We start from the raw sequence: 70237 nt of genomic DNA, 5'->3' as shown, positions 1-70237 counted from the left end.
GTACCCAAACATTTTGGGAGACATCCGGAACCCCTTTCGGTGAATTCCGGAACCCTTCCGGAGACCAAACACTATTATCCCATATATCAAACTTTATCTCCGGACCATTCCGGAGTTCCTCGTCATGTCCGTGATCTTACCCGGAACTCCGAACAACATTCGGTTGCCAACATACATAACTCATAAATAATATATCGTCAACGAACGTTAAGCGTGTGGACCCTACGGGTTCGAGAACTATGTAGACATGGCCGAGACACTTCTCTGGTCAATAACCAATAGCGGAACCTGGATGCCCATATTGGCTCCTACATATTCTACGAAGATCTTTATCGGTCGAACCGCATAACAATATACGTTGTTCCCTTTGTCATCGGTATGTTACTTGCCCGAGATTCGATCATCGGTATCTCAATACCTAGTTTAATCTCATTACCAGCAAGTCTCTTTACTCATTCCGTAATGCATAATCCCGTAACTAACTCATTAGTCACATTGCTTGCAAGGCTTGTAGTGATGTGCATTACCGAGAGGGCCCAGAGATACCTCTCCGACATTCGGAGTGACAAATCCTATTCTCGATCTATGCCAACTCAACGAACACCATCGGAGACACCTGTAGAGCACCTTTATAATCACCCAGTTACGTTGTGACGTTTGGTAGCACACGAAGTGTTCCTCCGGTAATCGGGAGTTGCATAATCTCATAGTCATAGGAACATGTATAAGTCATGAAGAAAGCAATAGAAGTAAACTAAAACGATCAAGTGCTAAGCTAACGGAATGGGTCAAGTCAATCACATCATTCTCCTAATGATGTGATCCCGTTTATCAAATGACAACTCATGTCCATGGTTAGGAAACATAACCATCTTTGATCAATGAGCTAGTCAAGTAGAGGCATACTAGTGACGTTTGTTTATGTATTCACACATGTATTATGTTTCTGGTTAATACAATTCTAGCATGAATAATAAACATTTATCATGACATAAGGAAATATAAATAACAACTTTATTATTGCCTCTAGGGCATATTTCCTTCAATGACATGATCGAGGCTCACGAAAATACCATCTCTAAGATGGAGGGGCATAGTCATGACTATGCCGACGAGATCTCGGATCTCTCTAATGCGCTTGAGGAAGAGCATGGTCACCGTTTGGCTCTTGAGGAGTCACACAACGATGATCATGCTAGATTAAAGAAATATCTTGATCATGCACTTGTTATGTCTCGTGTGCTAAATTCCGAGAAGGCTAAAGTTGGGGTTGATCTTGCTAGACTCAAGGAAGAGTTTGATTTACTTGACAAGGCTCACAAGGCCTTGAAGGGTACTCATGCTAGCCTTAAGGAGTCTCATGATCAATTCCAAGTGAAGCTAACTAAGGAGAAAGCCACTTTTCCTCATATGGTTTTAATTGATAATGCAAATGCTACTAACCCATGTTGTGAGCATGTGCATCTTGTGGAGGAGAATGCTAAGTTGAAGAAGCAACTTGAGAAAGGCCTTGTGTCATGCATAAAAGGTGAGAAAAGCCTCAATGACCTTTTGAGCAATCAAAAGGAAGTTGTGGCTAAGGAGGGAATTGGGTTCGCACCGAAGTCCAAGAACAAGAAGAAGAATGACAAGGCCAAACGACCTCCTCCTCTCGAGTAAACTTTTGTAAAGGAGGGAGAAGGTGCTTTCAAGGAGAAGAAGAACAATGTGAAGGGTGGTAATGTCAAGAAGGGCAATGCCACTCCTTCCAACAAAGCCGGTGACTTTAACCCTTCTTATGTGTTGTGTCGTGCTAGTGATGGGCATGTCTATGCCAAATTTGTTGGTTCCCCTTATGAGTACATTGAATGGTCTATTTGGGTTCCTAAGACCCTTGTTACTAACATCAAAGGACCTATTACAAAATGGGTATCTAAAACCAAGCATTGATCTCTTGTAGGTGTTTGCTTCCGATGGGGGATCATGGTTGCTCGATATTGGAGCCACTAATCATATGACCGGAAGCAAGGATTTGGTGGTGGACGTGCACAAGATTCCATCTATGCCCACCAATGTCGAGTGGGGTGATGCATCATCTTCTAAGGATTGGGTCTTGGCAAGGTAGTCATTTCTCATGATCTCACGATCGAGAAAGTCATGCTTGTCGAGTCACTTGCATACAATTTACTTTTCGTTCGTCAACTTGCACTCATGGGCTTTGCTACCTTCTTTGATATTGATACCGTGGCCCTCTTGTGGAGCAAGACTCTTAAAGTAGCCTTTATTGGGCATGTCGAGAACGATCTCTATGTGATTAACTTTTCGGAGCGACCCACTAAGACCACGACATGCCTAATGGCTAAAGTTGACGTGGATGGCTTTGGGCTCGCCGTTTAGCCCATGTCAATATGAAATCTTTGCAAAGTCTTCTCAAGGGGGACCATGTACGTGGACTAACAAATGTTAGTTTTACCAAAGATCGTGCTTGCAGTGCTTGTATCGAAGGAAACCTTCATGAGAAGGCTCACCCTCCCACGACTATCATCTACTCGAAGAGGCCTTTGGAGCTCCTTCACTTGGATCTCTTTGGGCCTCCATCCTTTGATAGTCTTGGGGGTAGGAAGTATTGCTTGATGATTGTGGATGATTATTCAAGATACACTTGGGTATACTTCTTCAAGAGGAAGAGTGAGACCCAACAAACCGTCATTGATTTTGTAAATGAAGCTCAATGCCAACACAATGCAAAGATCTTGATGACAAGAAGTGACAATGGCACCGAGTTCAAGAACTACACCTTGGATGAGTTTCTTAGTGATGAGGGGGTCAAGCATCAATATTCTGCACCGTACACCCCTCAACAAAATGGTTTCTTGTGCGGAGAAGAGTCGCTGACACATGCAAATTTCTGGTGCAAAATGTATATATTGAAACTTTTGAGGAACATTTTTGCATTCTATCGCTTTAGTATTTTTCCATAAAAGGTCGAGTCGGGAGAGGCATCCGACGGGAGAGAACCGGGCAAGCGCAGGTTTGTTGACAACATTGCAAGCATGCGGATATGGTGCGGATTTCTTTTTTACCCGAGCGGAGAAAGTTCTGGAGGAGGGTGTACGGTGGTGGGAGGTGTGCGGGCGTGTGATTTTTGGATAATGTGTTTTTCAATTACGTGATATATGATGTGACGATTTATTTTCTAATAGAAGTGTATTAAGGTGCAATGATTCCTAATTAAGGTGTTCTAGAAATGATACATGCTATATGGTGTGACGATTTGTTTCCTAATAAAGATGTAATTAAGTTGCATTGGTTTCTAATTAAGGTGTTGTGGAGATGATTAACATTAATAATTGTTAAAAATGTGAATTTTGATGTGATACAAGATTGGGACAATCTGGTCCATCGATGAATGATGGATTTGTGGGTGAGGTATAATGTTTGTGCCTCAACTTGCTTGTTTAACAATAGTGCAGATAAGACACATTTTTATATTTTATATATTTGGATATTGTGGATATAGATAGTTTTTTTTCTGTAAGTTTGATCAAAGTTTACAAAGTTTGACTCATCAAAAAAAATTACAGGCAGTGATCTGCGCCGGCCCAACAGTTGGGCCGGTCGAGCCTAGGCCATCCGATGCATTGCCTCCCAACCGTCAGATCGAGCCCTTCTGTATCGTCGTCTACCTTCCGCATCGTCTTTTCCCTCGATAATAAGCGCGATTGAGACGAGCCACGACAAGCGCCATGGGCCATCCCACACCCAGCCGTGGGCATCTACCTCACCGTTCGTCGCTCGCCGTCGCCGCTCGCCAGTTGGAGCACAGGTGCTCCATGGCCTGCCCCCTCTTATGCAGCAAAAAAATGGACCCAACAAAGAAAATCAACCCTGCCAGTCCCTGGAGTTTGTCGCCATTGCAGCTCTGTCGGGAAGCCACCGCAGTAGTCAGTTGCATCAATGGTGAGGTGCCGACTCAAGCTTTTTGTCGCGGTCTCTGGTTGAAGCTTTTCAGAAATAGAGTTGAAGCTTTTATGTCAACAATTACAACTTTTTAGTTGTGTACTCGTAGGGGTGAAGCTTTCTATACAATTGATTGAAACTTTGTATAAAGCGGGTTGAAGCTTTTCAATTCACGGTTGAAGCTTTCCAGTTCGACGGTTTTAGCTTTTTTGTTTCTTCTGTAGTGGTCGCATGAAACTTATCTATTTCATCGGTTCAAGCTTTTTCAAATACAGTTTGAAGCTTTCCCATAAACGGTTGTAGCTTTTCCAGTTTGTATGGGTGGTCTGTTGAAACTTTTGCAAACTACGATTGAAGCTTTCATATGAATGATTGTAGCTTTTTCCAGTCATGGTGTCCAGTTGAAGCTTTATATACGAGTGATTGAAGCTTTTGAATCAATCGGTTGCAGTTTTCTGGGTCATCGGTTGCAACATTGGTGCAGGCGCCGCCGAGCTTGTAGCATCTCCGATGGATGGTTCCAGCACATGTGCAGCTGGTCGCAGATGGCATATCCATGGCGGCTTCCATCGGGGCGGGAGGAACTTGCGGTCGGGGGGCGGCGGAGAAGTGGGCAAGGACGCTGAGGTTGGAGATAGGGACCTGCATGGGATTGGTGCTAGCCGGCGGCGGGATCCAAAGGAGAAGACAAGGAGTGTGGCCACCAGCGCGCTAGGCTGAGAGAGGAGGGGATCGGGAGAAAGAAGAGGGATAAGGTGGGCCATGGTGATGCACAAGGCGTACAATCGGGGCTCATCGCGTGGCTGGCGAGCGACCGGCCGAATCATTCAACCGGCCTACCGCGCCCAAACGTTTACCTAGTCAAATCACCGTTTGATTGATTTAATTTAGTTCGTGCAGTCAGTCCCATCGTGCCCGTGCTCTACATATCCGCGGGACAACGACGGACCGCATCCAGGCCCTACCCGCCTCTCCGATTTCCCACATCGTACCCTCCCTCAGGCCCAGTCTCTCTCGCCACACAGTCAACCGCATCATGGCGGCGGCCGGGCTCGCGCTCTCGGTGCGCCCCGCGCAGCCGTCGACGCGCGTGCCGCGGAGGACTCTCGCGCCGTCGCTGCCGCACGGGCGCCTCGCCTTCGCCCGCCGCGCGAGCGCCCCTCCTCCGTTGCTGCCGCCTCGCGCGCGCCCCGGCGTCGCGTGCCGCGCCGCCACGGCCTTCCAGAAGCTCGACGCCGTCGGTGAGTCCCCCACTCCCGCCCGCCCCGTGCTACGCGCGGGCTGGACATTCTGCTCTGCAACCTCGCGGCGCTGATTCTCTGCGGCTTTGCGCGACTGACTGGCTGACTGAATGCGGATTGTCTGTCGCGCGCGCGTGCAGCGGTGCGTGAGGAGGAGGAGGCCTTCAGGGAGGCGGCGGCGGCGGGGCACACGCTGCTGCCCCTCCAGCGCTGCATCTTCTCCGACCACCTCACGCCGGTGCTCGCCTACCGCTGCCTCGTCCGGGAGGACGACCGCGAGGCGCCCAGCTTCCTCTTCGAGTCCGTCGAGCAGGCCTCCGAGGGCACCAACGTGGTTCGTCCCTGAACCGACGGCCTCACGATTGGCTGATGTTTATTATCCATTCGTATCCTCCCAAGAGAAAATCGGAATCATTTGAATCTGTCGCGTGCCGGGTTGTTGGTTGGCCTGCAATCTGCAATCTGCAGGGGAGGTACAGCGTGGTGGGGGCGCAGCCGGCCATGGAGATCGTGGCCAAGGCCAACCAGGTGACGGTCATGGACCACGAGATGAGGACCAAGGAGGAGCAGTACGCGGCTGACCCGATGACCGTCCCAAGGGACATCATGGAGCAGTGGAATCCGCAGATTACGCTTGATGGCCTGCCTGATGCCTTTTGTGGTAAGAGTTATATACGTGTGTCACTTTCACCTTATTGCTCTACAAATTCTGTGATGTAGTGGGGCATGCAGTTAGTGCTTGCTAATTAAGCATATTAACATGGTCCTTTTTGGCCATGCCACATTGGGTTGAACAGATCCATTGTGGATGCCTTTTTCATCTACAGAGTGTGATCTTCATCCTTTGTTGAGCGCTGGTTATGTTTTTCAGAAGAATCTTAATTGTGTTTGGAAAATATATAGGAGGATGGGTTGGATTCTTCTCATATGATACGGTGCGTTATGTTGAGACAAAGAAGCTTCCGTTTTCTAAGGCGCCAGAGGATGATAGGAACCTTCCTGACATTCATTTAGGCCTCTACAATGACGTAGTCGTTTTTGATCATGTTGAAAAGGTATGGGTAATTACGGAACACGTTTATGCATTTTCCTTAATTTCATATCATTTGATTTCTATATATATTTGTTGTATATCCAATTTTCCTTATTCTAAATATATTTGCGAGACTGAAGCAAATTCTTGATAAGAATGCATATCAGTTATGAGCTTATATAAAATACATCTCAAATAAGCTAATTTCTTCAGATATTTCAAGGCATTTGCCTCATATGATGTGTTTTGTTCGATGCAGAAAACACATGTTATTCATTGGGTGAGGTTGGACTGCTATCACTCAATTGATGAAGCATACGAAGATGGGAAAAACCGGTTGGAAGCTTTGTTATCAAGATTGCATAGCAGTAATGTGTGAGTTGTGAAATTTGGCCAGCTCCTTTTATATGTGTTAGTTCCTTTTCTTCTAATTTTCTATTTCCCACTGATCTAGTTCAATGAAATATTGATGTAGCCCAACCCTTTCTGCTGGATCTATTAAGCTTAACGTTGGGCAATTCGGCTCAGCGCTACAAAAATCAACAATGTCTAGCGAGGACTATAAGAAGTCTGTTGTGCAAGCAAAAGAGCACATTCTAGCAGGTGATATTTTTCAAGTAGTACTAAGCCAACGTTTTGAGAGACGTACATTCGCCGACCCTTTTGAGGTGTATCGCGCGTTGCGTATTGTCAACCCTAGTCCTTATATGGCCTATCTACAGGTAATGTGAATATTGGCAGTATTCTATGCGGGAAAAGTCATGATCGTGACACATAATAATCAGTAAGGTTAATCTCCTGTAACATTATTGCAGGCACGAGGTTGTATTCTTGTAGCATCAAGTCCTGAGATTCTTACTCGGGTCGCAAAGGTAAGCCAAAATAGGGAGTTTTATCTTTTGCATCTTTTGTTATGGGCTTGCTTCCAAACCTTGTTTGTAACTGCAATATGTAGTGGAAGTTAACCTTTCGTATCGAATGTGTTATCTATTTGCTTTACAAGATGGAGACAATTTTATAGTTATCATTCTGTTGTCGTGTGCTAATAATTCAAGAAAGATATTGCAGGAACTCTTTGATATTTGCATGACCACAATCTTCTAGAAAAGTTGTAGGTGCCAAATGAACAACATGACCTGTTATTTTTCCTTTTCTCAGAGGACAGTTGTCAATCGGCCTCTTGCTGGAACAATCCGTAGAGGAAAAACAAAAGCTGAAGACAAGGTTTTAGAACAGCTCCTGTTGAGTGACGAAAAACAGCGTGCCGAGCACATTATGTTAGTAGATCTAGGTCGGAATGATGTTGGAAAGGTTTGTCTTTCACCCATTTATTTTATAGTTTCCATTCAATTCAATCTCTAATACATTTCACAATTTGCCAAATAAAGATTGGTAAGGTACCCATGTGCCATCAAGTTCCGCCTGGCCACCATTTATTCCGGCTGGCAACTATTGACATCCATTTCCATTTTGTTAGTGGCGCATTAGTGATAATAAAATCTATACTTAGTTAGATCCAGTGGAATTTTATCCTAATTTCAAGCAAGCAATCTTGTTTGATCAAAACCTGTTGGCTGTTTTGGTACACTTTTGACTTCATCTAGTTTGAGTTGTGTTCAACTTCGCCATTTTTTCCAGGTGTCCAAACCAGGAACAGTAAAGGTGGAGAAATTGATGAATATTGAGCGATATTCTCATGTCATGCATATTAGCTCGACGGTAAGTCAGTCTAATTCTTCAGACAAACAACTTCAAAGTCATTTGATGCAGTATCATAATATACACAATCAACATTGTATATCTTCTCCATTTTCTTGAAGCAAATAGATCTAACGATATCCATTTGTTTTTGATGAAATTGTGTTATTCTCATAATGTGTGGGTCTACTTCTGTAGGTTACTGGGGAGCTGTGTGATGATCTTACATGTTGGGATGCCCTGCGAGCTGCATTGCCTGTTGGAACCGTCAGTGGTGCTCCCAAGGTAAGTGCATGCTTGCTGCTATCACATCATCATCTAGATGCATTGAAACTGAAAAACTGTTTTGGAAAAAACAACGGCGATGCAGTATAGATAAGTGTCAAATCAATCATATTTCTTCGAATTCTAGAAAGCTGTTGTTGAAATTCAATTCGTCCATGATTCAACCCTGAATTCACTGAGCAAGCCCCCACATGCTTCCTTCTGAAACTCACCAGGTGAGAGCGATGGAGCTGATCGACGAGATGGAAGTGACGATGCGCGGTCCATACAGCGGCGGCTTCGGTCAGATCTCCTTCCATGGCGACATGGACATCGCCCTCGCGCTGCGCACCATCGTCTTCCCGACGGCGTCCCGGTTCGACACCATGTACTCATATGCCGCCGACAGCAGCAACGCACGCCAGGAGTGGGTGGCACACCTTCAGACCGGCGCCGGGATCGTCGCCGACAGCAAGCCGGACGACGAGCAGCAGGAGTGCCAGAACAAGGCAGCCGGCCTCGCTCGTGCCATCGATCTTGCCGAGTCGACGTTCCTGGATTTCTCTGGCATGTAGGGCATGTTTGCTTTCATTTCTCCGCTTTTGAAGCCTGTGGCAGAGACCTTCAGAGCGTGCGTGTTTGCTATGGGTTCTTTGCTGCTCTGAATAAACAGTAGTAGCTAGTGTAATAAGTTCAGTCAATAAAATGTACAGCAGACTGGACACTTGCTTTTCTGCCATTCCATTATATTTATGTTTCGTGATATTTTGTTTAACAGAATTGTTCAAGCATGATATCTTTGCTCTGATGGTGTCAGTTTTCTGGTAATTTTACAGGTAAAATTTACCACAAGTGTTACAAAATTCGCCAGATAGTTGTTACTATGACAATATAAAGAACATTACTGTGTGAACCAATCATGGATTGAGTTAATATAGCCTGCAAAATCACCCATGGGTTAGTATGTTCAAAAACTTTGTAAGGAAAAGAACAAGCAGATGTCACCTGAATATCTAGCACCAAACATACAAAGGACTAACAAAATTGTTCACCTTGTACAAGTACAAACATCAACCCAGACTAGAACAGCAACGGCAGTGCATGCCCTGACAAAAAGTGAGTTTTATCTCCGTGATTTCCGGTACCGCTCTTCCTCTTCGTCACCCCTTCTTTCGTGACGGCCACCAGAGTCTCTGTCGTGCCTAGACCGTCTGCTCTCTGATCTATCTTCTCTTCCCCTGTCATCGCCTCTCTGCCTGTCGCCTCTTGATCTCTCAGGGGATTTCTCATGCCTGTTCCTGTCCCTATCTTTTGTGTCTGATCTATCTTCTCTTCCCCTGTCATCGCCTCTCTGCCTGTCACCTCTTGATCTCTCGGGGGATTTCTCGTGCCTGTTCCTGTCACTATCTTTTGTGTCTCTATCGCCGTGTCTCGACCTAGAATCTCGGTCCCTGTGCAACTCTGATCTTGAGGATTGACCATCCCTATCCCCTGATCTCGTCTCTTCTTTATTCCTGTCAGGGAAATTTTTGTGGCTCTTTGGTGGATCGTGGTCATGCTGCCGTCTTGCATTGCTGTCCTCCCAAGAACCTCGATCAGTGTTTGCATTCCTCTGAAAATAGAATTCATGAAATCAGAATTAGCTGCCAAGCAATGGCTTACTGGAACGACTGAACAACATTACTGATGAACCATACGACCAAGTATAAAGGACATATTTCCAGCCAGGCAACAATAAAAATGCGCACCCATAACCATAAATTGGTGAGTTATTATTACAGTACATTCAGTGAAGCATGTAGCATGCTGCAAAAATATCATAAGTCATGCCCAAAGCGACAATCTCTAGCATACAGCCATATCTAGCGCAATGCAATAAAAAAAAAATGGTGCTTGTGTTTCCAACAACAAATGTTAAAACCTCTGGCAATGTGGGAATGTTCTCCGAAACGACATATCTGCTACGGACTTCATGAAATATATTTTGCAGGTAATGGCTCATCCAACTGAAGTACAAACACTAAAGGCCTAACTGTTATAAGCACAAGTTTTCAGCATATTTCCTTGATAAAATATCAATATAAATACTCTAAACGGACGTCGTGGCGAAATGATAAGCAACTCATTTTCTATTAATAACTAAACTGGCAATATAACACGTTCATATTGCGAGAAAACTTATCGTGGAAATTAACACAAACTATGTAGTCTGTTGCCATGTGTGCTCTCCTATATAACTACTTGGTAGATGCACAAGCAGGACAGTTACCTTCTCATCATGTGAAAATCTGCAGGAAGCTCCGCGACTGCACTCGCCTTTCTGGAAAGCGTAGCAGACGCCACGGCCCTGGACAGCTACCTGCTCATCATGCGAAAATCTGCAGGAATCTCCCCGACTGCATTCGCCTTTCTGGAAAGCATAGCAGATGCCACGGGATTCCCCCTTATTTTGTGGACCACGGTGCCTGTCATGCTCCCATTTTGGGTCATCCTCCTTAGAACCCCAACCAGTGTTTGCATTTCTCTGAAATATAACCATGAACACCAGAATTAGTTGGCAATCATGACGGTTCAGTGGAAGTACTTAAGAAGGTTACCGATAAACTATAGGGCCTAGTACAAAGGGCAAATGTTTCCAGCCAAGTAACATTATAATAACACATTTGTAATCCAATATTAGTGATTGGTTTGTGCATTTGGAGAAGCAGATAACTATTGCGGAAATAACAATAAAATTGTCCGAAAGTAAATAATCTATAGCATGTAACCAAACCTAGAACAAGTCAACAATGGCATAAATGGAGCATGTACTTGCAACAACTACTGGTCGTTCACCCCATTCTTTCATTGAATTCTGCAACATATGCTTTGGAAGGTTATAAGGTTATTTGACTGAAGTAAAATGATGACCACAACAAATGTAAAGGCCTTACTGTACAAGTATAAGTTTCCAGCATATCTTTATCTTGAGAAATGCAGGTGTACATTATTACCACAGACTGTTATTTCACAGACGATTGGAATGAACTGTCAGGAACTAATTTTCTACTCCCTCCGTAACTTGATATAAGACGTTTTTGACACTATCGTGAAAGAACTTCTCTCGTGCAAATTACTACGAGGCAGGTTGTGAATCGCTTGTGTGCATTCCTAACGAATAAGCAGTAAAGCCCTTGCTTTTACACTGGACCAGTACCCTGCCATGAACCCTGGTTGTATTTATTTGTATATAGTCCTGCTGCAATTAGGCAACAGACTCTGTTGTCCTTGTAACTATTCTAGATAGCCTAGTTAGTCTAGTTAGTCTAGATAGTCTAGATAGTCTAGTTAGTGTTTTATTTCTGTAAGACCTTGGTGCTCTGTTTTTCTAATAAATGGCTGTGGGTCTTTTTGCCTCACAGTGTTCAGTCAAAAAAAAAAATCACTGCGAGCACGATGGTGAATAGGTTGTGTGTATTGCTAGCAAAAAAAATTGAATAACAATTTGAAAATTTGAGAAGCAGGATAGATACCTGTTCATCATGGGAATATTTGCAGGCATCTCCACGGTTGCACTCGCCTTTCTGGAAAGCATAGCACACGCCGCGCTCCTCCCTCTTCTTCTGCAGCTCCTCCTCGTCCTCCTCCTCCTTCTTCTTGTACTTCTCCACATGGTCAACCCTGATGATCCTCCCAAGAACCTTAGCCCCATTCAAATTATCTACGCAGCCGAGACGAAGCGAAACAAACATTAGCAGTTCAGCAAAGCACCATTCGGAATCACACACAGAAGCGGCCTGGTAGGAAAGGGGAAAGGGGCCTCACCGACGGCAAGAACCGTGCTCCTCTGATCCTCATACGCGACGAACGCGAAGCCCTTGGACTTGCCGGTGGCCTTGTCGCGCACGAGGTTCACGTCGACCACCTCGCCGTACCTGAGATAGGAGATCGGAAGCCGGTCAGAACCCTGCCAAATCCGTCGGGAGGGGGGAACGGGCGGAAAATCTAGGTCGGGGGGTGCGGTCTGATACTCACTGCGCGAAGACGGCGAGGAGGTCGCCCTCGGTGAGGTCGAAGGGGACGCCGCCGACGAAGACGTAGGCGGAGCCCCTGAACTTGGCGTGCCACGAGGCGTCCTCGCTGAGGCCCAGCGCCGCCTCCTTCTGGTTTATCACCTGCGTCCGCTTCACCTGCGTCAGGGGATTCATCTTCCCCGACTCGCCGCCGCCGCCGCCGCCGCCGAGATGGGTCGGACCCCTCCCCTCCCCTCGCTGGAGGGAACCGGCGGTACTCGTGCGGAATCTTGGGCAGAATTCCTCGAAGGGGCAGCGGATTGGGAGATTTGGAGGGGAAGAAGGTGGGGATTTTTTTGGTTAGGGTTCTTGGCTAGTCCAACCGCCTGGGGTTGGTCCTAGGGTGCAATCTCCACCGTAGATTTTATATCTAACGTCGGTGGTAATGTCACCCCTTTCCAGTCTACGCTAACCCAAAGGGGGAATGAGATTTTTGAACGTTCGATAACCCAAAGGGGGAATGAGATTTTTGAACTGCGGCCTAACCGGCGTCTTACACAGAGACTGCGGCCTAGCCAGAAAAATCACTATCGCCGCTGCAGATCCATGCCCTTTGCCTCAAGTCGCTATCCATAGACCTCACTCTGAAGCAACGCTAAACAAGCTGCTCTGGCTATGGTGATCGAGTTAGCTCCAAGACAATGTCTCCATGAAGGTCAACGACGAAGTAATCGCTGCCATTTTCTATCCCAGAAGGGGAGCACGGGTTTCCTCCAAAGCAAAGACCATGAGCGGAGGAGAGGAACAATGATGCAGCTCCCCCGACAAGGATTACAACGCCCAGAGGTGTCATTGCCGCTGCTCATGGCACGAAGCCGAGACAAGGTTTCCCCAACTCCCCTCACACCCTCCCCTACACATCAACCACCAGGTCCAAAGACGTCTTTCCCAGCAACCGCTGCCACCTCGAACTAGCTTTTCTTTGAGGTACCTATAGGGGTACGAAAAAATTGGAATTATATCGATCTCGATTTTTCTGGCAAATTGATGAAAACAAAACTAAGTATAGGTTGGCCAAATGGGACATGATTTGTAGACCGAAGGACCAAGGTGGCTTGGGTATCGAGAATCTGAAAGTGAAAACTAGGTGTTTACATAGCAAATGGCTCTACAGACTGGTGGTAGAGAGGGATGGGGTGTGGTCTAACGCACTCGATGCAGCTATATCTCCTACGTGTCGAAGCACGACTTAGAGGCATAACCGCATTGAAAGCAATATCGCAAGTAAGGTAATCTTCATAACAACCCATATAATAGATAATAGGGGGAAAAGGTACATAGTTGGCTTACACTCGCCACGTCACACAAAGTACATAAATAACATTACAATCATCCAATACACTCATGGTCCGATACGGTACCAAAATAAAAGATCAATCCCAACATGCGATACGGTCCCGATCACCCCAACTGGGCACCACTACTGATCATCAGGGAAAGACACATAGTAACGGCGTGAGTCTTCGTCGAACTCCCACTTGAGCTCAAGCGCATCATCTGGAACGGAGTCATCGGGCCCTGCATCTGGTTTGGTAGGAATCTGTGAGCCACGGGAACTCAGCAATCTCGCACCCTCGCGATCAAGACTATTTAAGCTTATAGGTAAGGCAAAGTAATATGTGGAGCTGCAGCAAGCGACTAGCATATATGGTGGCTAACCCATTCGCAAAAGAGAGCGAGAAGAGAAGGCAAAGCATGAACGAAGAACTAGAGAACAACCTACGGCAAACATTACTCCAACACCGTGTTCACTTCCCGGACTCCGCCGAGAAGAGACCATCACGGTAACACACGTGGTTGAATCATTTTAATTAAGTTAAGGTTCAAGTTATCTACAATCGGACATTAACAAATTCCCATCTGCCCATAACCGCGGGCACGACTTTCGAAAGTTCAAATCCCTGCAGGGGAGTCCCAACTTAGCCCATCACAAGCTCTCACGGTCAACGAAGGATAAACCTTCTCCCGAGACATTCCGATCAGACTCGCTATCCCGGTTCTACAAGACAACTTCGACAAAGATAAAACAAGTCCAACAACACCGCCCAAATGTGCCGACAAATCCCGATAGGAGCTGCACATATCTCGTTCTCAGGGCACACTCAGATGAGACATCCTACGAGTAAAACCAAACCTCAAGTTGCCCCGAGATGGCCCCGCAGTCTGCTCGGTCGGACCAACACTCAGAGGAGCACTGACCCAGGGGGGGGGGGGTTTAAATCAAGATGACCCTCGGGCTTCGGAAACCCAAGGGAAAAAGAGGCTAGGTGGCAAATGATAAAACCAAGGTTGGGCACTGCTGGAGGAGTTTTATTCAAGGCGAATTGTCAAGGGGTTCCCATTATCACCCAACCGCGTAAGGAACACAAAATCCGGGAACATAACACCGATATGACGGAAACTAGGGCGGCAAGAGTGGAGCAAAACACTAGGCAAAAGGCCGAGCCTTCCACCCTTTACCAAGTATATAGATGCATTTAAGATAACAAGATAATATAGTGATATCCCAACAAAAAAACAATGTTCCAACAAGGAACGGTCTCCAATCTTCACCTGCAACTAGCAACGCTATAAGAGGGGCTGAGCAAAGCGGTAACATAGCCAATCAACGGTTTGCTAGGACATGGTGGGTTAGAGGTTTGACATGGCAATTTGGGAGGCATGATAAACAAGTGGTAGGCATCGTAGCATAGGCATGGCAAAAGAGCGAGCATCTAGCAAGCAAAGATAGAAGTGATTTCGAGGGTATAATCATCTTGCCTGCAAAGTTGTTAGAGTTGACTAGATCCTCGAAAGCAAACTCAACGAGCTCCTCGTTAGCGAACTCGTCTCCCGGCTCTACCCAAACAAGACAAACAAGCAAAAGGAACACAATCAACCACTTGCAAAGCTCAAACAACATGATGCAAACATGGTATGCTATGCGGGATGCAACATGTGATGCATATGCAAGATTTGACAAGGAATGATTGAACCTGGCCTCAACTTGGAAATCCAAGAGTGCCACTGGAAAGGTGAGGTGATTTTGGTTGAAATCGATATAAAGATCACCGGAATCGGATGCACGGTTTGAAAATGGCAAGCAAAACAAATATGGCATCGGTCTGCGATAAACAGCAAGTAGCCATCTAAATGCATCAAGTTAATTATGCTACAGCACTCAAACATGGCAACAAAATACATGGCAGGGATCCACTCATAATGCTTGACAAAAGATGAACACTGAGCTATGGCCAATTCATCCATTAACAGGTTCAAACAAGCATGGCAAAAGTGCAAATGATAAACAGGTTTCAGACTTAGTGAAATTAACACAAGTATGGAATTTCAGATCAGGTAGCACACTTTGGAGCACGAAAACTATATGCTACAGAAACTTAACATGGCAAAGCAAGGCATGACATGAAGCTACTCAAAGCACTTAACAAAAGTCCCTTAGTGACCTTGAGCCAAAAGGGATCAGAAAATACAATTGCAAGCGTGTGAACATGGCAAAAACATAATCAGGTTACAGACTTAGTGAAAAACTGAAGCATGCAAATATGTTAACGAGTAGGCATGTTCACGAGCTCGATGCACTCACTACAGAGTATGGCATGACAATATAAGCATACACCCATCAAGAATACATATTATATAAGCTAGACATGGCAAGAACAACAACATAGCATGCACGGATCAACAACAACATCCTCGGCAAAATCGCTAACAAGTAAACAATCTGCCAGGATTCACGAAATAGCAAAAGTAGAGCTCGATTGACTCAAGCTAGGGTGCTCCATAATTGCAAACAAAGACATGGATGGATATAGCACCACAATATTAATAAATCATCCTTACTGATCATCCCCAAAAGAGGCACGGATCACTAGGAAACAACATGAACATATGGCATATTGATAAAAAACAGATCAAGGACTTAGTGAAATTCTAAGTCCCTGAAATCAGCATTAACGAATGCACTACTTTGCAAGCTTGTGCTAGTCATCACACATATCACAAAAATACATGGTAAGCACCTCTGTAAAGATGGCAAAGCATATAACAAAACTCATGTAGAGCTCAGGAGCATATCATGCACACATTAATCATGGCAAAAATGACAAATAGCTAATTGATGCAGCAGATCTGACAATTATCTCAAATAGCTCTCTTCCAACAGCATTTCGGGCATCAAGATGAGCTCAAATGAAAATGATGTGCTCTCTGAGGCGAACATTTTGATATGCTACACGCCCAAAACGGAGTTACGGATGCGGAGTTACGGCATGATGAAAAATGCACAATATCTAGGGTTTCGGGGATAAAAAGTCAACCGTCCGGATCTAGATCTGAGATCACTGTAGTAGCATGGGAAACGAGGTTCGCCGGGGTTGAGGAAGAACTCGCCGGACTTGGCGCTCGCCGGAGTTCGTCGGGAGACTTGGTGAGGAGGGCGTCGGCCGGAGCTCCTCAGGCGGCGAGGTGGCAGCGCCGGCGCGGCAAGGTGCGGCGGCGACCGGGCGGTGGAGGTGGCGCGACGTTGGGGCGGAGGCGGCGCCAGCGACCGGACGACGACTGCGGCGCGGCGAGGCTGCTTCGGGCGCGGGCGGCGCTCGGGAGGAAGAAGCGGGCGCGGGGCGGCGCGCTCCTTCGGGCCACGGGGGCTCGCAGCAGGCCGCGCGGGCCGGCGTGGCTGCGGGTGGCGGCGCGCCACGTGGTGGCCCCTGGTTGGCTGCGGGCGGCGGCGGAGATGTGTCTGATTAGGCGGCGGACATGTCCGGCGGCGGCGGGGCGATTTTTAGGGTTTGGAAAGGGGGGGATCCGGGAATTTCGGAGGGGGGTCTATATATAGGCATAGGAGGAGCTAGGAGAGTCCAAATGAGGTGCGGTTTGCGGCCACGCGATCGTGATCGAATGCTCTAGATGATGGAGAGGGTTTAGGTGGGTTTTGGGCCAAAATGGAAGGGTGTTGGGCTGCAACACACACGAGGCCTTCTCGGTCCCTCGGTTAACCGTTGGAGCATCAAACGAAGTCCAAATGGTACGAAACTTGATAGGCGGGCTACGGTAGTAAACCAAGGCCGCATGGCAAGTCTCGGTCCAATCCGGAAATGTTTAACCCCCACACACGAAAAGAAGGTAGAAAGGACCACTGGAGGAGATAAGAGCGCCGGAATGCAAAACGGACAACGGGGAAAATGCTTGGATACATGAGACGAACACGTATGCAAATGCAATGCACATGATGACATAAAATGAGATGCATGACAACGACAACAACACACGGAGACAAAAACCCGAACCCGAAGAAATAAAATAACTTAGCGCCTGAAACAGCAAGAGTTGGGATACATATAAGGTAAATTACAACCGGGGTGTTACAACACTCCACCACTACGAAAGGATCTCGTCCCGAGATCTAGGACTGGAAGAACGCCGGGTACTCAGAACGGAGGTGATCCTCGCGTTCCCAGGTGGCTTCACGGTCGGAATGGTGCGACCACTTGACTTTGAGGAATTTGATTGACTTATTGCGAGTCTTGCGTTCAGTCTCTTCAAGAATAGCAACGGGGTGCTCACGATAAGAGAGATCTTCTTGGAGATCAATGTCTTCAAAGTTGACGGTGCGGTCAGGAGTCTTGAAGCACTTGCGGAGCTGAGAGACATGGAACACGTCGTGCACATTTGCAAAGTTTGAAGGAAGCTCAAGTTGATAGGCGAGATCGCCTCTCTTGCTGACGATCTTGAAAGGACCCACGTATCTAGGGGCAAGCTTTCCTTTGATACCTAAGCGACGAGTACCTTTCATTGGAGAGACGCGGAGGTAAACATGATCTCCGATCTCGAAGGCCAAATCACGATGCTTACTATCGTAGTAGCTCTTCTGGCGCGATTGCGCTACTTTGAGGTTATCACGAATGACTTTGCACATCTCCTCTGCCTCTGTGATCAAGTCATTTTCCAGAAGTTGACGTTCACCGGTTTCTGACCAGTTAAGAGGAGTACGACACTTCCTGCCATACAAAATTTCGAATGGGGCCTTGCCCAAACTTGCTTGAAAACTGTTGTTGTAGGAGAATTCGGCATATGGAAGACAATCTTCCCACTTCATGCCGAAAGAGATAACGCAAGCACTGAGCATATCTTCAAGAATCTGATTGACACGCTCGACTTGACCGCTAGTTTGAGGATGGAAAGCTGTGCTGAAGCGGATATTGGTGCCCATGGCCTTCTGAAAAGAATCCCAAAACTTGGAGGTAAAGATGCTGCCACGGTCTGAAGAGATCACCTGTGGAATGCCGTGCAGCGAGACAATTCGAGAGGTATAAAACTCTGCCAATTGAGCTGCAGTGATAGACTCTTTGATAGGCAGAAAGTGAGCCACTTTAGTGAGTTTGTCGATGACAACGAATATAGCATCATTGCCACGTTTGGACTTTGGAAACCCAGTCACGAAGTCCATCTCAATGTGGCCAAACTTCCATTCTGGAATGGCAAGAGGTTGGAGGAGACCAGCTGGTCGTTGGTGTTCTGCCTTCACTCTTCTGCAGACATCACATTCATTCATGAACTGAGCAATCTCGCGCTTCATTCGAGTCCACCAATAAGCCTGTTTGAGGTCCTGGCACATCTTCGTACTCCTAGGGTGGATGAAGAGGAGTGAATTGTGAGCCTCATTCATGATAACTTTACGAAGGTCACCTTTGGGCACAACAATACGATCCTCGAAGAAGAGAGTATCCTTGTCATTAGGGCGGTAGCACTTGTACTTGGGTTGCTCTTGGCAATCCCAATCTTCACCTTCTTCACCATAGCATCAAGAAGTTGAGCCTCGCGAATCTGATCTTCCAAAGTAGGAGAGACTTGAAGGTTGGCAAGGAAACCTTGAGGAACAACTTGCAGATTGAGTTTGCGAAAAGCTTCACAAAGCTCGGGTTGGTAAGGCTTGATAATCAGACTGTTGCAATAAGCCTTCCTGCTCAAAGCGTCAGCAATCACATTGGCCTTGCCTGGAGTATACTCGATACTCGGATTATACTCTTGAATCATTTTGACCTAACGAGTCTTCCTGAGGTTGAGATTAGGCTGAGTGAAGATGTACTTGAGACTCTTGTGGTCAGTGAAGATGTCCACTTTTCTTCCTAATAAGAGATGTCTCCAAGTCAATAGAGCATGCACAACTGCCACCAACTCGAGGTCATGAGTGGGGTAGTTCTTCTCGCTGGGCTTCAACTGGCGAGAGGTATAAGCCACAACTTTCTTCTCTTGCATCAACACTGCACCAAGAACTTGAAGAGAGGCATCGCAGAAGACCTCGAACGGTTTGGATTCATCAGGAGGAGTAAGAACTGGAGCAGTGACCAATTTCTCTTTCAAAGTGTTGAAAGCGATGTCACATTCCGGAGACCAAACATACTTGACGTGCTTCTGGAGAAGGTTTGAAAGAGGCTTCACGATCTTTGAAAAGTTCTCAATGAACCTTCGGCAGTACTTGCGAGGCCAAGGAAGCTGCGGAGTTGCTTCATGTTCTGAGGTGGTTCCCAATTCACAATTGCAGACACCTTCTCGGGATTCACCACTATGCCCTTGGCAGAGATGATATGCCCAAGATAGAGAACCTCATCGAGCCAAAACTCGCACTTTGAGAACTTGGCGTAGAACTGATGTTCCAAGAGCTTATTGAGCACCAAACGCAAGTGCTTGGCATGATTTTCCTTGTTCTTCGAAAAGATCAGAATGTCATCGAGATAGACCAAGACAAAGTCATTTGTGTAGGCGTTGAAGATGAAGTTCATCATGCGAGAGAAAGTCGGAGGAGCGTTGACGAGGCCAAAAGACATGGCAATGTATTCATATGAACCATAGCTTGTTATGAAAGCCAGGGTTGGGTGGGTGGGAAGATCCACTGCCACCTTTTCTCTCTACTGATACGGCTGACGGAACGGAGGAGGAGGAAGCCAATACTTCTGCTGCTTAGCCACTTGAGTTGAGGAAGAAGGAGTAGCATCTCTGACTCGCTTCTTGGAAGCATCACACTTCAATTGAGCAGCCTCTTGCTTCTATGCCATGTTGTAAAACTCATCGTACCTCATGGGCTCAAAGAGAACAAGAGCTAGCTGGATTTCTTCTCTGAGACCACCCCTGAACTGGTATATCATGCTCTTCTCATCAGGGACGTCCTGCTTAGCAAAGCGGGCGAGCTTCTGAAACATCTTGTTGTACTCATAGACAGACATAGAGCCTTGCTTTAGGTTGCGGAATTCCTCACGCTTGCTTTCAACCACGCTCTGAGGAATATGATGAGCTTTGAAGTCTTGACGGAATTCATCCCAGGTAATCACACGGCCTCCTCTGGAATCTTTGTACTGCTGAAACCATTCTGCAGCTTGGTCTTTGAGTTGGAAGGAAGCGAACTTGACAAAGTTCTCAGGCCTGACGTTACTACACTCGAAATGCTTGCACAAGTCCACGAGCCAATCATCAGCGTCAGTTGCCTCAACACAATTGCTGAAAGTCTTTGGCTGGTTAGCAAGGAACTGGTTGAGTGTAGCAAAGTGATTCTGATTGTTGCCTTGGTTGCCTTGGTTCGCTTGGTTGCGCTCTTGAAGAATTTGCATGATCAGCTGTGTGTTTGCATTGGTAGCGGCCATCACAGCTTGCCATGCCTCCGGAGGTGGAGGTGGTGGTGGCGGATCAGAATTCGGAGTCGTGTGCGTTGGAGGAGCCATCCTGAAAAGGTTGACATCCATTAGCACACAGATAGACAAATATTAAAGCTGAACCAAATGGGTTGAAATTGCAACATATAGTCCAGGTGGCAAATGGTAAAACCAAGGTTGGGCATTGCTGGAGGAGTTTTATTCAAGGCGAGTTGTCAAGGGGTTCCCATTATCACCCAACCGCGTAAGGAACGCAAAATCCGGGAACATAACACCGATATGATGGAAATTAGGGCGGCAAGAGTGGAACAAAACACTAGGCAAAAGGCCGAGCCTTCCACCCTTTACCAAGTATATAGATGCATTTAAGATAACAAGATAATATAGTGATATCCCAACAAAAAAACAATGTTCCAACAAGGAATGGTCTCCAATCTTCACCTGCAACTAACAACGCTATAAGAGGGGCCGAGCAAAGCGGTAACATAGCCAATCAACGGTTTGCTAGGGCATGGTGGGTTAGAGGTTTGACATGGCAATTTGGGAGGCATGATAAACAAGTGGTAGGCATCGTAGCATAGGCATAGCAAAAGAGCGAGCATCTAGCAAGCAAAGATAGAAGTGATTTCGAGGGTATAATCATCTTGCCTGCAAAGTTGTTAGAGTTGACTAGATCCTCGAAAGCAAACTCAACGGGCTCCTCGTTAGAGAACTCGTCTCCCGGCTCTACCCAAACAAGACAAACAAGCAAAAGGAACACAATCAACCACGTGCAAAGCTCAAACAACATGATGCAAACATGGTATGCTATGCGGGATGCAATATGTGATGCATATGCAAGATTTGACAAGGAATGATTGAACCTGGCCTCAACTTGGAAATCTAAGAGTGCCACTGAAAAGGTGAGGTGATTTCGGTTGAAACCGATATAAAGATCATCGGAATCGGATGCACGGTTTGGAAATGGCAAGCAAAACAAATATGGCATCGGTCTGCGATAAACAGCAAGTAGCCATCTAAATGCATCAAGTTAATTATGCTACAACACTCAAACATGGCAAAAAAATACATGGAAGGGATCCACTCATAATTCTTGACAAAAGATGAACACTGAGCTACGGCCAATTCATCCATTAACAGGTTTAAACAAGCATGGCAAAAGTGCAAATGATAAACAGGTTTCAGACTTAGTGAAATTAACACAAGTCTGGAATTTCAGATCAGGTAGCACACTTTGGAGCACGAAAACTATATGCTACAGAAACTTAACATGGCAAAGCAAGGCATGAAACGAAGCTACTCAAAGCACTTAACAAAAGTTCCTTAGTGACCTTGAGCCAAAAGGGATTAGAAAATACAATTGCAAGCGTGTGAACATGGCAAAAACATAATCAGGTTACAGACTTAGTGAAAAACTGGAGCATGCAAATATGTTAACGAGTAGGCATGTTCACGAGCTCGATGCACTCACTACAGAGCATGGCATGACAATCTAAGCATACACCCATCAAGAATACATATTATATAAGCTATACATGGCAAGAACAACAACATAGCATGCACGGATCAACAACAACATCCTCGGCAAAATCGCTAACAAGTAAACAATCTGCCGGGATTCACGAAATAGCAAAAGTAGAGCTCGATTGACTCAAGCTAGGGTGCTCCATAATTGCAAACAAAGACATGGATGGATATAGCACCACAATATTAATAAATCATCCTTACTGATCATCCTCAAAAGAGGCACGGATCACTAGGAAACAACATGAACATATGGCATATTGATAAAAACAGATTAAGGACTTAGTGAAATTCTAAGTCCCTGAAATCAGCATTAACGAATGCACTACTTTGCAAGCTTGTGCTAGTCATCACACATATCAAAAAATACATGGTAAGCACCTTTGTAAAGATGGCAAAGCATATAACAAAACTCTTGTAGAGCTCAGGAGCATATCATGCACACATTAATCATGGCAAAAATGACAAATAGCTAATTGATGCAGCAGATCTGACAATTATCTCAAATAGCTCTCTTCCAACAGCATTTACGGCATCAAGATGAGCTCAAACAAAAATGATGCAATGAGATAAAATGATGTGCTCTTTGAGGCGAACATTTTGATATGCTACACGCCCAAAGCGGAGTTACAGATGCGGAGTTACGGCATGATGGAAAACGCAAAATATCTAGGGTTTCAGGGATAAAAAGTCAACCGTCCGGATCTAGATCTGAGATCACTGTAGCAGCACGGGAAACGAGGTTCGCCGGGGTTGAGGAAGAACTCGCCGGACTTGCCGGGGTCGTCGCCGGACTTGGCGCTCGCCGGAATTCGTCGGGGGACTTGGTGAGGAGGGCGCCGGCCGGAGCTCCTCAGGCGGCGAGGTGGCGGCGCTGGCACGGCAAGGTGCGGCGGCGACCGGGCGGTGGAGGTGGCGCGACGTCGGGGCGGAGGCGGCGCCGGCGACCGGACGACGACGGCGGCGCGGCGAGGCTGCTTCGGGCGCGGGCGGCGCTCGGGAGGAAGAAGCGGGCGCGGGGCGGCGCGCTCCTTTGGGCCACGGGGGCTCGCAGCGGGCCGCGCGGGCCGGCGTGGCTGCGGGTGGCGGCGCGCCACGTGGCGGCCCCCGGTTGGCTGCGGGCGGCGGCGGAGATGTGTCCGATTAGGCGGCGGACATGTCCGGCGGTGGCGGGGCGATTTTTAGGGTTTAGAAAGGAGGGGATCCGGGAATTTCGGAGGGGGGGGGTCTATATATAGGCATAGGAGAAGCTAGGAGAGTCCAAATGAGGTGCGGTTTGCGGCGACGCGATCGTGATCGAACGTTCTAGATGATGGAGAGGGTTTTGGTGGGATTTGGGCCAAAATGGAAGGATGTTGGGCTGCAACACACACGAGGCCTTGTCGGTCCCTCGGTTAACCGTTGGAGTATCAAACGAAGTCTAAATGGTACGAAACTTGACAGGCGGTCTACCGGTAGTAAACCAAGGACGCATGGCAAGTCTCAGTCCAATCCGGAAATGTTTAACCCCCACACACGAAAAGAAGGTAGAAAGGACCATCGGAGGAGATAGGAGCGCCGGAATGCAAAACGGACAACTGGGAAAATGCTTGGATGCATGAGACGAACACGTATGTAAATGCAATGCACATGCTGACATGATATGAGATGCATGACAACGACAACAACACACGGAGACAAAAACCCGAACCCGAGGAAATAAAATAACTTAGCGCCGGAAACGGCAAGAGTTGGGATACATATAAGGTAAATTACATCCGGGGTGTTACATGTGGATACAGCTGTTGCGAAATAAATACTTACATTCTAAAACATCGGCACAAGTCACGGCACATCCACCTAACTCTCCTTTTTAGAAGGGGCTTATGAGGACAAAGACCGCCTTCTTCAACAGGAGCAAATTTATTGTAGGGAATGGATAGGGCACTAGGTTGTGGGAAGACACTTGGTTGGGAGAGACCCCATTAGCCTTGCAGTATCCATCCTTATATCACATCGCACAATGGAAAGAGGTTCTCGTTAGTACAATATTGGGGTCTGTTCCACTTAATATTCAGTTCAGACAATCGCTAGTGGGTGAACGTTGGGATAGATGGTTGCTTCTTATGCGTAGGTTAATGGAGATTAACCTTTCCGATGCAACGGATTCTTTGCATTGGAAGATGTCTGTGTCGTCGGGAGTCTTCTCGGTTAAGTCTATGCATACAGACTTGATAAATACCGGGCCTATCCCGAGGTCGATTCATATTTGAAAAATTAAAGTGCCGTTGAAAATCAAGGTGTCTATGTGGTTTGTACATAAGGAAGTTATTTTGACAAAAGATAACTTGGCAAAGCGTAGCTGGGAAGGTAGTAAACGGTGTTGCTTTTGTAATCAGGACGAAACAATAAAACATCTTTTTCTTCATTGCCCACTTGCTAAGTTACTGTGGCGGACCATTCACGTGTCATTTAACATTGCACCGCCCGTCTCGACTTTGCACCTATTTGGGACTTGGTTAACAGGTACAGAGCCTAAAACTGCGGCACATATTCGAGTAGGAGTGTGTGCATTACTTTGGGCCATATGGAATTGTCAGAATGACGTTACCTTTAACAGACAAACCATCATGAATTTTTTACATGTTATTTTCAGGGCGTCAGCTTGGATCCATACGTGCAGTGGCGGAGACAGGCCCCAGGCCGGGGGGGCCTGGGCCCGGGGCGTGAATTCCTTTGTAGACTGTAGCATTTTTATACTGTTGATCACTGTTATTCACTGTAGCAATGAAGCAGGCCCGGGGCCTGATGCTAGCCTGGCTCCGCCCCTGCATACGTGGTCCTTATTCAGCCATGCGGACCACGGAGAGCTTATGGATATTGGATGCAACCGATGAGAGATAATTGCACGGGATACTTACAACCGGTTTGAATGGCGGTTCAACAATATGATAAGTGTTTAGTCATCTTCTATTTTCGCCGGTTGTGGCAGATTAATTATTTTTTATGAGTTTGGCACTACTGTTTGAGACTTTGTTCTGAACCTGGATTTTTAATAATATGGTTATGTGCATCAAAAGATGCAGAGACCGGGGATATCCTTCTTTTCGAAAAGAAAAATCACTGGCTATCTATAGGGTGCATCGATATTAATAGATTGTGGAATCTGCATACCTAAACTCACTCACTGGATTGCTAGTATATAAAGCAAGCTATTAGCGACTAAGGTGAGGCAGAGAGCTAGCTAGCAAAAGTAGGGCAAGCATACAATGGCGTTAGATCAACCCAAGCAGCTTGTCCCATGTCTTCTCCTCCTGTTGATCATGCTGTCCTTGTCCCAGGCGAAGGCACAGCAGTGCAAAACCCCTGATTCCGGCCAGGATCGGAGGACCGTAACCATAGAGGATGCCCCTTTCGAATTTTATCTGATCAACAAAGCATCCAGCCGGGCCTTCAGCTTCTTCCCTAACATCTCCGACTACACTGCGAACAACACGGCTGGCCTCAGGTTCCTCCGTAACCTGCCCAACTCGGATGTGAACAACACCGTGGTGTTGTCCACGTCCGGATTCTGGATTGGTTCGTCGGGAGTTCACCGGAGCCAGCTGGGATCGTACGGCCTCACCATCGTCTATCAGCCGCCGCCGGACCAGAACCGTAGTGGGCTCGCCTTCCTCATCCTCCCTTACTCCGCGCGTAATGGCCTCTTAGCGAAGCAACTCGTGGCCAGCGATGTCGGCTCGCTCGGCCTTTTCAATCCTACATCTAGAAGCGCTCCCGTCTCCGGCAGCTCGGTCTCCGCCACCGCCAGGATTGGTGCGCTGGATAAACTCATGGCCATAAGCTACTACAGTAGTAGCATCAAAAAGTGGATTTGATTTTCGGCCATTTCGGCCATCTCGGCCTGGGTCGAAAAGTATATTTAGACCGAAATTACTCAAATTTAGCAAAATTTGGTCAAATTTAAGTTCAAATTGTAGTCAAATTTTGATCAAATTTCAGCCAAAATGTTTGAAAATGGCCGAAATTCGGCCATCTCGGCCTGGAACGAAAAAAAAGCTCAAACCGAAAATCAAAACACAGGATGGTAGCGTCATGGTTGTCGATATCAATATCGATCATGTGTTAGCTGCCATCTCTAACTCTAACTATTCAGTGTGGATCGACTACGACCGTGTGGGGCGTAGCCTGTCGGTGTACGTGGACTTTGAAGGCAAGCCCAAGCCTGACAAAAGCATAGTTGAGTCGCAAAACATCAGCAGCCTTGGTTCCCCATTCTTCTATTTTGGCCTCCTCTCCACGACCGAGCAGCTGGTTCGCGCCGGGTACATCAAATGGAGCGCAACGGTCGAGGACTTCACTGTCTACCCCGACAAAGACAGCTTCCTCACAAGGAAGGTAACCATCATATCATCCGTCCTCGGGTCTGTAGCCGCCGCAGCGGCGATGGCGGCTGCCGTGGCGTGCTACTTGAACTCAAGGTACCAGCGGTGGCACAAGGATTTGGACCAGCTCGCTAAATCCATGGAACGCCTCCCCGGAGTCCCAATGAAGGTCGACTTCACCGACACCAACAAGGCCACCCGCAACTTCCACGAGGACATGAAGCTTGGTGGAGGCGGGTTTGGCATCGTCTATAGGTGCACGATCCCCACCACCGGTTCCAAGACGGAGCGACGGATGGACATGGCCATCAAGAGGTTCATGCGTGACGTGCAGAACCGCCGCTATGACGACTTTTTTGCCGAGGTTAGCATCATCAACCGGTTGCGGCACAAGAATATCATCCCCCTCATCGGTGAGCATCATCCAAATAATACATTTAATCTAAGTTGGCTGTGAATTTAGCTCACAGCTACTCTTGGTGTTGGATTGGCCTTTGTTTCGTTTATTATGCTCTGTTTTTATTCGGATTTAAAATATTCTGTTCGTGGATACATGTTGTATTTGTACATAACCTAAATATTTCAGATAATTCCCTGTAGGATACTATATTGAGTTATGTATTGCAATGGAGGTCATATATCTATATTGCGTGTAGGACCCTATATATATGGAGTTAGGATAATTAATTGTGGTTAGAGGTCAAATGCGACTGGCAATCCATTCTAAATTTCTAGCTATGCACTTGTAGAAATACATAAACACTAGTTTTCATAACTCCGCAAGTAAACAAATTTCAGGATGGTCATACAACAAAGGAGTGCCGCTGCTTGTGTTCGAGTTCATGACAAACGGTAGCCTAGACCAACATCTCTTCCACAGAGGCGGCAACGACACCAGACAACGAAACACCAATGGCGCCATCCGGCAATGGGCAACCCGCTACGAGATCATCAGGGGCATAGCCACCGGCCTGCACTATGTGTCTATGTCCACCACGAGTACGAGCCCATGGTGCTCCACCGTGACATCAAGGCGAGCAACATCATGCTGGACTCGAGTTTCCAGGCCCGTCTTGGTAACTTCGGCCTGGCCTGCACCGTCTCTGTCGACAGGAACTCCGTCACCGGTGTGGGTGGTGTTGGGTTTCGTAGTAATTTCAAAAAATTTCCTACGCACACGCAAGATCATGTGATGCATAGCAATGAGAGGGAAGAGTGTTGTCTACGTACCCAACGCAGACCGACTGCGGAAGCGCTGACACAACGTAGAGGAAGTAGTCGTACGTCTTCACGATCCAACCGATCAAGCACCGAAACTACGGCACCTCCAAGTTCGAGCACACGTTCAGCTCGATGACGATCCCCGGACTCCGATCCAGCAAAGTGTCGGGGAAGAGTTCCGTCAGCACGACGGCGTGGTGATGATCTTGATGCACTACAGCAGCAGGGCTTCGCCTAAACTCCGCTACAGTATTATCGAGGACTATGGTGGCAGGGGGCACCGCACACGGCTAAGGAATAGATCACGTGGATCAACTTGTGTGTTTCTGGGGTGCCTCTGCCTTAGTATATAAAGGACTAGAGGGGGGGGAGGCTGGCCGGCCATAGGAGGCGCGCCAGGAGAGTCCTACTCCCTCTGGGAGTAGGATTCCCCCCCCCCCCCCAATCCTAGTTGGAATAGGACTCCTTGAGGGGGGAAAGAGAGAGAGGGGGGCCGGCCACCTCTCCTAGTCCTAATAGGACTAGGGGAAGGGGGGAGGCGCGCGGCCACCTTGGGCTGCCCCTTTCTCCTTTCCACTAAGGCCCATCAAGGCCCATATGGTTCCTGGGGGGTTCCGGTAACCTCCCGGTACTCCGGTAAAATCCCGATTTCACCCGGAACACTTCTGATATCCAAACATAGGCTTCCAATATATCAATCTTTATGTCTCGACCATTTCGAGACTCCTCGTCATGTCCGTGATCACATCCGGGACTCCGAACAACCTTCGGTATATCAAAATGCATAAACTCATAATATAACTGTCATCGAAACCTTAAGCGTGCGGACCCTACGGGTTCGAGAACAATGTAGACATGACCGAGACACGTCTCCGGTCAATAACCAATAGCGGGACCTGGATGCTCATATTGGCTCCTACATATTCTACGAAGATCTTTATCGGTCAGACCGCATAACAACATACGTTGTTCCCTTTGTCATCGGTATGTTACTTGCCCGAGATTCGATCGTCGGTATTCCAATACCTAGTTCAATCTCGTTACCGGCAAGTCTCTTTACTCGTTCTGTAATATATCATCCCGCAACTAACTCATTTAGTTGTAATGCTTGCAAGGCTTAAGTGATGTGCATTACCGAGAGGGCCCAGAGATACCTCTCCGACAATCGGAGTGACAAAACCTAATCTCGAAATACGCCAACCCAACATCTACCTTTGGAGACACCTGTAATGCTCCTTTATAATCACCCAGTTACGTTGTGACGTTTGGTAGCACCCAAAGTGTTCCTCCGACAAACGGGAGTTGCATAATCTCATAGTTATAGGAACATGTATAAGTCATGAAGAAAGCAATAGCAACATACTAAACGATCGGGTGCTAAGCTAATGGAATGGGTCATGTCAATCAGATCATTCAACTAATGATGTGACCTCGTTAATCAAATAACAACTCATTGTTCATGGTTAGGAAACATAACCATCTTTGATTAACGAGCTAGTCAAGTAGAGGCATACTAGTGACACTTTGTTTGTCTATGTATTCACACATGTATTATGTTTCCGGTTAATACAATTCTAGCATGAATAATAAACATTTATCATGATTATAAGGAAATAAATAATAACTTCATTATTGCCTCTAGGGCATCCTTCAGTCTCCCACTTGCACTAGAGTCAATAATCTAGATTACACCGTAATGATTCTAACACCCATGGAGCCTTGGTGCTGATCATGTTTTGCTCGTGGAAGAGGCTTAGTCAATGGGTCTGCAACATTCAGATCCGTATGTATCTTGCAAATCTCTATGTCTCCCACCTGGACTAGATCCCGGATGGAATTGAAGCGTCTCTTGATGTGCTTGGTCCTCTTGTGAAATTTGGATTCCTTTGCCAAGGCAATTGCACCAGTATTGTCACAAAAGATTTTCGTTGGACCCGATGCACTAGGTATGACACCTAGATCGGATATGAACTCCTTCATCCAGACTCCTTCGTTCGCTGCTTCCGAAGCAGCTATGTACTCCGCTTCACATGTAGATCCCGCTACGACGCTTTATTTAGAACTGCACCAACTGACAGCTCCAGCGTTTAATGTAAACACGTATCCGGTTTGCGATTAAGAATCGTCCGGATCAGTGTCAAAGCTTGCATCAACGTAACCTTTTACGACGAGCTCTTTGTCACCTCCATATACGAGAAGCATATCCTTAGTCCTTTTCAGGTATTTCAGGATGTTCTTGACTGCTGTCCAGTGATCCACTCCTGGATTACTTTGGTACCTCCCTGCTAGACTTATAGCAAGGCACACATCAGGTCTGGTACACAGCATTGCATACATGATAGATCCTATTGCTGATGCATAGGGAACATCTTTCATATTCTCTCTATCTTCTGTAGTGGTCGGGCATTGAGTCTTACTCAATTTCACACCTTGTAACACAGGCAAGAATCCTTTCTTTGCTTGATCCATTTTGAACTTCTTCAAAATTTTGTCAAGGTATGTTGTTTGTGAAAGTCCAATTAAGCGTCTTGATCTATCTCTATAGATCTTAATGCCTAATATGTAAGCAGCTTCACCGAGGTCTTTCATTGAAAAACTCTTATTCAAGTTTCCCTTTATGCTATCCAGAAATTCTATATCATTTCCAATTAACAATATGTCATCCACATATAATATCAGAAATGCTACAGAGCTCCCACTCACTTTCTTGTAAATACAGGCTTCTCCAAAAGTCTGTATAAAACCAAATGCTTTGATCACTCTATCAAAACGTTTATTCCAACTCTGAGAGGCTTGCACCAGTCCATAAATGGATCGCTGGAGCTTGCACACTTTGTTAGCTCCCTTTGGATCGACAAAACCTTCTGGTTGCATCATATACAACTCTTCTTCCAGAAATCCATTCAGGAGTGCAGTTTTGACATCCATCTGCCAAATTTCATAATCATAAAATGCGGCAATTGCTAACATGATTCGGACAGACTTAAGCATCGCTACGGGTGAGAAGGTCTCATCGTAGTCAATCCCTTGAACTTGCCGAAAACCTTTTGCGACAAGTCGAGCTTTGTAGACAGTAATATTACCGTCAGCGTCAGTCTTCTTTTTGAAGATCCATTTATTCTCAATTGCTTGCCGATCATCGGGCAAGTCAACCAAAGTCCACACTTTGTTCTCATACATGGATCCCATCTCAGATTTCATGGCTTCAAGCCACTTTGCGGAATCTGGGCTCACCATCGCTTCTTCATAGTTCGTGGGTTCATCATGATCTAATAACATGACTTCCAGAACAGGATTACCGTACCACTCTGGTGCGGATCTTACTCTGGTTGATCTACGAGGTTCAGTAGTATATTGTTCTGAAGTTTCATGATCATCATCATTAGCTTCCTCACTGACTGGTGTAGGTGTCGCAGAAACATTTTTCTGTGATGTACTACTTTCCAATAAGGGAGCAGGTACAGTTACCTCGTCAAGTTCTACTTTCCTCCCACTCACTTCTTTCGAGAGAAACTCCTTCTCCAGAAAGTTTCCGAATTTAGCAACAAAAGTCTTGCCTTCGGATCTGTGATAGAAGGTGTATCCAATAGTTTCCTTTGGATATCCTATGAAGACACATTTCTCCGATTTGGGTTCGAGCTTATCAGGTTGAAGCTTTTTCACATAAGCATCGCAACCCCAAACTTTTAGAAACGACAACTTTGGTTTCTTGCCAAACCACAGTTCATAAGGCGTCGTCTCAACGGATTTTGATGGTGCCCTATTTAACGTGAATGCGGCCGCCTCTAGAGCGTATCCCCAAAACGATAGCGGTAAATCAGTAAGAGACATCATAGATCGCACCATATCCAGTAAAGTACGATTACGACGTTCGGACACACCATTACGCTGAGGTGTTCCGGGTGGCGTGAGTTGCGAAACTATTCCACAATTTTTCAAATGTACACCAAACTCGTAACTCAAATATTCTCCTCCACGATCAGATCGTAGAAACTTTATTTTCTTGTTACGGTGATTTTCAACTTCACTCTGAAATTCTTTGAACTTTTCAAATGTTTCAGACTTATGTTTCATTAAGTAGATATACCCATATCTGCTTAAATCATCTGTGAAGGTGAGAAAATAACGATATCCGCCACGAGCCTCAATATTCATTGGACCACATACATCTGTATGTATGATTTCCAACAAATCTGTTGCTCTCTCCATAGTACCGGAGAACGGTGTTTTGGTCATCTTGCCTATGAGGCACGGTTCGCAAGTACCAAGTGATTCATAATCAAGTGGTTCCAAAAGTCCATCAGAATGGAGTTTCTTCATGCGCTTTACACCGATATGACCTAAACGGCAGTGCCACAAATAAGTTGCACTATCATTATCAACTCTGCATCTTTTGGCTTCAACATTATGAATATGTGTGTTACTACTATCGAGATCCAACAAGAATAGACCACTCTTCAAGGGTGCATGACCATAAAAGATATTACTCATATAAATAGAACAACCATTATTCTCTGATTTAAATGAATAACCGTCTCGCATCAAACAAGATCCAGATATAATGTTCATGCTTAACACTGGCATCAAATAACAATTATTTAGGTCTAATACTAATCCCGAAGGTAGATGTAGAGGTAGCGTGCCGACTGCGATCACATCGACTTTGGAACCGTTTCCCACGCGCATCGTCACCTCGTCCTTAACCAATCTTCGCTTGATCCGTAGTCCCTGTTTCGAGTTGCAAATATTAGCAACAGAACCAGTATCAAATACCCAGGTGCTACTGCGAGCATTAGTAAGGTACACATCAATAACATGTATATCACATATACCTTTGTTCACCTTGCCATCCTTCTTATCCGCCAAATACTTGGGGCAGTTCCGCTTCCAGTGACCAGTCTGCTTGCAATAGAAGCACTCAGTTTCAGGCTTAGGTCCAGGTTTGGGTTTCTTCTCTTGAGTAGCAACTTGCTTGCCGCTCCTTTTGAAGTTCCCCTTCTTCTTCCCTTTGCCCTTTTTCTTGAAACTAGTGGTCTTGTTGACCATCAACACTTGATGCTCCTTCTTGATTTCTACCTCCGCAGCTTTCAGCATCGCGAAGAGCTCGGGAATAGTCTTGTTCATCCCTTGCATATTATAGTTCATCACGAAGCTCTTGTAGCTTGGTGGCAGTGATTGAAGAATTCTGTCAATGACGCTATCATCTGGAAGATTAACTCCCAATTGAATCAAGTGATTATTATACCCAGACATTTTGAGTATATGCTCACTGACAGAACTGTTCTCCTGCATCTTGCAGCTATAGAACTTATTGGAGACTTCATATCTCTCAATCCGGGCATTTGCTTGAAATATTAACTTCAACTCCTGAAACATCTCATATGCTCCATGACGTTCAAAACGTCGTTGAAGTCCCGATTCTAAGCCGTAAAGCATGGCACACTGAACTGTCGAGTAGTCATCAGCTTTGCTCTGCCAGACGTTCATAACATCTGGCGTTGCTCCTGCAGCAGGCCCGGCACCCAGCGGTGCTTCCAGGACGTAATTCTTCTGTGCAGCAATGAGGATAATCCTCAAGTTACGGACCCAGTCCGTGTAATTGCTACCATCATCTTTCAACTTTGCTTTCTCAAGGAACGCATTAAAATTCAACGGAACAACAGCACGAGCCATCTATCTACAATCAAACATAAACAAGCAAGATACTAATCAGGTACTAAGTTTCATGATAAATTTAAGTTCAGTTAATCAAGTTAATTAAAGAACTCCCACTTAGATAGACATCCCTCTAATCCTCTAAGTGATTACGTGATCCAAATCAACTAAACCATAACCGATCATCACGTGAGATGGAGTAGTTTTCAATGGTGAACATCGTTATGTTGATCATATCTACTATATGATTCACGCTCGACCTTTCGGTCTCCGCGTTCCGAGGCCATATCTGTATATGCTTGGCTCGTCAAGTATAACCTGAGTATTCTGCGTGTGCAACTGTTTTGCACCCGTTGTATTTGAACGTAGAACCTATCACACCCGATCATCACGTGGTGTCTCAGCACGAAGAACTTTCGCAACGGTGCATACTCAGGGAGAACACTTCTTGATAATTTAGTGAGAGATCATGTTATAATGCTACCGTCAATCAAAGCAAGATAAGATGCATAAAAGGATAAACATCACATGCAATCAATATAAGTGATATGATATGGCCATCATCATCTTGTGCTTGTGATCTCCATCTCCGAAGCACCGTTGTGACCACCATCGTCACCGGCGTGACACCTTGATCTCCATCGTAGCATCGTTGTCGTCTCGCCAAGCTTATGCTTCCACGACTATCACTACCGCTTAGTAATAAAGTAAAGCATTACATCGCGATTTCATTGCATACAATAAAGCGACAACCATAAGGCTCCTGCCAGTTGCCGATAACTCGGTTACAAAACATGATCATCTCATACAATAAAATTCAGCATCATGTCTTGACCATATCACATCACAACATGCCCTGCAAAAACAAGTTAGACGCCCTCTACTTTGTTGTTGCAAGTTTTACGTGGCTGCTACGGGCTTAAGCAAGAACCAATCTCACCTACGCATCAAAACCACAACGATAGTTTGTCAAATAGACTCCGTTTTAACCTTCGCAAGGACCGGGCGTAGCCATACTTGGTTCAACTAAAGTTGGAGAGACAGTCGCCCGCAAGCCACCTATGTGCAAAGCACGTCGGGGGAACCGGTCTCGCATAAGCGTACGCGTAATGTTGGTCCGGGTCGTCTCGTCCAACAATGCCGCCAGACCAAAGTATGACATGCTGGTAGGCAGTATGACTTATATCGCCCACAACTCACTTGTGTTCTACTCGTGCTTATAACATCAACATAAATAACCTAGGCTCTGATACAACTGTTGGGTTTCGTAGTAATTTAAAAAAAATTCCTACGCACACGCAAGATCATGTGATGCATAGCAATGAGAGGGGAGAGTGTTGTCTACGTACCCAACGCAGACCGACTGCGGAAGCGCTGACACAACGTAGAGGAAGTAGTCGTACGTCTTCACGATCCAACCGATCAAGCACCGAAACTACGGCACCTCCGAGTTCGAGCACACGTTCAGCTCGATGACGATCCCCGAACTCCGATCTAGCAAAGTGTCGGGGAAGAGTTCCGTCAGCACGACGGCGTGGTGACGATCTTGATGCACTACAGCAGCAGGGCTTCGCCTAAACTCCGCTACAGTATTATCGAGGACTATGGTGGCAGGGGGCACCGCACACGGCTAAGGAATAGATCACGTGGATCAACTTGTTGTGTTCTAGGGTGCCTCTGCCTCAGTATATAAAGTACTAGAGGGGGGAGGCTGGCCGGAAAAGGTGTGGCGCGCCAGGAGAGTCCTACTCCCTCTGGGAGTAGGATTCCCCCCCCCCCCAATCCTAGTTGGAATAGGATTCGCGGAGGGGGAAAAGAGAGAGAGGGGGCCGGCCACCTCTCCTAGTCCTAATAGGACTAGGGGAAGGGGGAGGCGCATAGCCCATGTAGGGCTGCCTCTTCTCTTTTCCACTAAGGCCCATCATGGCCCATTTAGCTCCCAGGGGGTTCCGGTAACCTTCCCGGTACTCCGGTAAAATCCCGATTTCACCCGGAACACTTCCGATATCCAAACATAGGCTTCCAATATATCAATCTTTATGTATCAACCATTTCGAGACTCCTCGTCATGTCCGTGATCACATCCGGGACTCCAAACAATCTTCAGTACATGAAAATGCATAAACTCATAATATAACTGTCATCATAACCTTAAGCGTGCGGACCCTACGGGTTCGAGAACAATGTAGACATGACCGAGACACGTCTTCGGTCAATAACCAATAGCGGGACCTGGATGCCCATATTGGCTCCTACATATTCTACGAAGATCTTTATCGGTCAGACCGCATAACAACATACGTTGTTCCCTTTGTCATCGGTATGTTACTTGCCCGAGATTCGATTGTCGGTATTCCAGTACCTAGTTCAATCTCGTTACCGGCAAGTCTCTTTACTTGTTCTGTAATACATCATCCCGCAACTAACTCATTTAGTTGCAATGCTTGCAAGGCTTAAGTGATGTGCATTACCGAGAGGGCCCAGAGATACCTCTCTGACAATCGGAGTGACAAAACCTAATCTCGAAATACGCCAACCCAACATCCACCTTTGGAGACACCTGTAATGCTCCTTTTGTAATCACCCAGTTACGTTGTGACGTTTGGTAGCACCCAAAGTGTTCCTCCGGCAAACGGGAGTTGCATAATCTCATAGTTATAGGAACATGTATAAGTCATGAAGAAAGCAATAGCAACATACTAAACGATCGGGTGCTAAGCTAATGGAATGGGTCATGTCAATCAGATCATTCAACTAATGATGTGACCTCGTTAATCAAATAACAACTCATTGTTCATGGTTAGGAAACATAACCATCTTTGATTAACGAGCTAGTCAAGTAGAGGCATACTAGTGACACTTTGTTTGTCTATGTATTCACACATGTATTATGTTTCCGGTTAATACAATTCTAGCATGAATAATAAACATTTATCATGATTATAAGGAAATAAATAATAACTTTATTATTGCCTCTAGGGCATATTTCCTTCAACAAGTACCTTCGGAGACACCTGTAGAGCACCTTTATAATCACCCAGTTACGTTGTGACGTTTGGTAGCACACAAAGTGTTCCTCCGGTAAACGGGAGTTGCATAATCTCATAGTCATAGGAACATGTATAACTCATGAAGAAAGCAATAGCAATAAACTAAACGATCAAGTGCTATGCTAACGGAATGGGTCAAGTCAATCACATCATTCTCCTAATGATGTGATCCCGTTAATCAAATGACAACTCATGTCTATGGTTAGGAAACATAACCATCTTTGATCAACGAGCTAGTCAAGTAGAGGCATACTAGTGACACTCTGTTTGTCTATGTATTCACATATGTATTATGTTTCCGGTTAATACAATTCTAGCATGAATAATAAACATTTATCATGATATAAGGAAATAAATAATAACTTTATAATTGCCTCTAGGGCATATTTCCTTCAGTCCCTAACACCCTGAGGCATTATATGGGGGCATGTGAAATTGGTTCAGCTCTGGGGCCAGTGGTTGAAGTAGATGTGGAACACATTTATTCTAAGGAAGAAATTAGAGTGAAAGTGGGAGTGAGGGACTTACACAAAATTCATGCTGGCACTGAGATAACTACTAAAGATTTGCTGCTTTATGATATTGGTTTTGAGTTTGATTCCATAGTAGAACAGGGGTGGTACAAGTTCGAAGAGGGAAATAAAAAGAAAATCTTTGACTACCTTGATTTGGAAAGCTCTGAAACACAGACGGAGAATGAGATGCAGAAAAAAAGTAAACAAGCTGAGTTTGGGAAGTCCTTGGTGAGCCTGGGGAGTTTGGGGTTGAAACAATATGAACAAGTGGTGCTTAAAGCAGGAGACACGGGTCAAAAAAATGAGATACCCAAGGAAAGGATAGGAACATGGTTTGCTGGAGAAGGCCAGGGTGAAGAAGAAAGTTTGAAGGCTAGGCTTCAAAAAGCAGAGAAACTTGTAGCAAGGCAGACTGCTCAACTTACGCTGGAGGAAAAAAAGGAAGGAAATGGAAATTATAAGAAAAACCTTAGAAAAAGAGGTCAAGAGACAACATGAACTGCTGCAAATCAATATGAAGGCAAGTGAAGAGGTGAGAGGGTCACAGTCAGGGGAGAAAATTATTGGAGATGAAGATGAAAAAGAGGTCACTGAGGGAGGGGCAGTAGCAGAAGGCAGGCTGGAAGAGGAAGAGGGAATGACAGACTTGGAACTAATGGAACAGGCTGTGGGGCTAGGATATATAGAGCCTGTGGATTACACTGCTAGTCAGGAAATTGAATCTTTTGAAACAAAGATCAAGAAGGCTGCCATAGGAGAACTGGAATCCGAAGAAGAAGAAGACTTGAGAAGATGTGCTAGACTGAAAGGCAAAGAGGACAAAAAAATCACTGATTTGGCTAAAGAGAGAAGCACAGAAAAACAACTATGGTGAGTTTACTCCTTCTGGTATTGTTTCTAGATCTAATAATATCTTACAGCAGATTGCTGAGGGGGTTGGGGTTAGTTTGGGAAATAAACCTGACATTGTTAATCATAATTTGGAATTGATTAAAATGGCTGAACAGGCAAGGGTTGATATGTGGTTAGCAGACTACAATAATAATCAGAAACAAACCTCTCTACCTGAGGAGCATAATATCATTGATGCTGGAGAACACTCTCTGGAAGATTTGCTAGAAGTTGGGGAAAATGAGAGAGAAGAGGAAGAGAATGAAGAATGGGAATTAATTAAAGAGCTTTTATCATCAAAAAAAGAGAAGAAAAAAGGTAAAACTACCAGAGGTTCTGGAGTTAAAATTGCCTCTGCTATCAAAACCTTAGAATCTTCTGATAGGAAAAAAAAGAAAAAAAGATGAGGGGTATCTTTTGGAATATGAGAGGATTTGGGGGTGATATCAAAAAAGGTTTTTGAGGGAGATGATCATGGATATGAGAGTTGATTTCTTGGGTCTGCAAGAGACCATGAGACAACAATTTTCTAGAAATGATTTACAACAAATTTGTGCAGGAAGGGATTTCCACTGGCATTTCACTCCAGCTAGGGGGAAATTTGGTGGCCTTCTGTTGGGAGTCAATTATACCACATTAGATGTGATTTCTCAGGATGAAGGAGATTATCACATAAAAATGGCTGTTCAAGATGTTAAAAATAGGTTTATTTGGGATTTAGTAGTGATCTATGGAGATGCACAACCAGAAATGAAAGCCCTATTTCTGGCTGAGTTATCCAGAGTATTTCAAACCTGTGTTAATACAATTTTGATTGGAGGTGACTTCAATATTATTAGAAAAGCTAGTGAGAAAAATAAACCAGAATCCCTTGGGCATTGGAGTTTTCTTTTTAATGCTATTCTGGAACAAGCTGGGGTGAGAGAGCTTGATATGAATGGGAGACAATTCACTTGGGGGAATAATATGCACAACCCTACTTTTGAAAAACTAGATAGGATACTTTGTAGCGCTGAGTGGGAAGAGGTATACCCCTTAACGCAAGTAACATCTTTGACTAGAGAGAAGTCTGATCACACTCCTCTTTACTTGGATTCTGGAGATTTCCAAAAAACTGAGCCAATTTTCAGATTTGAAAATGCCTGGTTTTTGAGAGAAGGGATTGATGAAATTGTACAGAAAGTTTGGAATGATCCTAACATTAAGGGAGACAACATAGATAGATTGTTGGGAAAGTTTAGAAAACTAAGACCTAAACTTAAAGGGTGGAACAGAAACATGAATGCATGGTATTTTGAACTAAAGAAAGATATCTTGCTTAAATTGGATATTATTGATAAAAATAGTGAGGTTAATGGCCTTACATCCGCTGATAGAAAAGAGCAGATAGATTTAAGAGCTCAGCTTGATAGACTTCTTAAGCAGGAAGAGGCTAAATGGAGACAGAGAGCCAAAATTGATGAAATACTAGAGGGGATAGTAATACTAAATTCTTTTCATGCCAAGGCAAATGGGAGGCTTAGAAGGAACAAAATCAACAGATTAGAGCAAGCTGAGGGGATAATAGAAGGGGATAAAAACTTGATAGACTATATCACTACTTTTTACAAAAATTTATTTGGTTCACCAGATAATTCTTCTGTTTAAATTAATATTGATAATCCCATTATGATTCAAGAGGGATGTGAAAAAAATTAGAGGAATTCACTTTGGAGGAAATTAAGAAGGTTGTCTTTAAAATGGCACACAATAAATCCCCTGGACCAGATGGCTTCACTGCTGAATTTTATCAGCATTATGGGGATCTGGTGAAACTTGTTTTCAAAGCTTTGTTGGATGACTTTGCCAATAGGAAAATTGATATTAGTAGACTAAACTATGGGACTATAGCCCTAGCCCCAAAAGGGACAGATGCTAATCAAATACAGAAATTCAGGCCAATTTGTTTGCTAAATGTCTACTTCAAAATCATCACAAAAGTGTTAATGAATAGGCTGGATTTGGTAGCTGTTGATGTTATTTCTCCTGTTCAAACTTCTTTTATTAAGGACAGGTATATTATGGAGGGAGTTTTGATCCTTCATGAGGCTTTGAATAGCATAAAAAAGAAAAAAAGAAAGTGCTATGCTTTTGAAAATTGATTTTGAAAAGGCCTATGACAAAATCAAATGGTCCTTTCTTTTTCAAATGTTGAAAGTGAAGGGATTCCCAGATAAATGGATTGATTGGGTCATGGAGACTATTAGAGGGGGGAAAGTTTGTGTCAAGGTTAATGAGAACCTAGGAAAATACTTTATCACTGATACGTCCATTTTGCATCATGCTTTTATATCGATATTTATCGCATTATGGACTGTTATTTCACTCTATATCACAATACTTATGGCTATTCTCTCTTATTTTACAAGGTTTACAAAAAGAGGGAGAATGCCGGCAGCTGGAATTCTGGTCTGGAAAAAGGAGCAAATATTAGAGACCTATTCTGCGCAACTCCAAAACTCCTGAAACTCCACGGAATGTCTTAGAAGAAATAAAGAAAAATCCACGCCAAAGATGAAGGCCAGGGGGCCCACACCCTGCTCACGAGGGTGGGGGGCGCGCCCCCCTACCTCGTGGGCCCCCTAGTGGCTCTCCGACGCCCATCTTCTCCTATATGAGGTCTTTCGATGAGAAAAAAATAAGAAGGAATTTTTCGGGACGAGACTCCGCCGCCACGAGGCGGAACCTTGGCGGATCCAATCTAGAGCTCCGGCGGAGCTGTTCTGCTGGGGAAACTTCCCTCCCGGAGGGGGAAATCATCACCATCGTCATCACCAACGCTCCTCTCATCGGGAGAGGGCAATCTCCATCAACATCTTCACCAGCACCATCTCATCTCCAAACCCTAGTTCATCTCTTGTATCCAATTCTTGTCTCAAAGTTTGGGATTGGTGCTAGTAGGTTGCTAGTAGTGTTGATTACTCCTTGTAGTTGATGCTAGTTGGTTTAATTGGTGGAAGATCATATGTTCAGATCCTATATGCATATTATTACCCCTCTGATTATGAACATGAATATGCTTTGTGAGTAATTACGTTCGTTCCTGAGGACAAGGGAGAAGTCTTGCTATGAGTAGTCATGTGAATTTGGTATTCGTTTGATATTTTGATAAGATGTATGTTGTCTAGCCTCTAGTGGTGTTATGTGAACGTCGACTACATAACACTTCACCATTATTTGGGCCTAGAGGAAGGCATCGGGAAGTAATAAGTAGATGATGGGTTACTAGAGTGACAGAAGCTTAAACCCTAGTTTATGCGTTGCTTCGTAAGGGGCTGATTTGGATCCATATGTTTCATGCTATGGTTAGGTTTACCTTAATACTTTTGTTGTAGTTGCGGATGCTTGCAATAGAGGTTAATCATAAGTGGGATGCTTGTTCAAGTAAGAACAGCACCCAAGAACCGGTCCACCCACATATCAAATTATCAAAGTATCGAACGTGAATCATATGAACGTGATGAAAACTAGCTTGACGATATTCCCATGTGTCCTCGGGAGCGCTTTTCCTATTATAAGAGTTTGTTCCGGCTTGTCCTTTGCTACAAAAGGATTGGTCCACCTTGCTGCACTTTATTTACTTTTGTTACTTGTTGCTCGTTACAATCTATCTTATCACAACACTATCTGTTACCACTTATTTCAGTACTTGCAAAGAATACCTTGCTGAAAACCGCTTATCATTTCCTTCTGCTCCTCGTTGGGTTCGACACTCTTACTTATCGAAAGGACTACGATAGATCCCCTATACTTGTGAGTCATCAATCACCCATAAAGGATTGAGACAGGGGAACTCTCTATCCCCTCTAAACTTTGACCTGGCTGCTGATGCCCTGGCAATTATGTTAGACAAAGCCAGAGAAAATGGGCTGGTGAAGGGGGTCCTGAATGAATACATACCAAATGGGGTCAATATGTTGTAATATGCAGATGATACCATCTTCCTATTGCAAGATGACACAGAAAGTGCACACAATTTGAAATATATTTTATGTCTATTTGAGCAAATGTCTGGTTTAAAGATCAATTTTCATAAAAGTGAGCTTTTTGTTGTTTGGAGAGGCTATTGATAAGAAAGATGAATATGCTAGAATTTTCACATGCCCAGTGGGTGCCTTGCCCATGAAATATCTAGGGCTGCCTATAGATAAGAATAGAATTTGTAACAAGCATTGGAAACCTCCAGAGAGTAAGATGGAGAAAAAATGTACAACTTGGCAAGGTAGATTGCTTGCCAGTGCAGGGAGAGTTACATTGATTCGGTCAACTCTCACAGGCATCCCATATTTTATGATGTCCTTCTATGGGCTCCCCATTGGGGTTGAAAAACGCATGGATTTTTTCAGGGCCATACTTCTATGGAAAGAAGATGATCAAAAAAGAAAATACCATTTGGTGAAATGGTCTGAGGTGTGTAGGCCAAAAGATATGGGGGGCCTGGGGATCCAAAATCTTGCATGCATGAACAAAGCATTGCTGAGTAAATGGTGGTGGAAATTATATATAATTGAGGGGCTGTGATAGGACATTATTTGCAAAAAAATATTAAGAATAGAAATCTGGGCACTGTTCAGGCCAAACAGGGAGATTCCCAGCTTTGGAGGGATATACTAAAACACAGAGACCATTTTGTTTCTTTGTGCAAATTCAAAATTGGGAATGGAGATAGAACTCGCTTTTGGGAAGATTGGTGGATTGGCACTGCTCCATTAAGCAAAAAAATTCCTAGGCTTTATGATCTTTGTTTTGATAAGAAGAAAACAGTTAAAGAAGTTTTTGACAATGATCTAGATAATGTGCAATTTAGAAGAACTTTATCGGGAGACGCTAGAGAGCTATGGGGACATATTAAAGAAGCATGTAGATCGGTGACTTTGAATGAGGATAAAGACAAAATAAAATGGTCTCTGACTAAAAAAAGAGTGTATACTATAAAATCTTTCTACAGGCATCTGATTGAAAATGATGTCAAATATCCACACATGTATATGTGGAAGATTAAAATGCCACCCAGAATCAAGGTGTTCATGTGGTTGGCTCTTAGGAAAAGTATCCTTACAAAAGATAATTTGCTTCGTAGGGGGTGGAAAGGAGATGATAAATGTCCTTTTTTTGGACGTAAAGAGAATATAAATCATCTTTTTCTATCCTGTTCAGTTGCTAGACTATTGTGGAACATTTTAAAATGTGCTTTCAATCTGAGAGACATTCCAGAAACCCTGGAAGCTATTATGAAAACCTGGGTAAATACATTTGGGAAAGATGAAAAAAGTTTGGTCATTATAGGTGTTTCAGCGATTTGCTCGATTATCTGGAAATTAAGAAACAGTGTTATTTTTGACAACAATAGGGTAAATGACCCCTGTGTTCTTGTTACTCTGTTTCTCAAAAATTTAAATGATTGGAATATTTTCCAGACAAATCCCGCAAGAAGTAAGACGATGGAGGCTAGAGTGAAGCAAGTAAGTATGGTGGCGGAAGAAGTGTTCAAAGCAGCCTATGGGTGGCGCCTGAAGACTGGGAGAATCCAGGGGTGATCACAGGAAGACCCCATTGCTGCGATGAAAGAGCTTCTGCCATTACTTCTAGCTTGCTTTCTTTTGCTTTTCAGACAATTTATGGTCTTGTATGAATCTTTGATAAGACTGTAGTCCTGATGTATGCCTCTGTTCCTAATAACAGAGTTGTAAGTGTTCCGGGGACTGGATTTCTCTCTGAATTCAGGCCTCGGACCACTCCCGTAGGTTCTTTTTCCTTGAGGGTTTCAGGAGGGGAAGGGATGGCTTTTCCTCCTTCCTTAGTTTGGCAATTGAAATTTCGTAGGGGAGTGGAGTGTTATGCTTTGTGTTTTAGTTTCTCTTTCTGCTCTGTAGTAAGACATGGTGATTTCTTTTAATGGAAATCGGAGAGAATGCTCTCTTTTGTCAAAAAAAATTGGAGTGTGTGAATCCCATGTTGATCGATGGTTCCACTTCGGACACCGAGGAGCAGCTAGATACTACTGACGATGCGGAATGCCTGCTTCTCCTAGGCCTGGCCTGCAGCAACCCAAACCCGTCAGACCGTCCAACCATGCCTGATGTGGTGCGAGTCATCGCCAAGTCGGCACCGCCACCACAGGTGCCTCCTCAGAAGCCAAGATTTGTGTGGCCGCCTCAGGAAGAGGGACGTTTAGTGGCCTCCGATGATGGTGGTAGCACGGGTACATCGATAATGAGTAATCTCGACAATAGTATGGCAAGCGCCACCGGAGGACATGCCTCATTTCAACTCCAACACTCGGTCTATGTCACGGCAGGCAGTGCCTCTGGTCCATGAGGAAATGCTGAGGAGCATATAGTAAAAATGAAAATTCACTTGTTGCCTTTAATGTTGATGTGATTTTGCTTAGTAATTTAAGAAGCTTGAGTATTTGTTATGTAGTAGTATAAGTTATTGTCACGAGTCATATGTATGAAAGAAATAAATATATCAGATTAGATTGCCTTTGCTGTAGACAGCTTGGAAAGTCATAGTTTGATGTCCAACAAAATATGATGAACATCATCAAGCCCTTAAAGTTATGTTGATGTCCAATCCATTATCGTAGTATCTAAGAAATTTTGTGTAGCTTTATAATCTTCAGAAACCTGCTTCACACCCATATGGTCTCATCTCATGAGCTGATTTCTTAGAGCGCACGGGGCAATAGTGATATTATTTGGAGAGTTGTTCTCTTGGTCCGTTTTAGTGAAGTTTAGAGGGCCGTGTTTGCTAGGTGTAGGACTGCCATTCTGTCGTGTTGCTGTTAACAGTCTTGCTCGTCGATGCTTGCCGCAGCCTGACATTTGTTGCCAGCAGAACGATGGCGTGAAGTATAATTATCAAAAAGGAAGTTTTAGTTTTGACTGTTGACTCTTGACCTGTTGGATAGAGACATGCATTATGCATGTGAGGTTTGATCCAAGGACTAAGGGCATGTAGAATGGTGGTATATGAATACATATGCTTCGTGATAAGAAGTAATTTAAAGCACCCACTAGTAAAAAACAGGGATTTGGTTCGGGTCTGGTCAGCCCATTAGTTCTGATTCTTCACGAACCGGGATCCATGGAAGGCATTAGTCCCGATTCATGAGCCCAGGGGGCCAACCGGGGCCTTGTGGGCATGGGTCCCGGTTCGTATAGATCCATTTGTTCCGGTTCTAGGCACGAACCGGGACCAATGGGCCTCGCTCCTGGCCCACAGCCATTGGTCCCGGTTCTTGACTAGAACCGGGACAGAAGGGAGGGCCTTTAGTCTCGGTTCCAGTCACGAACCGGGACCAATGAGTTGCCTATATATACCCCCTCGCCGGCGAGCAGAGCAGTCCACACTGCTCTGTTTTTTTGGTCGGCGAGGGGGGGGGCATTTGGGTGCTCTAGCTCACCTCCTATGCACGTGAGGTGTTCGATGAAATGCCCGAGCCACGCTAGTTAAGCTTTCTCCTCTCGAAGCTCGACCTCGGAGCTCCATTTTCCCGAGATTTGTCTAGATTTAGCGGTTTGTCACGCCCCGCCCCCGTTTTCACCGCCGTCGATCGCCCCCGCCGATCTCGTCGCCGGCACCACTGTGGTGAGCCTCTTGTTCTTATCTTCTTTCTGATTTTTTTTACTTTAGATAGATACTTGTCTTATTTTCTTACTTTAGATAGATACTTGTCTCATTTTCTTACTTTAGATAGATACTTGTCTGATTTTCTTATTTTTGACACACATAATTATATATAATGCACGCAGATGAACCGGCAACGGATGTATGGTAACAGACACACCTCCGAGTACATTAAGGGTGTGCAATGGTTTGAGCTCTCTACGAACGATACGATCAAGCTACTCATCGAGAGCCCCCCTTGATAGTACGACAATCGATCCTATAACCCCGTCTTCCAACTACCTCCATGAGACCGGTAAAATAGAAAACCTATCAAGGGCGAACCTTTGCCTTGCACATAGTCCACTTGAGCTAAATGATGATGATCTTGACTCCTTCAAGTTGGACCACCTTTCTTGATTGCGTTGGCTTGATGAAAACTAGTCGATTGCTCCCCCATACTCCACTATGGGTGAGCCACTCTTTGGCACATCTTCACAAGTCCATTGACACCACAATGGACGACAGGCTTTAAGCACTTGATCTCTTTGTGATGCTCCACTTGATCTTGCACAATACAACCTTGATTTGATGTCATCCTCCATGGGTTATATGTGATCTTTCTCTTGACGCAAGCCCATGGAAGCAAACATAACCCCACATAGAACTCTCACAAAGACCATGGGTTAATACACAAGGCGTAATGGACAATGCTTATCAAACTGTGAGATCACTTGATCCCACTCGGTGTATACGCTTTGTGTGATGATCAACTTGAGTCACTCTCTATACTTAGTCTTGATCAACCTTGACTCTTTCCAACCCTCTTCATTTGGATGATGTCTTGAAGGTAAATATGAATGATCACACAATCTTCTTCTTCAAGACATGCTTGCAATAAACTCAATACTCACATGACCAATCTTTGGATAATTCCTTAATAGCACCTTGGTCAACTCATAAACTCCTTGAAACCAACACATGGACTTCAAGAAATGCCTATGAACAAATCCTTCAAATATAACTCAATGCAATCATTAGTCCATAGAGAATGTCATCAATTATCAAAACCACACATGGGGGCACCGCATGTCCTTTCAATGAATTCTACCACTATCTCGAAAAAGAAGAATAGAATCACATACGGTGCAGCGGGAACAGCACCGCCGACGTTGACGTTGTCGCCCATGTCGTTGAGGATGAGGTTGCCGAGGTCGGGGAAGAAGTCGTCGTTGGCGAAGTCATCGATGCAAGCAGTCCCACGAGTGCGCTCCCCCAAAACCTGATCATCAGGATCACGAGAGGCGGGGTTCCGGAGGCCTGTTGTCCCTTCTCGCGGTGCACGCCGAAAGGAGGGATTGAGAAGACTCGGTTGGCGGCGCAATGATCTGGAACGGTGGTGCGAAACCATACGATACGGCGGCGGCTAGGGTAAACGTCTGCGTGACTATATAGTGCGGGCCGGATAGGTCGTGGGAGTAAACCCCACGGTTCAGTAATTAACGTGTCCGTTAATTATTAATTAATGAGATTAGACAATGTGCATAGCTCTATCCTTGGCGCGGTGTGGCGAGCGAGGAGGAGGAGCGCGCGTGTAGGTCTCCTTTTCTCATGCTCATACAAGTGGTAGAAGAACTCACCTTATAAAGAGATGCAACTCTCACTCAACTTACATGGTGGGACTAAACTTTAGTTTCATTCATTCCATTCACATGTGTGCATAAATGGGCCAAGAGAATTTCAGAATTTTAGTTGGGATTTGGGCCAAAGGCCTACTAGCAAAATTCCTACAATCACAGGCTCTAAATATAAAGGGTGCATCGATGTTAATAGATTGTGAAATCTGCACACGTAAGCTCACTCACTGGATTACTAGTATATAAAGCAAGCTATTACCGACTAAGGTGAGGCAGAGGGCTAGCTAGCAAAAGTGGGGGAAGCATACAATGGCGTTAGATCAGCCGAAGCAGCTTGCCCCATGTCTTCTCCTCCTGTTGACCCTGTCGTCCTTGTCCGAGGCCAAGGCGCAGCAGTGCAAAAGCCCCGATTCCGACAAGTATCGGAGGAGCAACTACACCATGGACCACGCCCTTTCCAGTTTTCATCTGATGGACAAAGCATCCGGCCGAGTCCTCAGCTTATTTTTCGGTAACTGGTCCCACCCAGATGTGAACAATACGGTTGGCCTCAGCCTCCTCCGTTACCAGCTGGCCGGCTCCGATGTGAACAACACCGTAGTGTTGTCCACCTTCGGATTCTGGATTCCTTTGTCCCGAGTTCGCCAGGACCAACTGGGGACCGACGAGGCGTCCTTCAGCGTCACCGTCGTCTATCAGCCGCTACCGGACCAGAGGCATAGCGGCATCGCCTTCCTCATCCTCCCCTATTGGGCCCTAATTGATCTCGAATACAACGGGGCAAATAGCTCCTTAGCGAAGCAACTGGTGGCCAGAGACATCGGCTTCGTCGACCCCAAATCTGTAACCCGAAGCGCCTCCTTCTCCGGCAGCTCCGTCTCAGTCGGGATGGGCGTGCTGGCTAACCTCACGACCGCAAGGTACAATGGTCGCGCCATGGTAGTGGAAATCATCATCCATCAGGAGGTGGCAGATGCCATCTCTAACTATTCAGTGTGGATCGACTACAACCGCGTGGGGCGCAGTTTCTCGGTCTACGTGGACGTTGAAGGCAAGCCAAAGCCTGATTACAACATAGTCGAGATGCAACAGAACATCAGCATCGATTTCCCGTATGCTAGTTTCGGCCTCGTCTCCACGGCTGCACAATTGCTTCAGCCCCGAGGCATCACATGTAGGGCAACGGTTGAAGGCCTCCCTCCCCACTACCACGACAAAGGAGGCACCCAGTCAAGGAAGGTAACCATCCTGTCATCCGTCCCCGGGTCCATAGCCACTGCCACCGCAATGGCCGCCGCCGTGGCGTGCTACTTGAACTCGAGGTACCGGCGGTGGCACAAGGACCTGGACCAGCTCGCCAAGTCTATGGAGCGACTCCCAGGGGTCCCATTGAAGATCGACTTCGCAGACATCAACAAGGCCACCCGCAAATTCCATGAGGACATGAAGCTCGGCAGAGGAGGTTTTGGCACTGTGTACAGGTGCACGCTCCCCGCCGCCGCTTCCAAGATGGAGCGGCCCATGGACGTGGCCATCAAGAGGTTTACGCGCGATGTGCAGAATTGCCGCTACGACGATTTCCTCGCCGAGGTCAGCATCATCAACCGGTTGCGCCACAAGAACATCGTCCCCCTCATCGGTGAGCATCATCCAAACAGTACATTTAATCTGCGTTGGGCTGTGAATTTAGCTCATTGCTACTCTCGCTGTTGGTTTGGTCTTTGTTTTGTTTATTATGCTCTGTTTTTATTTGGATTTGAAATTTTGTATTGGTGGACAGTGGCGGAGCTTGAAACGAAAAACCGGACGGGCCGGGCAGGCTAATTTGAAGGGAATTGCTCTTGAGCTGGCCATCACTTCATGCACAGTGTGAGTGTTTTGCTCTTAGGATGGGCGGGCCATGGCCACCTTTTGCCCTCACGTAGCTCCGCCACTGTTGGTGGATATACATACATCACCTAAATATTTTCAGATAATTTCCTGTAGGGTCCTATATGGAGTCATGTATTGCATGGGTGGTCATATATTGTCCTATATTGCCTGTAGGGTCCTATATGGAGTTGAGGATAACTAATTGTGGTTAGAGGTCAGATGTGACTGGCTTAGCAACGGGGATCCATCGGTTACAGACCCATTCTAAACTTCTAGCTATGCACTTGTAGAAAAACACCAATTTCATAACTCTGCACATAAACTAATTTCAGGGTGGTCATACAACAAAGGAGTGCCGCTGCTTGTGTTCGAGTTCATGGCAAATGGTAGCCTAGACCAGCATCTCTTCCATAGAGGCGGCAGCGGCACCAGACAGCGGAACACCGATGGCGCCATTTGGCAATGGGCAACCCGCTATGAGATCATCAAGGGCGTAGCCACCGGCCTGCACTATGTCCACCACGAGTACGAGCCCATGGTGCTCCACCGTGACATCAAGGCGAGCAACATCATGCTGGACTCGAGCTTCCAGGCCCGTCTTGGTGACTTCGGCCTGGCCTGCACCGTCTCCATCGACAGGAATTCCGTCACCGGCGTGGGTGGCACCTGGGGCTACATCGCACCAGAGTACCCGGTTAGCCGCAAGGCGACACGGCAGACTGATATCTATGCGCTTGGGGTGCTCATCCTCGAGATTGTGACTGGGCTGCGGGCATTGGCTGATCACGAGGTGGTGGATGATGTTGACATGCATATCACCGATAGGGTGTGGCGCCTTCACCGTGAGGGGAGGCTACTGGAGTGTGTGGATGCCATGTTGACCGACGGTTCAACTCTTGACACCGAGGAGCAGCTAGATACTACTGACGATGCGGAACGCCTGCTGCTCCTAGGCCTGGCCTGCAGCAACCTGAACCTGCCAGACCGTCCAACCATGCCTGATGTGGTGCGGGTCATCGCCAAGTCGGTACCGCCACCACAGGTGCCTCCTCAAAAGCCAAGATTTGTGTGGCCACCTCAGGAAGAGGGACGTTCAGTGCCCTCCGATGATGGTGGTAGCACGGGTACATCGATGATGAGTAATCTCGACAATAGTACGGCAAGCGCCACCGGAGGACATGCCGCATTTCAACTCCAACACTCTGTCTACGTGATGGCAGGCAGTGCCTCTGGTCCATGAGGAAATACTAAGGAGCATATATAGTAAAAATGAAAATTCACTTGTTGCATTTAATGTTGATGTGATTTTGCTTAATTTAAGAAGCTTGAGTATTTGTTATGTGTAAGTTAATGCCATGAGTCATATGTATGAAATAAATATATACTGTATATCAGATTAGATGGCCATCACCATCGACTTAAATATAGAACAATCGAATCAGATATAGGCACTCATATTGACAACGTGTATAGTTGCCTTTGCTGTACACGGCCTGGAAAGTCAAAGTTTGATGTCCAAAAAACTACGTATGATAAACATCATCAAGCGCTTAGTTTATGTTGATGTTCAGTCCATTCTCGTAGTATCGGGGCAATAGTGATATTTTTTGGAGAGTTGCTCCCTTAGTCCGTTTTAGTGAAGTTTTTTTTTGCGGGTGCGTTTTAGTGAAGTTTAGAGGGCCGTGTTTGGTAGGTGTACAAGTATCAGTTCTGTCGTGCTGCTCTTGGCAGTTTTGCTCGTCGATGCTTGCCGCAGCCTGACATTTGTTGCCAGCAGAACGATCGCGTGAAGTATGGTTATCAAAAAGGAAGTTTTAGTTTTGACTGTTGACTCTTGATCTGTTGGATAGAGACATGCATTATGCATGTGAGGTTCGATCCAAGGACTAACGGATGGCCAACTTAAACTATGCCTTTAAGAGAGCGTCTGGCCAGACAGTTCTTCATGTGCAATACAATATGCTTAAAGGTGAGTACAGATCTCGGTAAGACACTTGCTGAACAGGATAGGGACATGTAAATTCAAAGTAGTACTATGAAGACCAGGAATACCGGGTAATTGACTGAACGCTAATGATTATGCTATGCAGGCTGGCCGTTTGTTCCACATGACATACGTACGCAGGTAATGTAGCTACTCTGCCCGGCCAGCCAATCACACATGGAGGGGGGAAAGACTCAGGCAAATTGTTCCCCAGTTGAGGAGGCTCTACTATGCCGACAAATGGTGGGGGCAAAGGCTCAATGTTTCATGCAGTTACAACATTGTTTCATCCTCCTATTTGGCATCTTCCCGGAAGAAAAGAAAACTCCTGTTTAGCTTTGGGAAAACTATGAGACCTAGGAAAATCAACACGATATGGCGTTAGATCAGCTCAAGCAGCAGTTTGCTCCATGTCTCCTTCTCATGTCGACCAACGCCTTCTTCTCTCGCGCGACGCGGGGCTATGGAAATGCCTCGAAGACTCCACCTAGATCGAAGGAGCAACCAGACCTTTGGACGACACCATGTCTCACATTTTTAGGAGAAGTCCCACGTTTCATCTGATCGACAAAGACGCCGGGCCCGTATGAACGTTGCCGGACCTTGACTACGCCTATAACAAACGGCGTGTGTGTGGAACAAACGGCCGGCCTGCATACTCGAGCATGACAATTTTGTTTTTAATAACATGTCAATTTTATTACTAAGAGCATGGCAGTTTTATTTTTATTTTTATCATGAAAATTTCATGTGTATGATGGCTGAAAAAAAAGCTCGAAGCTCGCGAGCTAAACGAATAGCTCGTGACTTGGCTCGAATTGACTCGAACTCGAAGAATAACGAGTCGAGCTGAGCTTTGGTTTAAGATCGTTTATAGACCGAGTTAAACAAGCCAATCTCACGAGTACCCATGTAAGTCGTTAGGCTCGGTATAAAAGATCAGCCACTCCCAATCTAAAAAAAAATCAGTCACTCACCATGCGTCATAGGCGCACAACGCAAGGCCCAGCCATTGAAGCCCAGCGTCCCAAGAGACTCATGTGTTACAAGAAAATTACAATTGTTTGGTATGTATATGTTTAGAATATATACATAATCATTTTTTCATATTTGAGGTTTAGTGTTCATATCTTTAACGAGTTTAACAAGCTAAACGAGTCAGCTCGCGAGTTGTACGAGTCGAGCCAATCTTGGGTTTGAGCTCGTTATAGTAACGAGTCGAGTCGGGCTAGCTCGTTAACAAAACGAGCTTTAGCGAGTCGAGCCGAGCTGGCTCGACTTGTCTCGAATTCCAGCCCTAATGATTTCTATGTTTTTAAAATGAAAATATAAAGCATGGCAAATTCCTTGTACGTCTTTTTTTAATTAATATGCAAATTTGTTGTGCATCATCTTCTTTATCTGCATTTTGGTCCACAATATTTGTTTTTGTATGTTTCTTATTTTTTTAGATTTAGTATGGTCTTTTTTCCATGTAGGTATTTTCATTGGTAGGCTACCGTGGCAATTTCCAGTAGGTGTTTATAGTGCCAGTGTTTCTGCAATAAAAAAAGTTCTATCAAATGTTGCTTTTAGCGGGCCCAACAAAGAAGCGAAAGGGGCGTGTCTGGGCTGGTTCGCCGTGGAGTGGTTCTCCTTGCAAACGTTTTCGTTCGCTCGATCGAACCACTCCTAGTGAATGATTCGTTGGCCGGACGCACCAACCAGCTGACGTCCCATGTATATTTTGGTCATTTTAAAAAAAGAATTAGATCGATAATAGATGGAAAGCGGAATTTTTGGAATGAAATCACAAATAAAAATATCTCCCAAAAACCAAAGTGGAACCGTCTTTCCAGATGAAACACCATGGAAATGGAGCAATAGTTTTCATGCACCTTTTTAATACCCTACTCTAGTCCAACCCATATACGATTTTGGCCCAACTCAATCCTAGCACCCAAAAACTAATCCGTTCGGTCACATGTTCCAAAAAAAAAAGACCCTGAAGGAAAACTTGTTGGAAGGGCAGAGTGGTTCGTTTGACAACATAAGGAGGAGAGTGCTTGGATATCTCTCTGGAAGATCACCGTGCCGTAGAAAATCAAGGTTTTTCGGTGAAGGTTGGCAAGGCTCCCAGACATTCTAAAATGTAGGAGCATGTCCTTGGCCGATATTAGTTTTGACCACATAATAGTTCATAGGAATGTTTCCATGAATCAAACCTATGGTATACATGTATCGATCAAAGAGTCATCTCTATTGCAGTATTACCAAACATGTCAATTGTTGGATACACCAAACCCCACCAAGATGTGATGAATCGCTCACCACAACTCCAATACAAATGTTTCACTGGCCCACAACAGCCACCATCTACAGGTTGGCAAGGCTCCCGGACATTCTAAAAACGTAGGAGCATGTCCTTGGCCGATATTAGTTTGACCACATAATAGTTCATAGGAATGTTTCCATGAATCAAACCTATGGTATACATCTATCGATAAAAGAGTCATCTCTATTGCAGTATTACCAAACATGTCAATTGTTGGATACACCAAACCCCGCCAAGATGTGATGAGTCGCTCACCACAACTCCAATACAAATGTTTCACTAGCCCACAACAGCCACCATCTACGTTGATTCTGATGGCACCTTTCGGCAACCGAGTCCATGGATTGGTTACCGCCAATATAGCCCGAATACTTGGCGTATTTTCCCATCGCCACCCTAACAAACATCGTTGCCTTAGCTAGAACAAGTAAAAAAACTGTCATTGTTCGACGGTTTATTTATTTTCCTTGATTACTGTTGATCAACATACGTCTAAAATTAATATTGTCTTACCCAACTAAGTTCATTAACATACGCTTAAGATTAAATACTCTCTTATACCTAGCTAAGTTCATCAAGGAACGTTGAGGATTAAATACTCTCTTACCTAGCTAAGTTCATCAACGAACGTTTAAGATAATTACACTCTAACCTACCTAAGTTGGAGCATCCTAGAAGAGCTCTTAGCACAATTATGTGGTCAATTTATGGCTCGAGGAATCGTCGGACAAAGGATGAGAATGGTTTTTAGTTACATCTAGGGCAATGATGTTTGTTAGGTAGATGATGGAAATGTCTGAAGTGCAAACTTAAATTGGAAATGCAGATTCTTCCCACTATACTATCCCATGAGATTTATATTTTTGTTTCCTGATCTATAATTCAAATTTGAATTTGAATCATGATACATATAGTACATACATGCCGTATCAGGTATTTGTATGGTGAGATTTCCAGGTTGTGAATTTTAAAAGGTGTTCTTCTGCAAGCATCATGATTTTTTAAGGAATAAGTGGAGGTTGCTAGGGTCGTCTGTGCGGCTCACACGTAATAACATGGGGAAACTAGGCTTGATCATTATCGGGTTTTTTTTGTCTGGTGTCCATTTTTTGCATATGATCTTCCTTTTTGCGAAATAATTCCAGTATTACTCAACCAGGTGTACAATCACGCATGACCGCGTCCAAAATGTCCTTTGGTCCATAACAAAGCCATACCATATAGTTCGGCATGAATTCTACCAAAGTTTGCCAATGAATGATCAGAAAATCAAAGCTAGCAGCACAAAAATGATCCATACACATGCTTTTTTATATATAGTACACAAGTTTTTTCGTGAATTTCATATCATAAAGGATGCTAGGGTATTTATGAAAAAATGTAGGGTGTTTAGAAACACTTTTAGAACACCGACGACGAGTTGCATAATCGAGGTGTGAGTTAGTTTACAGAAAATGAACTACGGTTTACACTTTCCAGGACGTACATACAAACTACACCAGAGAATATTGTCACATCCAGTCTTTAGTTTTGGTTCTAATTTACGGGAACATAATGATTCAAAGGAGTTACAAGAAAATAACCAGGTGAATTGCCAAGAGGCAGACTGTATTGTATTTAGAGAAAAGTTGGAGGGCCAGTTCTCAAGTGAAGCTGCAAGAGGACTTGATACTTTCGTGGTAAAAAGCAACCAGGAGGGACCTAGTTGCAAGCGTGCGCAAAGAAACAAAGGTGCGCAAGTAAGTCTCCAGGGGCACGTCTGAGAAGAAAAAGGAGCTGCGCGCGAAATCTCAAAAAAATTTGGACCATTTCTCGATTTGTGCGTGTCATCCTTGCGCAGGGGCCATGCTAATCTTCTCTGTATCGTTCCAATTTTATCGGATGTCCCCGAAGGGACGAGTCAGCTGCGGCGAGCGGGTTTATAAGCTGGTCGAAACCACACTCGCTAGCCGAGGTGGTACTAAACATCTGTCCCAGCACCAGCCTCGCGCGGGCTGCATCCACTTACGCGGCCCAGTTTAGTAGACAGCCCAGCTATTTAAATCACACCGTCTTAAAAAAAAAAGACATTAGCAGCCGATCGATCTTGGTTTCGATCTACCGACGATGAGGGGGCCTACTCCGCCGCCGGAATCAGCAGAGATGGTCTGGGAGGTCCTGCTCAAGCTGCCGACCAGGGACGTGGCCCGCTGCTGCTGCGTCTGCCGGCTGTGGCGCAGCGTCGCCGCCGAGGCCACTTTCCGCAGCCTCCACGCCGAGGCCGTGGCCAACAACGTCTCCGCCGCGTCCGAGGCCCTGATGGTCATGGAGATCCGGGAGCACGGCAGGCCCCACGAGGCCAGCTTCTCCATCGTCTCCTCGTCGTCGACGCCCAAGCCCATGCCGCACCGCATCACCATCCCCGGCGGCTACAGCCTCTCCAACGTCTGCAACGGCCTCCTCTGCTTCGCCCTCGACCTCGCCGAGGCGCCGGCGTTCATCTCGCGGTTTTGGGTACCTTCGACTCCAGCTGCCGCCAACGCCATGGAACTGCAAGTGGAACATTATCGGGGGCTATCGACCCAGCCTGCTCTCGCCTCTTACCTTGGCCGCGCCGCCGTCGTCTTGGGACGGCGAGGAAGAAAAACGAGAGTTCCAGCATGCAATGTTCCATGCACTGCGACGACACGAATGAAAACATCACGCACGTATGCTGAGCTGTCTCAAATATGCAAGCAAAGCATCCACACCACTCTCGGGGCAGGGCAGCATGGTCGAACTCGATCACATGCATGGCACAGAGCTCCATTTGTATTCCTTCTAAACAGGTGCGTCGCTGACTTGGGAATTCAGTCGGATGATACTCCACAAAATTTCTTACATAGCACTAGTGTACAAAACACTTTATATTATGGGACTGAGGGACTTGAACACAAGTCTTGACATGGTCTTCAAAGATAAGTTTTTTTATTAACCTAATATGTTCTTTTCTTCGAAATGTCAACAGAGGAAAAATATCAACTTAAGGTAATGATCAGAAAGGAAAATGCCAACAACCAAATTGTCTTCATTCTACTAAACTACAACAGCAAATATAGAACATAAGTACAAAATATCTTTACATCTAATCACAGTATTTGTGGGAAAACAATTACGACATACAATATACATATACAACAAATACAGTTACAAACTTATACCTTAGGCCGTCTAACCCCGAGAGAGCAATATACTCTAGTAATTCTCCAATGTTCTTCGGCTCAATGTAAACCGATCCTATGCAATGTGCAGTTGAAAATGTCGACAGGTTGATGAATTGCTATCAACAGTTTGTTGACAGCTGGAGGGGCAATGCAAGAACATATAAGCTCATTATGCCGTCATTCAAGGAGTTTGTTGCATGTGCAGACGCCTAACGCTGCGGCTAGATGCCATGCCGCATGGATGTAGGGGGTCTGCGGGAAGACATCATCGGCGATGAACAGCGCACCACCCAGCAGAGACGACATCCTGTGGAGGTTATGTGCCGTCTTGAGCTCTGGTTCTGTCGATGCTCGTTTCGCAAATGAAACCTGTGGCAGAAGAGAACTCTTGTGTGTCATTTCAAGGGAAAGGCCATAGATGGGTATGTTAAGAACTGAAGAAATAAATCCTCCCTAGGATGGTCTATTATTCTGAAAAAAGTAACATGGCAGGAGAGCTTGGAAAAAAAATACTTGCCTCCATCATCCCAGTGTGAAGGGCTGTGACCATCAAGGGCTGGAATGGCAGGAGCAACGTTGATGCCGCCATTAGTAATCTTGGATGTTCATCCCGAAGCGCTCTTGTTAGGCACTGTGTGAAGAAGATCAAATACTTCATATAGAAGTTGCAGTCATGATATAACGCTAAAAAATGCAAGGCATAATCTATAAATCAGACTGACAGAAGTGCTGATGTAGCAAACATACATACAGAAAGAAGGTTATCACATTCAGATCTCGGAATATTCAAGTAGTAGTTCATTTGATTACAATTTTACAAGACACTGGGATGCTGCTGATAGCCTGATAGCTTATTAAGCAGAATGAACACATCAAGTTTGGTTACATTGAATTCACAGTTCTTCTTGCTTAATATGCATTGATGAAGGTAACATATATTCCGATGTACCCATTACCCTATAAACATATCTTACTTACCAGTGTTGTGGTGGCGATCATTGTGTAGTCTGCCCACCGCATGTATTTCCTGATTTCTCCTCGTGAAGTATGATACAAGCTAGATGCAACTCCAACTCCAATTAGTGAGTTAGCATAAAGTGCAGTATTCAAGGTCTTTCTGCAGAACTGGCACATGACCGTTAGTTGAAAAATGGCTATGCATCAAAAATGCAATAAGGAGGCAACCTTTGAAGAAGCAATCTTATTGTTCGTAGATGTACTTGCCTTGGTGTCTGCAGTCCAAGAAAGATGAAAGGAAGTGACGTGACAACATTAGCAACAGTTTCAGCTACATTTTTATCACCTGGTTCAAAACAAAATTTTATTTTTAGCAATTAAGTTACCAAAAGAGATACTATGTTGATTGTCTGAATTGCGTGATTACTTGACCATACATGAGAGACTACAGTGGATAGGCTTCAGGCATGGGGGTCTCTGTCGCCAGAGTTGCCTGCAATTACAAGACAAAGCATTAGGTGATGCACAACTATTTTATACTAGACACCATTCTAACAATTGTCTGGATGGTGCTCATAATGATGGGACCGAAAACCGAAACCTTACTTGATCTTCAAACTTCGAGTCATGCCGACACCCCCCTGCTGCTCCATAGCTGACGAATCCATAATGCTTGTTTTGATAACTTCATCATCACTGTACGGTGACCGGCCCGCAAGTTGTACCCCATAGAGGCCATCCAGACCCCCAGGAGGTCTTCGATCTGCCTGAACTCCCATTTACTTGTCCGGCGCGTACTTGTTCAACTAAGCAGAACAAATAATTTTCCTGTGGGGAAAATAGTTGCACTGAGATATTGTTTAGAGATGCAATTTTCTGACACACCATGCACCTACACCCTTTCATCTAGGCGTCAAGTTTTGTGTTGAGATCTACGCTAGCTCACTATCTGCTGGAATTTAGTCTATTTTGCTATTTTGGGCAGCCCAATAACTATTTCAGAAATTCCTAATAAATCCTAGAGGCCCACTTAGCCCATTTGTGCAAGGCAAGGGATACTACTAAAGTTTAGTCCCACATTGCTAGTTTAGTGGGAGTTGGACCTCCTTACAAGGGAGGTTCTTTCCCCACTTGTACGAGCATGAGAACAAGAGGGATATCCACGCGCGCTCCTCCTCCGCCGCCCGCCTCGCCGCGACGCGACGCGCCGCGCCGCGCCGCGCCGCGGGTTGCGGGAATGAGCCGAGCCGATATCTAAATTTTTGCCACGCACGACGGGTATACGAAAGGTCACGTGGGAGTTGGAACGTTTTCTGTAGTGGACACTGAATTCGAACGAAGCGCCTCCTGCCGCAGCCTCTTCGCGTCCTTCTCCTGTGCCTATATAAGAGAGGTCGCTCCTCTCCAGAGAGACACAACAGAAGCTCCTCTTCCTCTCGCCACAAAGTTTCGACCACTGCGCTGCTGCTACGTTCTTCCCCATCCCGTCTTGCGGCGTGCACCGCAGGTCGGGACAGTAGGCCTCCGAGACTGCACCTTTTGAGTCCTGTACGGGAGAAGGGTGATAAGGTTTTTTGGGAGCACTCAGCGCGACTACTGTCTGCTTCATCACGGACGATCCGGTCGCTGACGACTACTTCCCCGACGACGACTTCTTCCCCGACGTCCACGACCTCCTCGACGACATGGCAGGCGAGGACACCGACCCCAAATCCAGCGCTTCTGTTGCTGCTGTCCCGTACGTCTTCTTGTCTTTCCTGTTAAAGGTTCTGCCACAGTTCCTTGTTCTAGTCCTTGTCCTACACATGATAGGTTCTACTTCATATATGCTACTTGCTATACTGTCTGCTTTAGATATGATAGGATACGGTTCATATATGCAAAAGCTATTTACCTTCTCTCTGTCAGAACGCATGACTTGTTTTATCTCTACTATATTAGTCATGCTTTATCTAGTATTTCTGTTAATAAAATCATTTGGTAAATTGCTCATATTTCCAACACTATCTTCACTTCATATAAAATTCTCTCTTTTGTTCTGACCAAATAAATCAAACATATACACTTGAAGAAAACACTTGAAACTTTTCACAACAACAACACATGGGTACTACAATGTGTAGAATATTTTTTGGTGTGCCACAAATAATTAAAATGATAAGGCTGATCTTATACTATCATTTTAGGTAGAAGGTTATTCGTGATCCACTCCACCTTCAACATGACCCCTTTCGGCGTGAAAAAAATGGAATTATGGTTATCCTGTTCTAGTATGTCAAGTATCAGATTATTATCAAAGTGCTATCAGGTGCCAATACTAAAATGTCTTGTGGCCACTTACATGTTTTTTTAGCAAACAATGACCACCATATGTTGTTTATGTAACTACCAGATTAGCTGAGTGACATTACCAGGCCAGTCTGTTAGGATTTACCATATTGTTGCTGCTATCAGACTGTAGAAGATAACTACTCCCTCCGTTAGTACAAAGTTGGGTTATCTATTTTGGAACGGAGGGAGTAGATATTACCTGATTGTTCCTTAGCAGTCAGCCAGTCACCATGTTTTTGCAACCAGCAGATTATGTAGGTGATATTACCAGGTTGTCTAACTAGCAGTTATCATCCAGTCTGGATATCTAAGCAGATGAAAAAGGCAACACAATTCCATACCCTCTAATGGCACCGGTAAGAGAAATGAAATAAAATCCGTACACACCACACCATGGAAGCTAACCGAGTTTGCAGGCATGGACATAAAAAAAACTACTTGGTGGCGTATGGCAACAGGGGCAGCGAGGTGGCATGTTTACCTCCGAGAGGGCTGTGCCGGCTGTGGCCTTGCACTGCCGCTGGGGTAGAGCTCCTCCCAGGGGGGGTGGGGCGTGGCAGGGCGAGCCGACGCTGCCTCCTGCAGCTCACGCGCCTGCTCAGCGCGCGAACCGCCGCCTCTCCCCTCTCAGATCCAAGGAGAGCTGCGCTTATTCGCCCGGATCTGGTTAAGGAACGGGGCCGGCGGCAGCTCTGCTCTGCTCTGCTCAGGTCAGGTCGGCCAAGGTGAAGGTTCAAGAAGCAAGCAGGATGTGTGTGAGAGGGAGGGAGAGAGAGACGCGTCCCCGTCACCGGTTTGGTGGAGCGCCGAGGTGGCGGAGGTTTGGGTGGAGGAGAGGGCGCGGGAGAAAGGAGGCCGACAGACACACGGGAGCGCTGGCAGGCGGTGTCCGGACGCGGGCGGCGGGGTCGGCGTGCGCGGTGGACCTTGGAGGCCGACGGGAGGGAGGGAGAGAGGGGAGTACGGCGCAGCTTCATCGGGACCCGGCGCTTCGTGGGACCCGCTGTCAGTCTCACAAGAGACGCGGGCCCGGTAACTTGGATCAGATGCGTGGTGCTCACCAGCCAAAAGTTTGGCTGCCCCACCAAATTTTGGTCATCCTTTCATCTCGCAGATTTTTTTTAAATGATCAAATCAGGTCGAGTGATTCGCTCGCAACAAATTGGCAAGCCAACTCTGGCCGACATTAGAGGTAGGCCCACTCTAGTCATCAACCAAACACACCCAAACTCAATCGAGCTAGCTCAAAAAACATCTCAGTTTGGAAAACTGGATGACGTACATTTCGGGTATGTTCGGTTTGTAACCAATGTGTACCTTACCATTTTAGTTTATTTATTTTAGTCATGACCAAAACTTTGGTCTTGGTTTGAATGGTTGCCCTTTTTTTTGGCCATACAAACGGCTATTACTCCTTCTGTTCTGAATTACTTGTCACAGGTATGCATGTATCTAGATGTATTTTAGTTCTAGATACATCCATTTCTGCAACGAGTAACTTGAAACGGAGGGAGTAGGTTCTAATAGTCCTATGAATTAAAGAACTCGCGTAGAGAAAAAAAAACCTAAGGATTAGAATCCTCCAACCTTTAGAAATCCTTTGAATCAAAGAAACCCTAATTCATTTTTTACATGAAGTTGGCCAACTCATGGACACACAAATTTTGCACTAATGTTGTGTGGAGCCATGGAACCATCAAGAAAAGTTTACAAGACCTACAATTGCTAATTAAACCTAGTGCAGACTAACACCATAGGGAATAAAATATCTGGTCTGCCTTGGACAATGCGAATGACGTCTCCCATGCAGCACTACTGTCTGTCGGGGGTATGATTTTTGGTGCATGCGATGATTATAATTGCTGGATATCCAAAAAATGTAGCATAGAAAATGTTTTAACTTTCTTACTCATGAAATGACGCATCAGGGTATAATAGATGAGCAATATTTTTATGGAACTGAAAATGGGTCATACATTCTGCATGGAATCTTTTTTCCTTGTAAAACTATCATACACCTAGGTTTACATGGTTTGTACAAGAATATGTTACGTTAAGAATTACTTGTATACAGAAAAGTACTAGTATACATCCATATGTATGTCTCTACTTTTTCAGAAAATTTTAAACCTAAAAATCAATCTTTTAAAGAATTAAAACGATGCTTGAGCCCGTATACAAAGGAGTGAACGCCGTGAAAAAGAACAGACTTCACCAAATTGAGAGCATACTTTACATTGATCACAATTAGTTGAATTCACATTCTGCAATAAACAAATGTGTCATGGCCGGGGGAAAATATGCTAGATAAGATGAACAGCCGACAGGCCTGGGCAAAATAATTTTCTTCTTGTGCTACGTAACATAGGGAGGTGTGCATGTCCATCTTGTAAAAAAAGTCAGACCCGTGCAGGCCTACGAGCAACCAGCCACAGATAATGATTAAGGTGGATAGGATCTGCCACATCATAGGCTTGGACTAATTTATCTTTTTAAGTTGTAAAACGATTTTTTTTTGGGGTTGGTTAGGTTTTTTGGTTGTGTGCATCGAGTTATGCAGAGGCCGGGCATTTTTTAGATGCGATTGTATCATCTCAATATATCAATTCAATGAAATGTCATTTATCGTAAAACTAGATCATTGAGATTTAAATGCTAATCAGACCCGAATCCACATGGGACCTGTGATATATCTAACGGCACTGAGTGTAGGTGCGGCTGAGCCATGGTCCCAAACTTCGTCTCTCCAAGTTTTGTTGAGTAACCTTAGGCTCAAAGCGAATATGTCGTTCGTTTTGCGGGAGCGACATGAGCTGCATTTAAAGAGACTAGTGTGGCAGGCACTACAGTGTAGAGACTAGTGAGTCCCTTGCTCAATGGACTAGGGTCGGGAGAATTGGACGGGGAAAGGCGGCAAATTGGACATAGGAGGCATCTTATGAAGACAACATGTCGCTCATGGAGCTCTCCTCTCCCCCTACATTCACGACGCCTCATCACCATCGATTGGAGGAGAGGTTATCACCCTTGACGTCGCCCCCGACGATCAATAGGGAGGCATTATGCGCCACACATCCAGGCTGGTGGACCACCGTTATTGTGGTCAACCATTTATGAAGAGGGGTTGCGGGTTTGACCCACAAAGAGGGTGGTGTGGAGGAGGGACGCGGGAGGGAGGAGGCACAAAAGGCATGTCAGTTAGAGAAGAAGACGTCGTTGAAGAACGAGCAATGCAGGGCATCTACACTGGCGCAAGGTTGGACAAGAGGACTCGATAGGGAAAGAGGCACTTTACTCTTTTTTTTTCTCAATGACTTGAGAGTTACCATTCACTGTGTTGCAGGCCTAGATTTCGGCGAGGCCTGACGGACGAGAGAAAATAGACCCATCCAAAGTAAAGAAAATGGTCCACTACATTGATCCAATCTGAAAATGTATCCCGTTAGGAGTGAGTACATGAGAACTTAAAATTGTAATGAGAAGACACCAAAACCATTGACCATTAGCCTTTCGTGAGACATGGTGGTATTTTCTTATTCATTGAGCAGCAGACGTGCCACGATGCCAGAATTTTCCGACACCATGGTCGCATCGCCGAATATGAAGTCGATTGTGCCTTGTATCCAACACTCGTGATCGAGATGCTTGTGATGCATAATTTCAAGGGGTTGCAGACAAAATATAAAGATCTGAGGGGAGCAAACACAAAAAATATTCCCCATCCAAGAATATTTCTTTCTCAAATTTTTTTCAAAGTTGTTGTCTATGTGTGGATGAGGGAGGAGGGGGGCAATGGCCCCCTTCATTGCACATAAGCTCCCTTGGTGTTCTTGATGGTCACATTGTGGGTGATGAAACCTTGCCCTAGACAGTGGAGGAGGTAGGATCATTGAAATTCTGATGTTGGGAAGGGTCGGCTTAAGGGAAATTTAAAAAATAATTATTGTTCACATGCATAGTAAACACAAGAGTAACACATGGTTCAGGCACACAAGTTACATTATACATGCACGTAGACATGTATTGTTGGGTGCGACTATAGTTCGACTAAGATTTACTAAGTCTCAATCGACTGAGGTCGTCCTGATAACTGATCGGATATAGCTATGTCAATTACATAAATCTTTAGGGGTTTTCCCGCAAAGCTGGTATTTGATTTGTTCTTCATACGCTGGTTCTTTTGTCCATTGTGTGTGTTGGTATTTAAACTGCACCATAAGATAGACCCAGTACACGGATGAGGTCTTTTGGGCTGGGCTTTTTTTTTTGAAGGGATGCCATCATGGCTCACTTTATTAATTTGGCAATAAGGTTACATGGTTCACTAACACATTACCCAGGAAGTCTTGGGATTCATCGATCCAATTACAAGTCTTATTATTTTCATAAGCAAATTTAGCTAAACTATAAGCTACTGCATTCGCTTTCCGGTTACAATGCAAAAGGTGTATTAAACCTATCAAGCCAGCCATGATGAAGCATTCTGCATAAACAGCTGAAGCGGGTCTTTTGGGCTGGGCTTACCACTATATATGTGCTTGTTCTGTCATTTTTTGGTTGGGATCTTCTCACCTAGAGCTCCTTTTTGATTAATTTTATTGAAAAAAAACTATGTCTTATCTCGTTGATGCTTTTTCAGAATCTAGTACAAACGCATACGATTGTGTAAACATGCATGCCTTTTTTCATTTTTAGAAACAAAAACTAAATCGAGTCTTAATCTTGTTGCCCTTTCTAAAAATACTCTCTCTATACACAAGTGTAAGACGTTTTTCTCGTCTAATGCAGCTTAATTTAAACTGAAAACACTCTACATTCATTTAGAGTAGATACGTGTAAATTTCTGCAACAAGTAATTTGAAATGGAAGAAGTACGTACTATCTCTATCTCCATCCTATAATATAAGACATTTTTACAAACTAAAATATTTCAAAAACACTAACACCCATATGTGTGGGCGTCTGGCAACTTGTCCACACGCTTGGATTCTCGTCCAACCAATTCTGCACGAATCTTGACGCGTTCTAGCAGTTTTTGTGTGCCACGTAGGACTAAACTGGTGTTTGGACATTCATCCAGTCGCCCACACGTCTTTTTCACCACACGGGGGCTGATGTGTGGGTGTTTAACAATTCGCTCACACATCAGTTTTCACGCACGCAGAGGGGCTAGTGTGTGGGCGTTTATCACTTCGCCACACGCCCATCTCCTCGCCCACACCCAAAGCTGACAGTTGCCATGTGTTTCTGCAGGGTACATGGCAACTGCCCTAGCTTTGCTGGTAAGCAGATGACAACTCTCAATTTATCCGAGTTGCCATGTGTTTTTGCATGGTACATGACAACTGCCCTAGCGTGCACGTAAGCAGATGGCAACTCTTTCTCTTTACATGGCAATTGCCCTAGCGTGCTTATAAGCACACGGCAACTCTCTCTTTTACCCGAACATGTCTTTTTGCCATGTCTTTTTGTAGTGCTACACAACAACTGCCTAGTGTTAGTGGGTGGCAACTCTTAAAGTTTTGAAATCATGACAACTGCAGTAGACCAGACCATACATGACAACTGCAGTTGAGCAACCATGGCAACTGTAGTTGTCTGACATGGCAACTACAGTTAAACGAACATGAACGAGGGTCTGGACCATGGCAACCGCGGGACGCGTGATGACTGTCATGCGGGGCGTGCGGGACCACGACGTACGAGGCCTGACGTACGGGGCGTGTGGGCGTTATCTATTTCGCCCACACTCACGCGTGTGAGAGAGATCGAGAGGGAAAAAAAGATGTGTGAGCATTACTTGTTTAGCCCACACGTAGGTGTGTGCATTGTTCCTCTTATACACCACATAAAATATGTGGGCAAATCTTCTAACGCCCACACGTGTGACACTTATCGGCGTCTAAATATTTTTACGGGACAGAGGTAGCCCAATGCATAGAGTCATTGCTAGTGACATACCACCAGAGGGCGGCTCGCTGTCGCTAGTCGGCCGCTGTCGACGCAGGGGCAGACTTCCCTTTTTTAGAAGAGGGGAAGACAAAACAAATTTCAAAAAGGCACATTCTTTTAAATAGAAAATCGAAAAGTTGACGGCCCAAGCCAACTCAGCAACGGTGCACACCTGTCGTGCTTCGCCCGATCCAATATCCATGTCACGAGGTGTTTTGAATGTTCCAAGATAATACTCCTTCTTGGCTCTGAAGAAGCGGCGCGAGGATACGTACACGTTGTCGCCGCGGCTAAGCCTCCGTCCTCCACGTACTTCCCTCTTCCAGAAGGCTACGGCCTACCATGCCCAAGCTGGAAGGTCCTTGCTCATGAAGCAGACGCAGCTTCGTGGCGCCTCTCTTCTCCCCGGCCGACATGCCACCGCCCGGCCTATAAAACCCACACCCTCCCTTATCCACCTCAACATCAAAATCAATCGTCTCCCACTTTCGGTGCCAAACCCAACCACCTCCATCATCTCCCTGCACCCCCGAGCCCACGCTTCCCCTGTCCCGCAGCACCAGTACCAGCACCACCGGCTAGCCATGGACGGCAAGGACTACACCACACCGCCCACCGCTTCCGCGCCACAGGCCGAGGCCGGGGCGCCGCCGCACTCCTACCCCCCGACGCAGCACGCCATGGACGGCAAGGACGCCACCGCGCCGCAGCCGGGACCGCAGGTCTCCTATCCCTCGATGGAACACGCCATCGACGGTCTGGACGCCACCGCGCCACAGCCGGGAGCGCCGCCGCATCCGTCTTCCCCCCTGACGCAGCAGGCCATGGAGATGGAGGGCAAGTACGCCGCCCCACAACCGGGCTTGGGAGCGCCGCCGCCTTCGTCCTCCCCCCTGGCGCAGCAGGCCACGGAAGGCAAGGACGCTGCCCCGACACCGCCCGCTGAGTCGGCGAGGTGGGGCACGCGGCAGATGGGCCCGCCGGCGGCGCCGGGGGCGCACCCCGAGAACCAGCAGGCAGCGCAGTGGACGGCCTCGCGCGGCGACCAGGAGCTGCCGCCGTACGTCATCATGGGGGGACCGGAGCCGGCGGCGGCGGCGTCGGCGCGGCGGACGGACAAGGAGACCAAGGACAGCCCCATGGAGCACATCCTCGACTTCTTCAACGTCTGGAGCCGCAAGGCCGAGGAGCTCTCCTCCAACATCTGGCTCAACCGTAAGCACAAACCCATCCAACCTTCATCACGATGATACTTTGCTTCTGCTCTGCTCACACCGACCGTTTTCTTCTTTGTTGCAGTCAAGACGGCGCCGTCCATGTCGGACGCGGCGATGGGGAAGCTGAGCCTGGGCGCCAAGGCCATCACGGGGGGCGGCTTCGAGAAGCTGTACAAGCAGACCTTCGCCTCCGGCCCCGACGAGCACGTAAAGAAGACGTTCGCCTGCTACCTGTCCACGGCCACGGGCCCCGTCGCCGGCACGCTCTACCTCACCAACATGAACGTGGCCTTCTGCAGCGACCGCCCGCTCTCCTTCACCGCGCCGTCGGGCCAGACCGCCTGGAGCTACTACAAGATCATGATCCCGCTGGCCAAGCTCGCCGCCGTCGAGCCCGTCACGGCCAAGGAGAGCCCGCCGGAGAAGTACATCCACATCGTCACCGTCGACTCGCACGACTTCTGGTTCATGGGCTTCGTCAGCTACGACAAGGCCGTGCACCACCTGGGCGGGGCCGTCTCCTCGTCGCAGCACCACGGCGCCGCTCCCGCCGCGGCGCCGGCGCCGGCACCCACCTACGAGTGATTGGCTGATTGCCGCCGTGTTCCATGTTCGTGGCTCTCTGCTTTTCATTGCCGTGTGTGTGCGCTCTGTTTTTCGGGCGGATCTGTTTAGTGAGTGCTCTGGTGTGTAGTGGATTTTCGTGTGGTTATGTGCTGTTGTCTATACGCTTGTGTTCTTCGGAGTTGGACAATGTATTTGAAATTTGAGCATGTTTGCTAGTTATCCATTCTATGCTGTCAGGTTTCTAACATGACACGTGTGATTGATATCCAAAGTTACTTATGGCTTGCCCTAGCCACCACCCGCCGTCTCCCCCTCCCGGTGACGTCGGAGGCGGCCTCGGGAAGTCTTGGAGGTCTGTTGTGATAGACCCTCTAAGATCACCTAGGCTAGATTAGGTCGGTAGCAATCTCTATTCATTGAGCTGTCTATGCATCCGAGAGAGAGAGAAACATGGAGAGATGGGGACGAAGAGGAGTACCTTCTCCTTGGCTCGATGAACCCGTGGTGCCGGACATGGTGGAGGGCAATGGTGATGGCAGGGTGTGGTCGAGGCGGCGGCGGCGGAGCTTCCCGTCACTATCTAGGTAGGTGTGTCGGTGGGGTGTACGGCTCACGACAAACCTCGTGTTGCGTGCCGTCGGCCCCACCTCTTTAACCAGCGCAGGTGACAGGGGCCGTCAACCATAGTGGGTTGGATGCCCGCGATCAGGGCGTGGATTAGCGCAGGTGACAGGGGCCGTCAACCATAGTGGGTTGGATGCCCGCGATCAGGGTGTGAATTAAGGGTCTGGTGGGCCGCCGTCAACCATAGTGGTTGGATGCCCGTGATCAGGGCGTGGATTAAGGGTCCGGTGGGCCGTTGGGCTCATACGGAAGGAGATCAACCTAACATTTTTCTTTTTGATCTCAATTTTTATTTTTAACCATATACTTTGTACTTTACTCATTTCATCACATATCAATACATAAAAGCATGTTTTATCGTCACAGCTCAATAGCCGATAGAATCAGACAATCACAACATACCTCTCTGTTTTGAAACAAATACTGTTTCTTTTGGGCCTCTCATGATCTAGGAATCATAGCCTTTCTCTTAAACCCATGCTGGCTAAGTGTTCCTTGAACACATTGGGTGGTAAGCCTTTCGTAAGCGGATCCGTAAGCATATTCTTTGTCCATATATGCTCGAGACTTATAGCGTGATTCTGGATTTTATCTTTCACAACATAATACTTTATTTTTATTGTTTTGGCAGCGTTACTCGACTTGTTGTTGTAAGCATAGAATACTGCGGGCTGATTGTCACAGCACATCTTTAGTGGTTTGTCAATACAATCTACCACTTTCAAGTCATGTATAAATTTCTTTAACCATATTATCTGCCCCGTGGCCTCATAACATGCCATAAATTCTACATACATCATGAACGATGCAACTTTTGATTGTTTGGAGCTTCTCCACAAAAAAGCCCCTCCAGCGAGAGTGAACACGTATGCAGACATGGATTTTCTATCATTTTTGTCTCCCGTAAAATCTGCGTCTGAATACCCTCTTATCTATAGGGAATCAGATATCCTGGATGTTAGCATGTGGTCCTTCGTGCCTTGCGCATAACGCAATGTTTTCTTTACCATCTTCTAGTGCTCTGTGCATGGATTCTCTTGATATCGACCGATTACCCCGGTGATAAAAGCTAAGTCAGGGCGAGTGCACACTTGTGCATACTATAAACTTCCAATAGCCGAAGCATATGGTATTGTTTTCATTTGATCGATCTCGTACTGATTCTTGGGACATTGGAATTTCCCAAAACCGCCGCCTTGACTATTGGTGTAGGTGTGGCTTTACTCGCATGTATATTATACTTTTTGAGAACCTTTTCTAAATATGCCTTCTACGATAGTCATAAAACAACATTTTACCTATCTCGATGAATTTCTATGCCCAAACATATGATGCTTCACCAAGATCTTTTATATCAAAATTTGAGGATAAGAACTTCTTTATTTCTCGTAGCAGACTAACTTCACTGTTAGCAAGCAAGATATCATCCACATACAAGATTAGGAAAATATATTTCTCATTTTTAAACTTTGCATAAATACAGTTATCCTCAACATTCTCTTTAAATCCAAATCTTTTAATTGTCTCATTAAACTTTAGATACCACTGTCTAGAGGCTTGCCTTAATCCATAAATGGATTTCTTCAGGCGGCATCCCATATCTTCCTTGCCTTCCATGATAAAACCCTTGGGTTGTTTCATGTAAACATTTTATTTTAAATCCCAGTTTAGAAATACCGTCTTTACATCCATTTGATGTAGCTCTAAATCAAAATGTGCAACTAATGCCATTATGGTTCTGAAGGAATCCTTACATGAGATTGGGGAAAATATCTCATTGAAATCTACCCTTTCTTTTTGTATAAATCCTTTTTGCTACAAGTCGTGCTTTATACTTTTCTACATTCCCATTAGAGTCATA

General features: G+C 45.6%; 6 protein-coding genes and 1 non-coding gene across 9 annotated transcripts; 4 read left to right on the top strand and 3 right to left on the bottom strand.

The window, feature by feature from the left end:
- The first annotated feature begins 4888 nt into the window (after positions 1-4888).
- Positions 4889-8955, top strand: LOC125511260 (anthranilate synthase alpha subunit 1, chloroplastic). Its single transcript, XM_048676588.2, has 11 exons — positions 4889-5180; positions 5321-5514; positions 5649-5841; positions 6084-6235; positions 6473-6588; positions 6689-6935; positions 7029-7085; positions 7372-7524; positions 7852-7932; positions 8110-8196; positions 8412-8955. Exons 1-11 carry the CDS (start codon positions 4976-4978, stop codon positions 8748-8750), a joined length of 1824 nt encoding a protein of 607 aa, XP_048532545.1. The 5' UTR covers positions 4889-4975; the 3' UTR covers positions 8751-8955.
- A 184-nt stretch (positions 8956-9139) lies between these two features.
- Positions 9140-12569, bottom strand: LOC125511261 (zinc finger CCCH domain-containing protein 25). Its single transcript, XM_048676589.2, has 5 exons — positions 12190-12569; positions 11980-12089; positions 11688-11875; positions 10445-10699; positions 9140-9787 (listed from the first exon to the last, which is right to left on the bottom strand). Exons 1-5 carry the CDS (start codon positions 12360-12362, stop codon positions 9299-9301), a joined length of 1215 nt encoding a protein of 404 aa, XP_048532546.2. The 5' UTR covers positions 12363-12569; the 3' UTR covers positions 9140-9298.
- Positions 12570-25641: 13072 nt separating this feature from the next.
- Positions 25642-27214, top strand: LOC125507540 (putative L-type lectin-domain containing receptor kinase V.8). Its single transcript, XM_087524729.1, has 2 exons — positions 25642-26188; positions 26529-27214. The coding sequence occupies exons 1-2, from the start codon at positions 25642-25644 to the stop codon at positions 27212-27214; spliced, it is 1233 nt and encodes a 410-aa protein (XP_087380855.1).
- Positions 27215-47685: 20471 nt separating this feature from the next.
- LOC125507539 (putative L-type lectin-domain containing receptor kinase I.11) lies at positions 47686-50488 on the top strand. Its single transcript, XM_048672091.2, has 2 exons — positions 47686-49015; positions 49581-50488. The coding sequence occupies exons 1-2, from the start codon at positions 47686-47688 to the stop codon at positions 50486-50488; spliced, it is 2238 nt and encodes a 745-aa protein (XP_048528048.2).
- Positions 50489-55340: 4852 nt separating this feature from the next.
- Positions 55341-55443, bottom strand: LOC125511704 (U6 spliceosomal RNA). The gene has a single exon (XR_007285066.1). It is a non-coding gene; the product is annotated as a U6 spliceosomal RNA (small nuclear RNA).
- A 1129-nt stretch (positions 55444-56572) lies between these two features.
- On the bottom strand, positions 56573-60971 carry LOC125511259 (uncharacterized). 3 transcript variants are annotated; one of them, XM_087522129.1, is made up of 7 exons: positions 60498-60971; positions 58292-58513; positions 58123-58178; positions 57914-58031; positions 57707-57785; positions 57246-57359; positions 56573-57097 (listed from the first exon to the last, which is right to left on the bottom strand). In XM_087522129.1, exons 2-7 carry the CDS (start codon positions 58462-58464, stop codon positions 56906-56908), a joined length of 732 nt encoding a protein of 243 aa, XP_087378255.1. In that variant the 5' UTR covers positions 58465-58513; positions 60498-60971; the 3' UTR covers positions 56573-56905. The 3 variants fall into 3 exon arrangements, with proteins under 3 accessions (XP_087378255.1, XP_087378256.1, XP_087378257.1); XM_087522130.1 differs by having other exon boundaries at positions 57953-58031; positions 60498-60970; XM_087522131.1 differs by lacking the exons at positions 58292-58513; positions 60498-60971 and having other exon boundaries at positions 57953-58031; positions 58113-58129.
- A 5451-nt stretch (positions 60972-66422) lies between these two features.
- On the top strand, positions 66423-67975 carry LOC125511258 (GRAM domain family protein). Its single transcript, XM_048676585.2, has 2 exons — positions 66423-67183; positions 67268-67975. The coding sequence occupies exons 1-2, from the start codon at positions 66553-66555 to the stop codon at positions 67768-67770; spliced, it is 1134 nt and encodes a 377-aa protein (XP_048532542.1). The 5' UTR covers positions 66423-66552; the 3' UTR covers positions 67771-67975.
- Positions 67976-70237: the final 2262 nt, after the last annotated feature.

The sequence above is a fragment of the Triticum urartu genome, chromosome 5A, assembly GCF_056163025.1.
Source record: "Triticum urartu cultivar PI428250 chromosome 5A, HENAU_Tu73, whole genome shotgun sequence".
In the NCBI taxonomy this organism is placed as follows: domain Eukaryota; kingdom Viridiplantae; phylum Streptophyta; class Magnoliopsida; order Poales; family Poaceae; genus Triticum; species Triticum urartu.
Note: the sequence above shows the minus strand (reverse complement) of the source record. Positions and strands in the feature narration are given on the sequence as shown.

Coding starts and splice junctions, on each gene's coding strand:
- LOC125511260 (XM_048676588.2), top strand. CDS start 4,976: ATGGCGGCGGCCGGGCTCGCGCTCTCGGTGCGCCCCGCGCAGCCGTCG. Junction 5,181..5,320: donor CCAGAAGCTCGACGCCGTCG/GTGAGTCCCCCA, acceptor GCGCGCGTGCAG/CGGTGCGTGAGGAGGAGGAG. Junction 8,197..8,411: donor CCGTCAGTGGTGCTCCCAAG/GTAAGTGCATGC, acceptor GAAACTCACCAG/GTGAGAGCGATGGAGCTGAT.
- LOC125511261 (XM_048676589.2), bottom strand. CDS start 12,362: ATGAATCCCCTGACGCAGGTGAAGCGGACGCAGGTGATAAACCAGAAG. Junction 12,090..12,189: donor CTCCTCGCCGTCTTCGCGCA/GTGAGTATCAGA, acceptor CTCCTATCTCAG/GTACGGCGAGGTGGTCGACG. Junction 10,700..11,687: donor AATATTCCCATGATGAACAG/GTATCTATCCTG, acceptor GTTATATTTCAG/AGAAATGCAAACACTGGTTG.
- LOC125507540 (XM_087524729.1), top strand. CDS start 25,642: ATGGCGTTAGATCAACCCAAGCAGCTTGTCCCATGTCTTCTCCTCCTG. Junction 26,189..26,528: donor CTCCGCCACCGCCAGGATTG/GTGCGCTGGATA, acceptor CTAACTATTCAG/TGTGGATCGACTACGACCGT.
- LOC125507539 (XM_048672091.2), top strand. CDS start 47,686: ATGGCGTTAGATCAGCCGAAGCAGCTTGCCCCATGTCTTCTCCTCCTG. Junction 49,016..49,580: donor GAACATCGTCCCCCTCATCG/GTGAGCATCATC, acceptor AACTAATTTCAG/GGTGGTCATACAACAAAGGA.
- LOC125511259 (XM_087522129.1), bottom strand. CDS start 58,464: ATGGGAGTTCAGGCAGATCGAAGACCTCCTGGGGGTCTGGATGGCCTC. Junction 58,032..58,122: donor TATCCACTGTAGTCTCTCAT/GTATGGTCAAGT, acceptor GTTTTGAACCAG/GTGATAAAAATGTAGCTGAA. Junction 57,360..57,706: donor TGATCGCCACCACAACACTG/GTAAGTAAGATA, acceptor TTCTTCACACAG/TGCCTAACAAGAGCGCTTCG.
- LOC125511258 (XM_048676585.2), top strand. CDS start 66,553: ATGGACGGCAAGGACTACACCACACCGCCCACCGCTTCCGCGCCACAG. Junction 67,184..67,267: donor CTCCAACATCTGGCTCAACC/GTAAGCACAAAC, acceptor TCTTTGTTGCAG/TCAAGACGGCGCCGTCCATG.